This window comes from Triticum aestivum, chromosome 6A (assembly GCF_018294505.1).
Source record: "Triticum aestivum cultivar Chinese Spring chromosome 6A, IWGSC CS RefSeq v2.1, whole genome shotgun sequence".
Classification (NCBI taxonomy): domain Eukaryota; kingdom Viridiplantae; phylum Streptophyta; class Magnoliopsida; order Poales; family Poaceae; genus Triticum; species Triticum aestivum.
The window spans coordinates 515,842,169-515,914,257 of record NC_057809.1 but is presented as its reverse complement, the minus strand read 5'-3'; positions in this window follow the sequence as shown (position 1 = coordinate 515,914,257).

Sequence of the window (72,089 nt, the reverse complement as noted above, 5' to 3'; positions counted from 1 at the left end):
GCATCATCATTATGAGCTCAATGTGACCAAGGTGTTGGACACGGGATCATGCATTACGGTACGAGTAAAGTGACTTGCCGGTAACGAGACTGAACAAGGTATTGGGATACCGACGATCGAGTCTCGGGCAAGTAACGTACCGATTGACAAAGGGAATTGCATACAGGGTTTGATCGAATCCTCGACATCGTGGTTCATCCGATGACAACATCGAGGAGCATGTGGGAGCCATCATGGGTATCCAGATCCCGCTGTTTGGTTATTGACTGAGAGCGTCTCGGTCATGTCTGCATGTCTCCCGAACCCGTAGGGTCTACACACTTAAGGTTCGGTGACGCTAGGGTTATTAGGAAGACTAGTATGTGACTACCGAATGTTGTTCGGAGTCCCGGATGGGATCCTGGACGTCACGAGGAGATCCGGAAGGGTCCGGAGGTAAAGATTTATATATGGGAAGTTGTCAAATGGACACCGGGAAGTTTCGGGGTCATACCGGTATTGTACCGGGGCCACCGGAAGGGTTCCGGGGGTCCACCGGGAGGGGCCACCCCTCCCGGGGGGCCACATGGGCTGCATGGGGCAGGGAGCCAGCCCCTGGTGGGCTGGCCGCACCCCCCTCCCTTGGGCCCATGCGCCTAGGGTTGAAGGGGAACCCTAGAGGGGGCGCCCCCCTTGGCTTGGGGGGCAAGCCACCCTCTCCCCTCTCCCTTAGGCCGCCGCACCCCCCCTAGATGGGTTATAGGGGGCCGGCCCCCTTCTCCCTTCCCCCTATAAATAGAGGGGTGAGGGGAGGGCAGCCACACCACCCTCCAAGGCGCAGCCCTCCCCTCCCCAACACCTCTCCTCCTCCGTTGTGTGCTTGGCGAAGCCCTGTCGGAGTACTGCCTCTCCACCATCACCACGCCGTCGTGCTGCCGGTGGAGCTGTCTTCCTCAACCTCTCCTTCCCCCTTGCTGGATCAAGAAGGAGGAGACGTCTCCCGTCCCGTACGTGTGTTGAACGCGGAGGTGCTGTCCGTTCAGCACTTGGTCATCGGTGATTCGAATCACGTCGAGTACGACTACATCATCACCTTGCAAGCTTCCGCACGCGATCTACAAGTGGTATGTAGATGCAAACTCTCTCCCTTGACTCGTTGCTTAGATGAACTCATAGATGGATCTTGGTGAAACCGTAGAAAAAATTTTAATTTTCTGCAACGTTCCCCAACAGTGGCATCATGAGCTAGGTCTATGCGTAGTTCTCTTTGCACGAGTAGAACACAATTTTGTTGTGGGCGTGGATTTTGTCATCTTACTTGCCTCTACTAGTCTTTTCTTGCTCAACGGTATTGTGGGATGAAGCGGCCCGGACCAACCTTACACGTACGCTTACGTGAGACCGGTTCCACCGACTGACATGCACTAGTTGCATAAGGTGGCTGGCGGGTGTCTGTCTCTCCCACTTTAGTTGGAGCGGAATCGATGAACATGGCCCTTATGAAGGGTAAATAGAAGTTGACAAAATCACGTTGTGGTGATTCGTAGGTAAGAAAACGTTCTTGCTAGAACCCAATTGCAGCCACGTAAAAGATGCAACAACAATTAGAGGACGTCTAACTTGTTTTTGCAGCGATTGATCATGTGATATGATATGGCCAGAAGTTGTGATGAATGATGAATTGTGATGTATGAGATCATGTTCTTTGTAATAGGATTCACGACTTGCATGTCGATGAGTATGACAACCGGCAGGAGCCATAGGAGTTGTCTTTATTTTTTGTATGACCTGCGTGTCATTGAATAACGCCATGTAAACTACTTTACTTTATTGCTAAACGTTAGTCATAGAAGTAGAAGTAGTCGTTGGCGTGACAACTTCATGAAGACACGATGATGGAGATCATGATGATGGAGATCATGGTGTCAAGCCGGTGACAAGATGATCATGGAGCCCCGAAGATGAAGATCAATGGAGCTATATGATATTGGCCATATCATGTCACAACTATATAATTGCATGTGATGTTTATTATGTTTATGCATCTTGTTTACTTAGGACGACGGTAGTAAATAAGATGATCCCTTATAAAAATTTCAAGAAGTGTTCTCCCCTAACTGTGCACCGTTGCTACAGTTCGTCGCTTCTAAGCACCACATGATGATCGGGTGTGATGGATTCTTACGTTCACATACAACGGGTGTAAGACAGTTTTACACAGCGAAAACACTTAGGGTTAACTTGACGAGCCTAGCATGTGCAGACATGGCCTCGGAACACGGAGACCGAAAGGTCGAACACGAGTCGCATGGAAGATACGATCAACATGAGAATGTTCACCGACGATGACTAGTCCGTCTCACGTGATGATCGGACACGGGCTAGTCGACTCGGATCGTGTAACACTTAGATGACTAGAGGGATGTCTAATCTAAGTGGGAGTTCATAATTTGATTAGAACTTTATTATCATGAACTTAGTCTAAAACCTTTGCAAATATGTCTTGTAGATCAATGGCCAACGCTAATGTCAACATGAACTTCAACGCGTTCCTAGAGAAAACCAAGCTGAAAGATGATGGCAGCAACTATACGGACTGGGTCCGGAACCTGAGGATCATCCTCATAGCTGCCAGGAAACAATATGTCCTAGAAGGACCGCTAGGTGACGCTCCCGTCCCAGAGAACCAAGACATTATGAATGCTTGGCAGTCTCGTGCTGATGATTACTCCCTCGTTCAGTGCGGCATGCTTTACAGCATAGAACCGGGGCTCCAAAAGCGTTTTGAGCACCACGGAGCATATGAGATGTTCGAAGAGCTGAAACTAGTTTTTCAAGCTCATGCCCGGGTCGAGAGATATGATGTCTCCGACAAGTTCTACAGTTGTAAGATGGAGGAAAACAGTTTTGTCAGTGAGCACATCCTGAAGATGTTTGGGTTGCACAACCGTATGACCCAGCTGAACATTAACCTCCCAGATGAGGCGGTCATTGACAGAATCCTCCAGTCGCTCCCACCAAGCTACAAGAGCTTTGTGATGAACTACAACATGCAGGGGATGGAAAAGACCATTCCTGAAGTGTTCTCGATGCTGAAGTCAGCAGAGGCTGAAATCAAGAAAGAACATCAAGTGTTGATGGTCAATAAGACCACTAAGTTCAAGAAGGGCAAGGGTAAGAAGAACTTCAAGAAGGACGGCAAAGATGTTGCCGCGCCTGGTAAGCCAGTTACCGGGAAGAAGTCAAAGAATGGACCCAAGCCTGAGACTGAGTGCTTTTATTGCAAGGGGAAGGGTCACTGGAAGCGGAACTGCCCCAAATACTTAGCGGATAAGAAGGCCGGCAACACCAAAGGTATATTTGATATACATGTGATTGATGTGTACCTTACCAGTACTCGTAGTAACTCCTGGGTATTTGATACCGGTGCCGTTGCTCATATTTGTAACTCACAGCAGGAGCTGCGGAATAAACGGAGACTGGCGAAGGACGAGGTGACGATGCGCGTCGGGAATGGTTCCAGAGTCGATGTGATCGCCGTCGGCACGCTGCCTCTACATTTACCTACGGGATTAGTTTTGGACCTTAATAATTGTTATTTAGTGCCAAGTTTGAGCATGAACATTGTATCTGGATCTCGCTTAATACGAGATGGCTACTCATTTAAGTCTGAGAATAATGGTTGTTCGATTTATATGAGAGATATGTTTTATGGTCATGCTCCGATGGTCAATGGTTTATTCTTAATGAATCTCGAGCGTAATATTACACATGTTCATAGTGTAGATGCCAAAAGATCTAAAGTTGATAACGATAGTCCCACATACTTGTGGCACTGCCGCCTTGGTCACATTGGTGTCAAGCGCATGAAGAAGCTCCATGCTGATGGACTTTTAGAGTCTCTTGATTATGAATCGTTTGACACGTGCGAACCATGCCTCTTAGGTAAAATGACCAAGACTCCGTTCTCCGGAACAATGGAGCGAGCAACCAACTTGTTGGAAATCATACATACCGATGTGTGCGGTCCAATGAGCGTTGAGGCTCGCGGAGGATATCGTTATGTTCTCACTCTCACAGATGACTTGAGTAGATATGGGTATGTCTACTTAATGAAACACAAGTCTGAGACCTTTGAAAAGTTCAAGGAATTTCAGAATGAGGTGGAGAATCAACGTGACCGAAAGATAAAATTCTTACGATCAGATCGTGGAGGAGAATACTTAAGTCACGAATTTGGTACACACTTAAAGAAATGTGGAATCGTTTCACAGCTCACGCCGCCTGGAACACCTCAGCGAAACGGTGTGTCCGAACGTCGTAATCGCACTCTATTGGATATGGTGCAGTCTGTGATGTCTCTTACCGATTTACCGCTATCATTTTGGGGATACGCTCTAGAGACAGCTACATTCACTTTAAATAGGGCACCGTCTAAATCCGTTGAGACGACACCGTATGAATTATGGTTTGAGAAGAAACCTAAGCTGTCGTTTCTAAAAGTTTGGGGATGCGAAGCTTATGTCAAGAAACTTCAACCTGAAAAGCTCGAACCCAAGTCGGAAAAATGCGTATTCATAGGATACCCTAAGGAAACTATAGGGTATACCTTCTACTTAAGATCCGAAGGCAAGATCTTTGTTGCCAAGAACGGATGCTTTCTGGAAAAAGAGTTTCTCTGGAAAGAAGTAAGTGGGAGGAAAGTAGAACTCGATGAAGTACTACCTCTTGAGCGGGATAGTGACGCAGCACAGGAAACCATTCATGTGATGCCCACACCAACTGAAGAGGAAAACCATGATAATGATCAAGGTACTTCGGATCAAGTTACTGCTGAACTTCGTAGGTCCACAAGGACACGTTCCGCACCAGAGTGGTACGGCAACCCTGTCCTGGAAATCATGTTGTTAGACAACAATGAACCTTCGAACTATGAAGAAGCAATGACGGGCCCGGATTCCAACAAATGGCTTGAAGCCATGAAATCCGAGATAGAATCCATGTATGAAAACAAAGTATGGACTTTGACAGACTTGCCCGATGATCGGCGAGCGATAGAAAACAAATGGATCTTTAAGAAGAAGACGGACGCGGATGGTAATGTTACCATCTATAAAGCTCGACTTGTCGCTAAGGGTTATCGACAGGTTCAAGGGATTGACTACGACGGGACATTCTCTCCCGTAGCGAAGCTAAAGTCCGTCCGAATCATGTTAGCAATTGCCGCATACTATGATTATGAGATATGGCAGATGGACGTCAAAACAGCATTCCTTAACGGGCATCTTAAGGAAGAACTGTATATGATGCAGCCGGAAGGTTTTGTCGATCCTCAGAACGCTAACAAAGTATGCAAGCTCCAGCGATCCATTTATGGACTGGTGCAAGCATCTCGGAGTTGGAACATTCGCTTTGATGAGATGATCAAAGCGTTTGGGTTTATGCAGACTTATGGAGAAGCCTGCGTTTACAAGAAAGTGAGTGGGAGCTCTGTAGCATTTCTCATATTATATGTAGATGACATACTCCTGATGGGAAATAATATAGAATTTCTGGACAGCATTAAGGCCTACTTGAATAAGTGTTTTTCAATGAAGGACCTTGGAGAAGCTGCTTATATATTAGGCATCAAGATCTATAGAGATAGATCGAGACGCCTCATAGGTCTTTCACAAAGTACATACCTTGATAAGATTTTGAAGAGATTCAGAATGGATTAGTCCAAGAAGGGGTTCTTGCCTATGTTACAAGGTATGAGACTGAGCTCAGCTCAGTCACCGACCACGGCAAAAGATAAAGAAGAGATGAGTGTCATCCCCTATGCTTCAGCCATAGGATCTATTATGTATGCCATGCTGTGTACCAGACCCGATGTAAACCTTGTCGTAAGTTTGGTAGCAAGATACCAAAGTAATCCCGGCAAGGAACACTGGACAGCGGTCAAGAATATCCTGAAGTACCTGAAAAGGACAAAGGACATGTTTCTCGTTTACGGAGGAGACGAAGAGCTCGTCGTAAAGGGTTACGTCGACGCTAGCTTCGACTCAGATCCGGATGACTCTAAGTCACAAACCGGATACGTGTATGTGTTGAATGGTGGAGCAGTAAGCTGGTGCAGCTGCAAGCAGAGCGTCGTGGCGGGATCTACGTGTGAAGCGGAGTACATGGCAGCCTCGGAGGCAGCACATGAAGCGATTTGGGTGAAGGAGTTCATCACCGACCTAGGAGTCATACCCAATGCGTCGGGGCCGATCAAACTCTTCTGTGACAACACTGGAGCTATTGCCCTCGCAAAGGAGCCCAGGTTTCACAAGAAGACCAGGCACATCAAGCGTCGTTTCAACTCCATCCGTGAAAATGTTCAAGATGGAGACATAGAGATTTGCAAAGTGCACACGGATCTGAATGTCGCAGATCCGCTGACTAAACCTCTCTCGCGTGCAAAACATGATCAACACCAGAACTCTATGGGTGTTCGATTCATCACAATGTAACTAGATTAGTGACTCTAGTGCAAGTGGGAGACTGTTGGAAATATGCGCTAGAGGCAGTAATAAAAGTATTATTATATTTCATTGTTCATGATAATTGTCTTGTATTCATGCTATAACTGTATTATCCGGAAATCGTAATACACGTGTGAATACTTAGACCACACTATGTCCCTGGTAAGCCTCTAGTTGACCAGCTCGTTGTGATCAACAGATAGTCATGGTTTCCTGACTATGGACATTGGATGTAGTTGATAACGGGATCACATCATTAGGAGAATGATGTGATGGACAAGACCCAATCCTAAGCATAGCATAAAAGATCGTGTAGTTCGTTTTGCTAGAGCTTTGCAAGTGTCAAGTATCTCTTCCTTCGACCATGAGATCGTGTAACTCCCGGATACCGTAAGAATGCCTTGGGTGTACCAAACGTCACAACGTAACTGGGTGACTATAAAGGTACATTACAGGTATCTCCGAAAGTAGCTGTTGGGTTGACACGGATCGAGACTGGGATTTGTCACTCCGTATGACGGAGAGGTATCTCTGGGCCCACTCGGTAATGCATCATCATATTGAGCTCAATGTGACTAAGGTGTTGGACACGGGATCATGCATTACGGTACGAGTAAAGTGACTTGCCGGTAACGAGACTGAACAAGGTATTGGGATACCGACGATCGAGTCTCGGGCAAGTAACGTACCGATTGACAAAGGGAATTGCATACAGGGTTTGATCGAATCCTCGACATAGTGGTTCATCCGATGACAACATCGAGGAGAATGTGGGAGCCATCATGGGTATCCAGATCCCGCTGATGGTTATTGACTAAGAGAGTCTCGGTCATGTCTGCATGTCTCCCGAACCCGTAGGGTCTACACACTTAAGGTTCAGTTACGCTAGGGTTATAGGGATATGTATATGCAGTAACCCGAATGTTGTTCGGAGTCCCGGATGAGATCCCGGACGTCCCGAGGAGTTCCGGAATGGTCCGGAGGTAAAGAATTATATATGGGAAGTCCTGTTTCGGGCATCGGGACAAGTTTCGGGGTTATCGGTATTGTACCGGGACCACCGGAAGGGTCCCGGGGGTCCACCGGGTGGGTCCACCTGTCCCGGGGGGGCACATGGGCTGTGTGGGGGTGCGCCTTGGCCTAATGGGCCAAGGGCACCAGCCCCACATAAGCCCATGCGCCTAGGGTTCAAGGGGGGCAAGAGTCCTAGGAGGGTAAGGCACCTCCTAGGTGCCTTGGGGGGAGGGAAAACCCCCCCTTGGCCGCCGCACCCCCTAGGAGATTGGATCTCCTAGGGCCGGCCACCCCCCCTTGGCACCCCTATATATAGTGGGGGGAGAGGAGGGACTTCATACCTGAACGCCCTGGCCTTTGGTTGCCTCCTTCTCCCTCCCCAACACCTCCTCCACCTCCATAGTGCTTAGCGAAGCTCTGCCGGAGTACTGCAGCTCCACCAACACCACGCCGTCGTGCTGCTGCTGGTGCCATCTCCCTCAACCTCTCCTCCCTTCCTTGCTGGATCAAGAAGGAGGAGACGTGGCTGTTCCGTACGTGTGTTGAACGCGGAGGTGCCGTCCGTTCGGCGCAGGTCATCGGTGATTTGGATCACGTCGAGTACGACTACATCATCACCTTGCAAGCTTCCGCACGCGATCTACAAGTGGTATGTAGATGCAAACTCTTTCCCTAGACTCGTTGCTTAGATGAACTCATAGATGGATCTTGGTGAAACCGTAGGAAAAATTTTAATTTTCTGCAACGTTCCCCAACAATAAGGATACTCTATCGCACACACTCACTTGGCGACGGTTCCAAATGCCGTCGCGGAAAGGGGTAAAAACCGTTTGTTTAGGACCGATGCACACCAGTGTTAAAACATCACACTTGACGAAAAATCATTATGGTTTTGATGTGTAGGTAAGAACAGTTCTTGCTAAGCCCATAGCAGCCACGTAAAACTGGCAACAACAAAGTAGAGGACGTCTAACTTGTTTTTGCAGGGCTTGCTGTGATGTGATATGGGACATGATGATATATAAATTGTTGTATGAGATGATCATGTTTTGTAACAGTTATCGGTAACTGGCAGGAGCCATATGGTTGTCACTTTATTGTATGAAATGCAATCACCATGTAATTGCTTTACTTTATCACTAAGCGGTAGCGATAGTCATAGAAGCAATAGTTGGCGAGACGACAATGATGCTTCGATGGAGATCAAGGTGTCAAGCTGGTGAAGATGGTGATCATGATGGTGCTTTGGAGATGGAGATCAAAGGCATAAGATGATGATGGACATATCATATCACTTATTTGATTGCATGTGATGTTTATCTTTTTTATGCATCTTATTTTGCTTAGTACGACGGTAGCATTATAAGATGATTCCTCACTAAATTTCAAGGTACAAGTGTTCTCCCTGAGTATGCACTGTTGCGACAGTTCGTCGTGCCGAGACACCACATGATGATCGGGTGTGATAAGCTCTACGTTCACATACAACGGGTGCAAGCCAGTTTTGCACACGCAGGATACTTGGGTTAAACTTCACGAGCCTAGCATATGCAGATATGGCCTCGGAACACTATGACCGAAAGGTCGAGCGTGAATCATATAGTAGATATGATCAACATAGTGATGTTCACCATTGAAAACTACTCCATCTCACGTGATGATCGGACATGGTTTAGTTGATATGGATCATATGATCACTTAGATGATTAGAGGGATGTCTATCTAAGTGGGAGTTCTTAAGTAATATGATTAATTGAACTTTAATTTATCATGAACTTAGTACCTGATAGTATTTTGCATGTCTATGTTGTTGTAGATAAATGGCATGTGCTACTGTTCCATTGAATTTTAATGCGTTCCTAGAGAAAGCTAAGTTGAAAGATGATGGTAGCAACTACACGGACTGGGTCCGTAACTTGAGGATTATCCTCATTGCTGCACAGAAGAATTACATCGTGGAAGCACCGCTAGGTGCCAAACCCGCTGCAGGAGCAACACCAGATGTTATGAACATCTGGTAGAGCGAAGCTGATGACTACTTGATAGTTCAGTGTGCCATGCTTTACGGCTTAGAACAGGGACTTCAATGACTTTTGGAACGTCATGGAGCATATGAGATGTTCTAGGATTTGAAGATAATATTTCAAGAAAATGCCTGAATTGAGAGATATGAAGTCTCCAATAAGTTCTACATCTGCAAAATGGAGGAGAATAGTTCTGTCAGTGAATATATACTCAGAATGTCTGGGTACCACAATCACTTGACTCAGCTGGGAGTTAATCTTCCGGTTGATAGTGTCATTGACAGAGTTCTTCAATCACTACCACCAAGTTACAAAAGCTTCATGATGAACTATAATATGCAAGGGATGGATAAGACAATTCCCGAGCTCTTCGCGATGCTAATGGTTGCGGAGGTAGAAATCAAAAAGGAGCATCAAGTGTTGATGGTCAACAAGACCACTAGTTTCAAGAAAAAGGGCAAAGGGAAGAAGGGGAACTTCAAGAAGAACGGCAAGCAAGTTGCTGCTCAAGTGAAGAAACCCAAGTCTGGATCTAAGCCTGAAACTGAGTGCTTCTACTACAAAGGGACTGGTCACTGGAAGCGGAACTGCCCCTAGTATTTGGCGGATAACAAGGATGGCAAAGTGAAAGGTATATTTGATATACATGTTATTGATGTGTACCTTAATAATGCTCGTAGTAGCGCCTAGGTATTTGATACTTGTTCTATTGCTCACATTTGCAACTTGAAATAGGGGCTACGGATTAAGCGAAGATTGGGTAAGGACGAGGTGACGATGCGTGTGGGAAATTGTTCCAAAGTCGATGTGATCGCTGTCGGTGTCAAAACCGGTGGATCTCGGGTAGGGGGTCCCGAACTGTGCGTCTAAGGCGGATGGTAACAGGAGGCAGGGGACACGATGTTTTACCCAGGTTCGGGCCCTCTTGATGGAGGTAAAACCCTACGTCCCGCTTGATTATTCTTGATAATATGAGTAGTACAAGAGTTGATCTACCATGAGATCGGAGAGGCTAAACCCTAGAAGCTAGCCTATGGTATGATTGTATGTTGTCCTACGGACTAAAACCCTCCGGTTTATATAGACACCGGAGGGGGCTAGGGTTACACAAGGTCGGTTACAAAGGAGGAGATATACATATTCGTATTTCCTAGCTTGCCTTCCACGCCAAGTAGAGTCCCATCCGGACACGGGACGAAGTCTTCAATCTTGTATCTTCATGGTCCAACAGTCCGGCCAAAGGATATAATCCGGCTGTCCGGATACCCCCTAATCCAGGACTCCCTCAGTAGCCCCCGAACCAGGCTTCAATGACGATGAATCTGGCGCGCAGTATTGTCTTCGGCATTGCAAGGCGGGTTCTTCTCCAAATTTCGAATGTTTGTTAGGCAGTGTCTGGCCCCATAAATGTTGGACCTCTTGGCTTCTGCGCCCAATAAGGGCTATCTTCCATGCGTCGAATGAATACGAGGAGCTAGGGCATTTTTACATTCGCCCCCCTAGCCAGATAAATAAATTGTCTATTAAAGGGATGGGGATTCTTAGATCCAATCCATACCATCCTCCCCGAGCGAGAATCCATCAAAGTGTGCTTCGGAAGAATCCACTCTAGCATGGCCGACCTCCGCAGCTCCTCCTCCCGCCCCCGTAGCCCTAAGCCCGGTGATTGGGAGAGGTGTTCAGTCCCACACAGTCGATTATCGAACTGCAGACTAAGGGATTTCTCCCTCCAGCGTATATGGTTCCCGTCCGAGCCGGGATCGCCACCTACAATGGCGGGGAGCAAGCGGAGAGCTTCCCCAGCCCCTCTACGGGGAGCGGGTATGCCTTGTTCCTTACTTATTAAGGGGACTCAGATTTCCAATTCATCCGTTCCTCCGCGGGCTCCTGCAGTTTTACGGCCTCCAACTGCATAATTTCATCCCTGCTTCCATATTACACATCGTCGGCTATGTTGCCCTCTGCGAGTTATTCCTGGGCTGCGAGGCTCATTTCGAGCTGTGGAAAAGGTTATTTTGCCTTGTCCCCTGCACACAAGAGGGGTTACTTTATCAAGTGGGTGGAGCCGAAATATGGCGCATCGCCGAAACCGGATACCTGTCCGGTACTCCGAAGAAGACGTCCGAGGACTGGCCTTCGGAGTGGTTTTATATGGAGGACATCCCCCTTTCGGACCCTGTTCGGCAGGGTCTCCCCGAGTTCAACAACGCTCCTCTGAAGAAACGCCAAAGCTGGCGCCCATGGAGCCCCCAGGAGGAAGACAATAGAGAAGTCCTTTACCTAATGAACCGGATCAAAGCGCCGGCTCAATCAAGATTGACAATAATCGAGGTTATGTCAATGTGCATAATGCAGGGAGTACAGCCACTTCAATATCGAGGGCACCCCCTTTGGTGTTTCAACGGCAAATACGATGCCACCCGTTGCAGACGCAAGGGTCTGGACAACGCTGCCGCTTTAGCAAAAATCATGTCCGAGCTGTTCAAGGGAGAGGAAGAGGAGTTCATCCGCATCAAACCATGGGATGGATTCTCCATGTACAACCCTCCAAGCTGGGTGAGTTATATCTCCTTACTTCAATTCTTCCCGCATTCTTTGTTGCAGGTACTCACCTTGCCATTTTACGGCAGGAACTGCGAAAAGCCATAAGGGAGGTCAGCAGCCCATCCCCACAACCAGAGGACCCCGACCAGGCCCTTGGTCCTGGACTCGAAGAAGATCCGAACATATTCGTGGAGCTGATAGACCAATAGTTCTATCAATTGAGTTGTGATGGCGCCATGGTGGCCATTACGGCCAACTATCCCGGACTGCTCCCTGCTTCGCTTGTAAGAAAAACCAAAATCCCGACTCTGAAAACTAGGATCCCTTTTAGACACTTCACCTACCATATACATATGGTGTTTTAACAGAAAAAGCGCTCGCCGGAATATGTCCGGTGAGGCTGCCGATCATGCTTCCACCAGTCGGGCTCCAGGACCGGACATAGAGGCGGAAGCCGACATGGGGTGGACGTCGGATACTCCCCCTACAGAGGATGTGGATAGACTATCCGCTACAAATTTAGAAGTGGAGAGCGCCATGAATCATAGGCATCGTTGGGCCGTACTTCGTGACGTGTGCTTCTCACCAGAGGCATTTGATGCCTTCAATTGTGGAGACGCGTACCTCCGTGCTGCTCAAAATGGTCTAGCCAGAGCCACGGACCAGTATGTAAGGGATGTATGGGTAAGCAAATCTGATGATTATATGTATCAGTAGCCCCTGAGACTTGAAACAGTTAGCAGAACTGATTTAAGGATCATCTATTGTGCAGGTTCTTATAGAGTAGAATACCCAACTGTCACAAGAGCTGGAGGAATGCAAGACCCAACTTCGGGCCGCCATTGCCGCATTGAAGGAACCTAAAAAGTCCCCAGCTGGTAACATTTGTTTCAAAGAATTATATGTACCATATAGCGTGCAGCGTGGCTGCAGATCTAACAATAGATATTGCAGATGAATCCAGAGAGAATCTGGAGGACCAGCATGTCGTACGACAGCTAAAGGCCGGTGAACGCGTACTGACTGAGGTTAGGCGGGAGAAAAACAATCTTCAAGATGCCAATACCAAGCTGAGCATGGAACTAAAAGATGTTCGAGCCCAACTTGCGGACTCCGAGAAGGAGAATAAGCGGCTTCGACGCGGCATTTTCAGTAAGTGCTTGAACGAACCCTTAAAAAAAGGGAACGACAGAGAAGCCGACTAACAGAGTTATGTCTGCAGGTATGCTGATGGGTCGTCCCGTGGAGGAGATGCCCGGGTCTGCGGGTGATCTTCTATCCGAGCTCTCACAACTGCACGAACAAATGTGGCAGGTGATGCAAGGTATTGCCCAGGCCTTGTAGCCATCAGTCTCCCTGCCAGAAGGCATTGTAGAGCTTGCGGAGAAGCTCAAGGGAGCACGGCAGCACTTCTGATTATGGAAGATATCGGCCTGCCGTCAAGGTGCCAGGGAAGCCTGGGCCATGGTGAAGACGCGGTATACCAAGGCTGACCCGAACCACATGGCCGAGGTCGGACCTGTGGGGCCCGATGGGAAAGAGATCCCCGTTAGCTTAGTCTATGGGCAAGTAGAATTAGCCGCAAAGTATTCCCAACAGGATTGTAGGCTAGACCGCCTGTTGGATGGTATAGAGGAGGAATTTAGTTAGTCTGCATGACTATGTAATTAAAGTGACATGTATAATGCCTTGCCGGATTGTAGATCATTTGTCATAGCGGACCTTTTCGCTTCAACCTCGGGACCTGATAGTCCGGAGTGTGTCCGAATACTCGCTCAGTTATATAAGAACCGGGGTATGCGTGGAAACCAGGCATAGGGGTCACTAGTGCTTGAACAGACAAGTGCCCAACTAGTTATGTTATATTACATGGGTAGTAAGAAACATCTTCCAGGGAGAATAGTTCCGTTAGGGGTTCCTTTCCCTGGGTACGCATGCCCTAAAGTGCATGTCCGAACTGCGAGCAGAGACGCGGGCAAAAACATCTGGGGGCATATATGGAAAATAAAAATCATCTTTTGTTCGCCGACCGAATATTCCCTTAAGAATGCTAGCTTTCGGCTTCACCCAGTCTGAGGTACACATCTAGCTGACCCGGCAGTAACAATCGCAGAGGTGCTCCCCTTATGCCCTAGCCGAATTAACGGGAATGTAGGTCATAAATACAAGAGCCAGGCAACCCAGCTTAGCCAAAACTTAAGTCATATCGATGCATATAATGACGAAGAAAAGGTACATGTGGAAGAATAACCCATGTGCGGGGCATGAAGCCCAGATAGATAATTAAGCTTCTGTGTAAGAAGCCCCCACGTATAATGATTTTGGCTAGTGCGTCTATAGTGTGCAAGCGAGGCACAAGTTGGCCCTTGAAGGCCTTGAGGAAGAATAAAATAAAGAAAGAGAAAAAAGACAAATAATGTATATGCAAAAAATGGACAAAGGAAGGAGACGAACATAGAGTCCGGTGCTAGGCGTAGAATCTTCGGAGCCTGGCTGCGTTCCATGGGTTCGGCTCAAGTCGATTATTCGATGCATCCTGCAGACGGTACGCTCCACCGGTCAGAACTTGGTCAATAATGAAGGGACCTTCCCATTTGGGCTCGAGCTTGGTCTTTTTATTCTCCGGCAGGCGTAGAACTAATTCGCCAACGTTATAGGTTTTGACCCGTACTTCTCTGCTTTGGTATCTGTGAGCCTGTTGCTGATAGAATGCAGAACGGGCTTTTGCCATGTCGCGCTCCTCCTCTAGGGTGTCCAAACTGTCCTGCCGATTGAGCTCGGCTTCTCTTTCTTCGTACATGCGCACTCGAGGTGAGTCATGAATTATGTCGCAGGGCAGAACTGCCTCTGTGGCATACACCATAAAGAAGGGTGTATATCCGGTAGTACGGTTTGGCGTGGTCCGCAGCCCCCAGAGTACGGAGTCGAGCTCCTCTACCCAGTGCGTGTTATACTCCTTTAAGGACCACACTAATCTGGGTTTAATGTCGCTCATGATAAGACCATTTGCTCGCTCAACTTGGCCGTTGGTTTGTGGGTGATAGACAGAAGCATAATCGAGCTTGATGCCCATGTTGCTGCACTAGAGTTTACCTCGTCGGCCGTGAAGTTCGTGCCGTTGTCAGTGATGATGCTGTGGGGGACGCCATAACGGTGTACAACCCCGTATATGAAGTCTACCACCGGTCCGGATTCGGCTGTTTTAACCGGTTTGGCTTCTATCCATTTGGTGAATTTATCCACCATGACCAGTAAGTATTTTTTCTTATGGGTTCCCACTTTAAGGGGTCCAACCATGTCAAGCCCCCAGACCGCGAAGGGCCAGATAATGGGGATTGTTTAGAGGGCGGTGGGTGGCATGTGGCTTTGGTTTGCAAAAAGCTGGCAACCGGCGCAGCGTTGGACCAAGTCCTGTGCGTCTGCCCAGGCCGCCGGCCAATAAAACCTTGTATGGAAGGCCTTGCTTACAAGGGCCCGGGCTGCGGCATGGTGGCCGCCGAGTCCGGCGTGAATTTATGCCAAAAGCTTCCGCCCTTCCTCTTCGGAGATGCACCTTTGAAGGACTCCGGTAGTGCTTTTTTTATACAGCTCTCCCTCGTGGACCCTGTAGGCTTTAGATCGCCGCACTATGCAACGTGCCTCATTTTGGTCCTCGGGAAGTTCCTGCCTAGTTAGGTAGGCTAGGAATGGTTCTGTCCACGGGGCAATGATGGCCATTATGACGTGGGCTGAAGGTGTCATTTCGGTGGCAGAGCCTCCGATTATGTCAGAGTGTTCGGTATCGGGCATTGTGGCCGGGTCCAGACTATTGTTACCAGTGTCCCCTTCCCATACCACAGATGGCTTAAACAACCTTTCCAAAAAGATGTGGGGGGGGACCGCATCGCGTTTTGCGCTGATGCGGGCAAGGATATCCACCGCCTGATTGTTTTCCCGAGCCACATGGTGAAATTCGAGCCCCTTGAACCGAGCTGACATCTTTAGGACGACATTTCGATAGACCACCATCTTCGGATCCTTGCATCGAAGTCTCCATTTATTTGGGATATTGCGAGGTTCAAATCCCCACGCACCTCCAGGTGTTGAATGCCCATGGAAACTGCCATCCGAAGACCATGTAACAGGGCTTCGTATTCGGCTGCGTTGTTGGAGTCTGTATACAGTATCTGCAGTACGTATTGCACTATATCTCCGGTTGGGGACGTCAGGACGACGCCAGCCCCCAAACCAGCCAGCATTTTGGAGCCATCGAAGTGCATGATCCAGTTGGAGTATGCGCCATACTCTATAGGGAGTTCAGCTTCCGTCCATTCGGTGACAAAGTCGGCCAATACTTGCGATTTAATGGCTCGCCGAGGTTTGTATGTTATGTCGAATGGGAGGAGCTCAATGGCCCATTTGGCAATCCGGCCTGTGGCATCGTGGTTATTTATAATATCATTAAGTGGCACTTCCAAGGCTACTGTAATCGAACACTCTTGAAAGTAGTGTTGCAGCTTCCGAGATGCCATGAATACCGCATAGGCTATCTTTTGATAATGTGGGTACCGTGATTTGCATGGAGTGAGGATGGTGGATACATAATATACCGGCTTTTGAAGAGGGAATTTATGTCCGTCCGCTTCTCGTTCGACGACGAGCACTGCGCTTACAACCTGATGAGTTGCCGCAATGTGTAACAACATTGGTTCGCCATTGTTTGGCGCGGCCAGGATTGGGTTGGTTGCCAGTATGGCTTTTATTTCTTCCAATCCGGCTGTGGCAGCGTCTGTCCACTCGAAGTGTTCGGTGCGCCGAAGGAGGTGATAAAGGGGTAATGCCTTTTCTCCTAAGAGGGAGATAAAGTGGCTTAAAGCCGCCACACATCCAGTTAATTTCTGGACTTGTTTGAGGTCTGTTGGGGTAGCCAACTATGACAAAGCTCGGATTTTGGCCGGATTAGCTTCAATTCCTCTACTGGAGACAATGAAGCCCAGGAGCTTTCTGGCTGGTACGCCAAAAACGCATTTTTCTGGATTGAGCTTGATGTCATATGTTCGGAGGTTGTCGAATGTGAGCCTCAAGTGGTCTATTAGAGATTCGACGTGTTTGGTTTTGACGATCACATCATCTACGTAGGCCTCTACTATTTTGTCGATCTGTTTCTCCAGACATGTCTGAATCATGCGTTGATATGTTGCGCCGGCGTTTTTGAACCCAAAAGGCATTGTGTTGAAACAGAAGGGGCCGTATGGTGTGATGAATGCCGTTGCGGCTTGGTCGGACTCAACCATCTTGATTTGGTGGTAGCCGGAGTATGCGTCGAGGAAACACAATGACTCGTGTCCTGCGGTAGCATCGATAATTTGATTGATGCGGGGGAGGGGGAAGGGATCCTTTGGGCAGGCCTTGTTAAGGTCCTTGAAATCGACACATAGGCGCCAGGATTTGTCCTTCTTTGGTACCATCACCAGATTCGCTAGCCAGTCTGGGTGTTTTATTTCTCTAATGAATCCGGCCTCCAATAACTTGGCTAGTTCCTCTCCCATAGCTTGTCTCTTAGGTTCAGAGAAACACCAAAGAGCCTGCTTGACCGGCTTGAATCCCTTTAGAATATTGAGGCTGTGCTCGGCCAGTCTGCGTGGGATTCCTGGCATGTCTGAGGGTGCTAGGCGAATATGTCCCAATTCTCGCGCAGGAACTCTCGTAGTGCGGCGTCCACGGCGGGGTTTAACTGTGCCCCGTTGAGGCTGTTTTTGTAGGGTCCGTTGGGTGGATTTGGAATTTGACTATTTCATCCTTTGGTTTAAAAGAGGTGGACTTGGATCTCTTGTCAAGCATCACGTCGTCCCTGTCCACTGTGGAGCGTAGCGCAGTTAATTCCTCGGCCGAAAGGGCTTCGGACAATGCCTCGAGGGCCAATGCGGCTGTTTTGTTTTCGGCACGGAGTGCTGTGTCCGGATCACTAGCGAGAGTGATTATTCCGTTGGACCCGGGCATTTTGAGCTTCATATACCCATAATGGGGTATGGCTTGGAAGATCATGAACGCCTCCCGTCCTAAAAGGGCGTGGTATCCACTGCTGAACGGGGCCACTTGGAATGTAATTTCTTCAGACCTATAGTTCTCCGGCGTGCCGAATACCACATCTAGTGTGATTTTCCCAGCACAGTGTGCTTCTCGACTAGGGATGATTCCTCTGAAGGTTGTGCTGCTTTGCTCAATGCGGTTCTAGTCTATTTCCATTTTTTGAAGAGTTTCCTCGTAGATGAGGTTTAATCCACTGCTGCCGTCCATGAGTAATTTGGTGAGTCAAAAGCCATCCACAATTGGACTGATGACCAGTGCAGCTGGTGCTCGGGCTGTTCGGAATTTAGGTTCGTCACTGGCATTGAAGGTAATAGACGTGTCACTCCATGGATTCATTGCTGCTACGTGGTAGATTTCGGCGAGGCAACAGAGTGTTCGCTTACGCCTATTATTTGATGTGAAGGTTTCAAAGACTGTTAATACAGTATTGTTATCCACGAGATGGTGCTCTGTGGCATTTGGGATGAGAATATCCTCACCACTTTTGGCCACCTGCCGGAGTATCCAACATGCTCTAAGGCTGTGTGTTGGTATGGTATCCGTTGTACTATGGATTTTGCAGGGGCCATTGAGCCATCCCTCCAATACGGTTCCATGCCCTGTAGAGGGTTTTTGTTTCTTTGTAACTAACTCGGGTGTCTTATGATAGTGCACCCTTTTACTTTGGGCTGGGTGTATATGCTGAGCCGGATTATCCCAAAATTTCGTTTCGGTTTTCCAGGCGCTTTCCATCGCACAGTACTTTCGTACTATGGACACCAAGTCAGCGAAGCGTGATATGTCACGGCAACTTAAGGCGTTAAGGATTCCCTTGTCCGTGCAATTATTGCAGAAAGATGAGACTGTGTCTTCCTCGCGACAGTCCTTAAACTTGTTCATCACAAGGAGGAATCTGGCCCAATAATGATGAACTATTTCATGGGGCTCTTGCCTGATGTTGGAAAGATCGTTTATGTCTGGGTGGGTGGGTGGAATTGAGTCCGAACCACTACCCGATCTGAGACCCAGGGGCCGAGGAGTTTCCAATCTTGGCTCGGATTCCGGAGTGTTGCCCGATAAGTCTGGCCCGCTGCCTGACTCTAGGTTTAGGGCTTGGGTGATGTCCTCCCGTAAACGGGTATCCGGCTCGGAGAGCTCAGGAATCCGGACATAGTTAGTCCTCAAGATAGAGGAATAATCGCCGCATTGTTCCTCCACCACCGCAATATGATGGGTGACCGGTGGAGAATTAATCTCCCTTTGATCGGGTTTAAGCCCAATCCGATCATAGTCTGTAGCGACTCCCAAGGCGGCGATACGATCCAAGAGCTCGTTTAGGGAAGAGAGCTCCATTGGATCCATCTGCTCGGCGAATTCCGAGCCGACGTGGAGGTTGTTTTTGATGACCCGAGAAGTCATCGTCGGTGCAGCGGCCGAACAGGCGGTCATGATGAAACTGCCAAGCCGGAGAGTTTGGCCGACAGTCAGGGCTCCTCCGGTGGTAATGAAGTTTCTAACAACGAGACGAGGCATCCTTCCTTACAGCGACGACACAGTGGAACTCTCAATGAAAGCAGCAATGTCGGTGTCAAAACCGGCGGATCTCGGGTAGGGGGTCCCAAACTGTGCGTCTAAGGCGGATGGTAATAGGAGGCGGGGGACACGATGTTTTACCCAGGTTCGGGCCCTCTTGATGGAGGTAAAACCCTACGTCCTGCTTGATTATTCTTGATAATATGAGTAGTACAAGAGTTGATCTACCACGAGATCGTAGAGGCTAAACCCTAGAAGCTAGCCTATGGTATGATTGTATGTTGTGCTACAGACTAAAACCCTCTGGTTTGTATAGACACCGGAGGGGGCTAGGGTTACACAAGGTCGGTTACAAAGGAGGAGATATACATATTCGTATTGCCTAGCTTGCCTTCCACGCCAAGTAGAGTCCCATCCGGACACGGGACGAAGTCTTCAATCTTGTATCTTCATGGTCCAACAGTCCGGCCAAAGGATATAATCCGGCTGTCCGGATACCCCCTAATCAAGGACTCCCTCAATCGCTGTCGGCACGCTACCTCTACATCTACCTTTGGGATTAGTTTTAGACCTGAATAATTGTTATTTGGTGCCAGCGTTAAGGTTAAACATTATATCTGGATGTTGTTTGATGCGAGATGGTTATTCATTTAAATCAAAGAGTAATGGTTGTTCTATTTATATGAGTAATATCTTTTATGGTCATGCACCCTTGATGAGTGGTCTATTTTTACTAAATCTTGATAGTAGTGATACACATATTCATAGTATTGAACCCAAAAGATATAAGTTTAATAATGATAGTGCAACTTATTTGTGGCACTGCCATTTAGGTCATATTGGTGTAAAGCGCGTGAAGAAACTCCATGCTGATGGGCTTTTGGAATCACTTGATTATGAATCACTTGATGCTTGCGAACCATGCCTCATGGGCAAGATGACTAAGACTCCATTCTCCAGAACAATGGAGTGAGCAAGAGACTTGTTGGAAATAATACATACTGATGTATGCGGTCCGATGAGTGTTGATGCTCGCGGCGGGTATCATTATTTTCTGACCTTCATAGATGATTTGAGAAGATATGGGTATATCTACTTGATGAAACACAAGTCTGAAACATTTGAAAAGTTCAATGAATTTCAGAGTGAAGTGGAAAATCATCGTAACAAGAAAATAAAATTTCTACGATCTGATCGTGGAGGTGAATATTTGAGTTACAAGTTTGGTCTTCATTTGAAACAATGCGGAATTGTTTCGCAACTCACGGCACCTGGAACACCACAGCATAATGGTGTGTCCGAACATCGTAATCGTACTTTATTAGATATGATGCGATCTATGATGTCTCTTACTGATTTACCGCTATCATTTTGGGGTTATGCTTTAGAGACGACTGCATTCACGTTAAATAGGGCACCATCTAAATCCGTTGAGACGACGCCATATGAACTGTGGTTTGGCAACAAACCCAAGTTGTCGTTTCTTAAAGTTTGGGGCAGTGATGCTTATGTGAAAAAACTTCAACCTCAGCTCGAACCCAAATCGGAGAAATGTGTCTTCATAGGATACCCAAAGGAAACTGTTGGATACACCTTCTATCATAGATCCGAAGGCAAGATATTCGTTGCTAAGTATGGATCCTTTCTAGAGAAGGAGTTTCTCTCGAAAGAAGTGAGAGGGAGGAAAGTAGAACTTGATGAGGTAATTGTACCTGCTCCCTTATTGGAAAGTAGTTCACCACAGAAATCAGTCCCAGTGATTCCTACACCAATTAGTGAGGAAGCTAATGATGATGATCATGAAACTTTTGATCAAGTTACTACCGAACCTCGTTGGTCAACCAGAGTAAGATCTGTGATGCATCTCCAACGTATCTATAATTTTTGATTGCTCCATGCTATATCATCTACTATTTTGAATGTTTATGGGCTTTATTATACACTTTTATATCATTTTTTGGGACTAACCTATTAACCCGGAGCCGAGTGCCAGCTTCCGTTTTTACCCTGTATTAGGGTTTCGAAGAAAAGGAAAATCAAACGGAGTCCAATTGACCTGAAACTTCACGGAACTCATTTTTGGAAGGAAAGAAGCCCAGAAGACTTGGAGTGCACGTCGAGGGACTTGCGAGGAGGCCATGAGGCAGGGGGCGCGCCCACCCCCTGGGCGCACCCTCCACCCTCGTGGGCCCCTCGTGCCCCCCTGACATACTTCTTCCGCCTATATATCTCCATATACCCTAAAAACATCAGTGGACACAATAGATCAGGAGTTCCACCGCCAGAAGCCTCCATAGCCATCGAAAGCCAATCTAGACCCGTTCCCGCACCCTGCCGGAGGGGGCAATCCTTCTCCGGTGGCCATCTTTATCATCCCGGTGCTCTCCGTGATGAGGAGGGAGTAGTTCTCCCTCGAGGCTGAGCGTATGTACTAGTAGCTATGTGTTTGATCTCTCTCTCTCTCTCGTGTTCTTGAGATGATACGATCTTGATGTATCGCGAGCTTTGCTATTATAGTTGGATCCTATGATGTTTTCTCCCCCCTCTACTCTCTTGTAATGGATTGGGTTTCCCCTTTGAAGTTATCTTATCGAATTGAGTCTTTAAAGATTTGAGAACACTTGATGTATGTCTTGCCGTGCATATCTGTGGTGACAATGGGATATCACGTGATTCACTTGATGTATGTTTTGGTGATCAACTTGCGGGTTCCGCCCATGAACCTATGCATAGGGGTTGGCACACGTTTTCGTCGTGATTCTCAGGTAGAACTTTGGGGCACTCTTTGAGGTCCTTTGTGTTGGTTGAATAGATGAATCTGAGATTGTGTGATGCATATCGTATAATCATACCCACGGATACTTGAGGTGACATTGGAGTATCTAGGTGACATTAGGGTTTTGGTTGATTTGTATCTTAAGGTGTTATTCTAGTACGAACTCTAGGGCTGTTTGTGACACTTATAGGAATAGCCCAACGGATTGATTGGAAAGAATAACTTTGAGGTGGTTTCATACCCTACCATAATCTCTTCGTTCGTTCTCCGATATTAGTGACTTCGGAGTGACTCTTTGTTGCATGTTGAGGAATAGTTATGTGATCCAATTATGTTATTATTGTTGAGAGGACTTGCACTAGTGAAAGTATGAACCCTAGGCCTTATTTCCTATCATTGCAATACCGTTTACGCTCACTTTTATCATTAGTTACATTGCTGTTTTTATATTTTCAGATTATAAATACCTTTATCCACTATCCATACTGCACTTGTATCACCATCTCTTCGCCGAACTAGTGCACCTATACAATTTACCATTGTATTGGGTGTGTTGGGAACACAAGAGACTCTTTGTTATTTGGTTGCAGGGTTGCTTGAGAGAGACCATCTTCATCCTACGCCTCCCACAGATTGATAAACCTTAGGTCATCCACTTGAGGGAAATTTGCTACTGTCCTACAAACCTCTGCACTTGGAGGCCCAACAACGTCTACAAGAAGAAGGTTGTGTAGTATGAATTCCTTGAATATCCATGATGCTAATGATATACAAAGCCACAAGCTTGGGGAAGCTATGTTTGATGAAGATGATATTTTTTGTCCCCCAAGTTTTGATGAGCAAATTTATTATGAAAGCATGCCTCCTATCTATGATGATTATTGTGATGACACGTATGCTTTAAAGAATAATGATAACCATGAAACTTGTCATCTTGATCTTAATTTTCAATCACATGATAGTTATTTTGTTGAGTTTGCTCCCACTACTATTCATGAGAAGAAATTTGCTTATGTGGAGAGTAGTAAATTTTCTATGCTTGTAGATCATGAAAAGAATGCTTTAAGTGCTGGTTATATTGTTGAATTCATTCATGATACTACTGAAAATTATTATGAGGGAGGAACATATGCTTGTAGGAATTGCAATAATATCAAGTTTCCTCTCTATGTGCTTAAAGTTTTGAAGTTATGCTTGTTTTACCTTCCTATGCAAGTTGATTCTTGTTCCCACAAGTTGTTTGATCACAAAATCCATATGCATAGGAAGTATGTTAGACTTAAATGTGCTAGTCATATTCTTCATGATGCTCTCTTTATGTTTCAATTCTTATCTTTTATGTGAGCATCATTGAAATCATCATGCCTAGCTAGGGGCGTTAAACGATAGCGTTTGTTGGGAGGCAACCCAACTTTATTTTTGTTCCTTGCTTTTTGCTCCTGTTTAGTAATAAATAATTCATCTAGCCTCTGCTTATATGTGGTTTTATGCTTTTAATTAGTGTTTGTGCCAAGTAGAACCTTTGGGAAGACTTTGGGAAAGTCTTGTTGATCATGCTGTAAAAAACAGAAACTTTAGCGCTCACAAGAATTGCTGCCATTTTTATTTGGAGAGTGCTATTTAGTTAATTCTTTTTTCAGATGATTAATAGATAAATTCCTCATGTCCAGCAATTTATTTGAGAATTTTATGAGTTCAAGAAGTATACGTTTGATCCAGATTACTACAGACTGTTCTGTTTATGACAGACTCTGTTTTTCATTGTGTTCTTTACTTATTTTGATGAATCTATGGCTAGTAAAATAGTTTATAAACCATAGATAAGTTGGAATACAGTAGGTTTAACACCAATATAAATAAGGAATGAGTTCATTACAGTACCTTGAAGTGGCGATTTATTTTCTTATACTAACGGAGCTTACGAGTTTTCTGTTAAGTTTTGTGTTGTGAAGTTTTCAAGTTTTGGGTAAGGATTCGATGGACTATGGAATAAGGAGTGGCAAGAGCCTAAGATTGGTGATGCCCAAGGCACCCCAAGGTAATATTCAAGGAAACCAAAAGCCTAAGCTTGGGGATGCCCCGGAAGACATCCCCTCTTTCGTCTTCGTTCATCGGTAACTTTACTTGGAGCTATATTTTTATTCACCACATGATATGTGTTTTGCTTGGAGCGTCAATGTATTTTGTTAGGAGTTGCTTTCTGTTATTTAGAATAATTTTTCGCATCTTTAATTTCAATAAAAGTGGCATTGATAGCCTTTATTATGCCTATGTTACAAGTATACATGTTGCTGTTTGAAAACATAAAGTTTACCGCTGTTGCAATAATTCCCTAGAAAAGTCAGAATGTGATAAAATGTTTAAACCTTTTGCGTATTAAGCTCTGATAAATTTACTACAGTGGGGATTTTCTTTCATAATTTTTGGAGTTAGGGAAGTATGGATGTTGCTGCATTCTTTACAGATTGTCCTGTTTAGGCAGATTGCTGTTATGTTTGCATTGTTCGCATATGTTTGCTTCTTTAATGATTCTATTTGAGGATAGGACTATTAAATATGCAGAGACATTTAGTATGAAATGTTGAATCATAATTTTAGTGATTTGCTACAGTAGAGTATGATAAGGTTTTTGCAATGGTTTATACTAACTTATCTCACGAGTCCTTGTTGAGTTGTGTGGATGAAGCTTTTGAGATTTAGGGAGACCGTGATATGAGAGGAATTAAGGAGACACAAAAGCTCAAGCTTGGGGATGCCCAAGGCACCCCAAGATAATATTTCAAGAAGTCTCAAGCATCTAAGCTTGGGGATGCCCCGGTTGGCATCCCACCTTTCTTCTTCAACAACTATCGGTTAGTATCGGTTGATCCTAAGTTTTTGCTTCTTCACATGATGTTTGCCATTCTTATAATGTCATTTTATTTTGCTTTGCTTGCTGTTTGAATAGAATACCAAGATCTGAAATTATTAAATGTTAGAGAGTCTTCACATAGTTGCATAATTATTCGACTACTCACTGATCTTCACTTATATCTTTCGGAGTAGTTTGTCGTTTGCTCTAGTGCTTCACTTATATCTTTTAGAGCACGGTGGCAGTTTTATTTTGAAGAAATAGATGAACTCTCATGCTTCACTTATATTATTTTGAGAGTTTTAAATAGCATGGTAATTTGCTTAAATAATCCTAATATGCTAGGCATCCAAGAATAGTAAAAACTTTCTTATGAGTGAATTGAATACTAAGAGAAGTTTGATGCTTGATGATTGTTTTGAGATATGGAGGTAATAATATCAAAGTCGTGCTAGTTGAGTAGTTGTGAATTTGAAGAAATGCTTGTGTTGAGGTTTGCAAGTCCCGTAGCATGCATGTATGGTAAATGTTGTGTAACAAATTTGAAACATGAGGTGTTATTTGATTGTCTTCCTTATGATGGCGATCGGGGACGAGCGATGGTCTTTTCCTACCAATCTATCCCCCTAGGAGCATGCGCATAGTACCGAGGTTTTTGATGACTTGTATATTTTTGCAATAAGTATGTGAGTTATTTATGACTAATGTTGAGTCCATGGATTATACGCACTCTCACCCTTCCATCCTTGCTAGCCTCTTCGGTACCGTGCATTGCCCTTTCTCACATTGAGAGTTGGCGCAAACTTCGCCAGTGCATCCAAACCCCGTGGTATGATACGCTCTATCACACATAAACCTCCTTATATCTTCCTCAAAACAGCCACCATACCTACCTATTATGGCATTTCCATAGTCATTCCGAGATATATTGCCATGCAACTTTCCACCGTTCCGTTTATTATGACACGCATCATCATTGTCATATTGCTTTGCATGATCATGTAGTTGACATCGTATTTGTGGCAAAGCTACCATTCATAATTTTTCATACATGTCACACTTGATTCATCGCAATCCCGGTACACCGCCGGAGGCATTCATATAGAGTCATACTTTGTTCTAGTATCGAGTTGTAATCGTTGAGTTGTAAATAAATAGAAGTGTGATGATCATCATTATTAGAGCATTGTCCCAAGTGAGGAATAAAAAAAGAGAGAAAGGCCATAAAAAAGAGAAGGCCCCCCAAAAAAAGAGAAAGGCCATAAAAAAGAGAGAAGGCCAAATAAAAAAATGAGAGAAAAAAGAGAGAAGGGACAATGTTACTATCCTTTTACCACACTTGTGCTTCAAAGTAGCACCATGATCTTCATGATAGAGAGTCTCTTGCTTTGTCACTTTCATATACTAGTGGGAAATTTTCATTATAGAACTTGGCTTGTATATTCCAACAATGGGCCTCCTCAAGTGCCCTAGGTCTTCGTGAGCAAGCAAGTTGGATGCACACCCACTTAGTTTCTTTTGTTGAACTTTCATACATTTATAGCTCTAGTGCATCCATTGCATGGCAATCCCTACTCCTTGCATTAACATCAATCGGTGGGCATCTCCATAGCCCATTGATTAGCCTCGTTGATGTGAGACTTTCTCCTTTTTTGTCTTCTCCACATAACCCCCTCATTATTCTATTCCACCCATAGTGCTATATCCATGGCTCGCGCTCATGTATTGCGTGAAAGTTTATGAGTATGAGATTACTAAAGTATGAAACAATTGTTTGGCTTGTCATCGGGGTTGTGCATGATGAGAGCATTCTTGTGTGACAAAAATGGAGCATGACTAAACCATATGATTTTGTAGGGATGAACTTTCTTTGGCCAGGTTATTTTGGGAAGACATAATTGCTTAGTTAGTATGCTTCAAGTATTATCATTTTTGTGTCAATATGAACTTTTGTCTTGAATCTTATGGATCTGAATATTCATGCCACAATTAAGAAGAATTACATTGAAATTACGCCAAGTAGCACTCCGCATCAAAAATTCTGTTTTTATCATTTACCTACTCGAGGACGAGCAGGAATTAAGCTTGGGGATGCTGATACGTCTCCAACGTATCTATAATTTTTGATTGCTCCATGCTATATTATCTACTGTTTTGAATGTTTATGGGCTTTATTATACACTTTTATATCATTTTTTGGGACTAAGCTATTAACCCAGAGCCCAGTGCGAGTTTCCGTTTTTACCCTGTTTTAGGGTTTCGAAGAAAAGGAAAATCAAACGGAGTCCTATTGACCTGAAACTTCACGGAACTCATTTTTGGAAGGAAAGAAGCCCCGAAGACTTGAAGTGCACGTCGGGGGACCTGCGAGGAGGCCACGAGGCAGGGGGGGAGCCCACCCCCTGGGCACGCCCTCCACCCTCGTGGGCCCCTCGTGGCCCCCCTAACGTACTTCTTCCGCCTATGTATCTCCATATACCGTAAAAACATCCGTGGACACAATAGATCGGGAGTTCCGCCGCCAGAAGCCTCTGTAGCCAGCGAAAGGCAATCTAGACCCATTCTGGCAACCTGCCGGAGGGGGCAATCCTTCTCCGGTGGCCATCTTCATCATCCCGGTGCTCTCCATGACGAGGAGGGAGTAGTTCTCCCTCGGGGCTGAGGGTATGTACCAGTAGCTATGTGTTTGATCTCTCTCTCTCTCGTGTTCTTGAGGTGATACGATCTTGATGTATCGCGAGCTTTGCTATTATAGTTGGATCCTATGATGTTTTCTCCCCCCTCTACTCTCTTGTGATGGATTGAGTTTCCCCTTTGAAGTTATCTTATCGGATTGAGTCTTTAAAGATTTGAGAACACTTGATGTATGTCTTGCCGTGCGTATCTGTGGTAACAATGGGATATCATGTGATTCACTTGATGTATGTTTTGGTGATCAACTTGCGGGTTCTGCCCATGAACCTATGCATAGGGGTTGGCACACATTTTCGTCGTGATTCTCCGGTAGAACTTTGGGGCACTCTTTGAGGTCCTTTGTGTTGGTTTAATAGATGAATCTGAGATTGTGTGATGCATATCGTATAATCATACCCACGGATACTTGAGGTGACATTGGAGTATCTAGGTGACATTAGGGTTTTGGTTGATTTGTATCTTAAGGTGTTATTCTAGTACGAACTCTAGGGCTGTTTGTGACACTTATAGGAATAGCCCAACGGATTGATTGGAAAGAATAACTTTGAGGTGGTTTCGTACCCTACCATAATCTCTTCGTTCGTTCTCCACTATTAGTGACTTCGGAGTGACTCTTTGTTGCATGTTGAGGGATAGTTATGTGATCCAATTATGTTATTATTGTTGAGAGGACTTGCACTAGTGAAAGTATGAACCCTAGGCCTTATTTCCTATCATTGCAATACTGTTTATGCTCACTTTTATCATTAGTTACCTTGCTGTTTTTATATTTTCAGATTACAAATACCTTTATCCACTATCCATACTGCACTTGTATCACCATCTCTTCGCCGAACTAGTGCACCTATACAATTTACCATTGTATTGGGTGTGTTGGGGACACAAGAGACTCTTTGTTATTTGGTTGCAGGGTTGCTTGAGAGAGACCATCTTCATCATACGCCTCCCACGGATTGATAAACCTTAGGCCATCCACTTGAGGGAAATTTGCTACTGTCCTACAAACCTCTGCACTTGGAGGCCCAACAACATCTACAAGAAGAAGGTTGTGTAGTAGACATCAATTTGCACCAGAGTGGTACGGTAATACTGTTCTGTAAGTCATGTTACTTGACCATGACGAACCTACGAACTATGAGGAAGCGATGATGAGCCCAGATTCCGCGGAATGGCTTGAGGCCATGAAATCTGAGATGGGATCCATGTATGAAAACAAAGTGTGGACTTTGGTTGACTTGCCCGATGATCGGCAAGCTATAGAGAATAAATGGATCTTCAAGAAGACTGACGCTGACAGTAATGTTACTGTCTACAAAGCTCGACTTTTTGCAATAGGTTTTCGACAAGTTCAAGGAGTTGACTACGATTAGACCTTCTCACCCGTAGCGATGCTTAAGTCCGTCCGAATCATGTTAGCAATTGCCGCATTTTATGATTATGAAATTTGGCAAATGGATGTCAAAACTGCATTCCTTAATGGATATCTTAAAGAAGAGTTGTATATGATGCAACCAGAAGGTTTTGTCGATCCAAAAGGTGCTAACAAAGTGTGCAAGCTCCAGCGATCCATTTATGGACTAGTGCAAGCATCTCAGAGTTGGAATATACACTTTGATAGTGTGATCAAAGCATATGGTTTTATATAGACTTTTGGATAAGCCTGTATTTACAAGAAAGTGAGTGGGAGCTCTCTAGCATTTCTTATATTATATGTAGAAGACATATTCTTGTTCAGAAATGATAATGAATTTCTGAATAGCATAAAAGGATACTTAAATAAGAATTTTTTCAATGAATGACCTCGGTGAAGCTGCTTATATATTGGGTATCAAGATCTATAGAGATAGGTCAAGACACATAATTGGACTTTCACAAAGCACATACCTTGATAAAGTTTTGAAGAAGTTCAAAATGGATCAAGCAAAGAAAGGGTTCTTGCTAGTGTGACAAGGTGTGAAGTTGAGTCAAACTCAATGCCCGACCACTATAGAAGATAGAGAGAAAATGAAAGTCATTCCCTATACTTCAGCCATAGGTTCTATCATGTATGCAATGCTGTGTACCAGACCTTATGTGTGCCTCGCTATTAGTTTAGCATGGAGGTACCGAAGTAATCCACGAGTGGATCACTAGACATCGGTCAAGAACATCTTGAAACACCTGAAAAGGACTAAGGATATGTTTCTCGTTTATGGAGGTGACAAAGAGCTCGTCATAAATGGTTATGTCAATGCAAGCTTTAACACTGATCCGGATGACTCCAAGTCACAAACTAGATACGTATTTATATTGAATGGAGGAGCTGTAAGTTGGTGCAGTTCCAAGCAGAGTGTCATGGCGGGATCTACATGTGAAGCGGAGTACATAGCTGCTTCAGAAGCAGCAAATGAAGGAGTCTGGATGAAGGAGTTCATATCCAATCTAGGTGTCATACCTAGTTCATCGGGTCCAATGAAAATCTTTTGTGACAATACTGGTGCAATTGCCTTGGCAAAGGAATCCATATTTCACAAGAGAACCAAGCACATCAAGTGACGCTTCAATTCCATCCATGCTCAAGTCAAGGAGGGAGGCATAGATATTTGCAAGATACATACGGATCTGAATGTTGCAGACCCGTTGACTAAGCCTCTCTCACGAGCAAAACATGATCAACACCAAGACTCCATGGGTGTTAGAATCATTAATGTGTAATCTAGATTATTGACTCTAGTGCAAGTAGGAGACTGAAGGAAATATGCCCTAGAGGCAATAATAAATTTGTTATTTATATTTCCTTATATATCATGATAAATTTTTATTATTCATGCTAGAATTGTATTAACCGGAAACTTAGTACATGTGTGAATACATAGAAAAACAAAGTGTCCCTAGTATGCCTCTACAAGACTAGCTCGTTAATCAAAGATGGTTAAGTTTCCTAGACATAGACATGTGTTGTCATTTCATGAACGGGATCACATCATTAGAGAATGATGTGATGGACAAGACCCATCCGTTAGCTTAGCACTATGATCGTTTAGTTTATTGCTATTGCTTTCTTCATGACTTATACAAGTTCCTATGACTATGAGAGTATGCAACTCCCAAATACCGGAGGAACACTTGGTGTGCTATCAAACGTCACAACGTAACTGGCTGATTATAAAGATTTTGTTGAGTTGGCATAGATCGAGATTAGGATTTGTCACTCCGATTGTCAAAGAGGTATCTCTGGGCCCTCTCGGTAATGCACATCACTATAAGCCTTACAAGCAATGTGACTAATGAGTTAGTTGCGGGATGATGCACTACGGAGCGAGTAAACGGACTTGCCTATAACGAGATTGAACTAGGTGAAAGAACATGCGGTGCCCCCATGTTTGGTTTTGGTAATTGATGACAATCTCTATGGACTAATGGTTGCCTTGAGTTATATTAAAGGTTTTGTCCATAGGCTTTTCTTGGAGTACATGTGTTGGTTTCAAGGAGAGTTTGTGTTGACCAAGGTGCTATTCAAGGAATTATCCAAAGATCGGTCATGTGAGTGTTGAGCTTATTTCAAGCATGTCTTCAAGAAGAAGATTGTGTGATCATTCATGTCCACCTTCAAGACATCATCCAAATGAAGAGAATTGGAAAGGTTCAAGGTTGATCAAGACTAAGTCAAGAGTGAATCAAGTTGATCAACTCACAAAGCGCAGAAGATGTACCGAGAGGGATCAAGTGATCCCATGGTATGGTAAGCATTGTCAATTATGCTTTGTGTACTAACCCATGGTCTTCGTGAGAGTTTTGTGTGGGGTTAGGTTGCCGTGTGCAAGTTCAAGTGATGCATCACGAAGAGATCAAGTGCTTGAAGCTTGCCGTCCATTGTGGTGACAATGGACTTGTGAAGATGTGCGGAAGAGTTGCTCACCCATAGTGGAGTATGGGGGAGCAATCTACTAGTCTTCACCAAGCCAACGCAATCAAGAAAGGTGGTCCAACTTGAGGAAGTCAAGATCGTCGTCATCTAGCTCAAGTGGACTATGTGCAAGACAAACGTTTGCCCTTGATAGGTTATCTAGTTTACCGGTCTCATAGTGGTAGTTGGGAGACTGGGGTATAGGATCGATTGCCGTACTATCAAGGGGGGCTCTCGATGAGTAGCTTGATCATATCGTTCGTAGAGAGCTCAAACCATTGCAGCCTTGCATCATCTTTATTGGTTCTTGTTTGGTTCTTCTCTTTGTGAGTTTTGGAGCTTTTGGTCATCTTGATGACAAGCTCAAGTTCATCAAAAACGGAGTTCACATGCATCTTCTATGATGTTTTCGATGTTGGAGGTTTTGTCGGTTCTTCTCGGTTGGAGGTTTCACTCCTCTATTTGTTAGGCATACCTCCCCTGCCTCTTCTTACTATAGCAAGCTTGAGTTTGCTCAATTCGGAGCTCGTATGAAGAAGTTATGGCAGTTTTGGTTTTCTCCCTGCGGTAGTACGGCGGTCAGCAGCGGTAGTACCGCTTATAGCATCAAGCGGTAGTACTGCTCCAGTACCGCTCTACTACCGCCTCGATTTTGGGCCCTGATCTTTTTGTGTCGGGTTTAGCAGTAGTTGCACGACAGTAAGGCACGGTAGTTCCGCCTACCGCCTATAAGTGGTAGTACCGCTCTGGTCGGGTAGTAGTACCACTACTGCATTTCTGTCGCCGTACTCTGCTTTGCCCTGCCTCTTTTGGTCCCGTGTTCTGCTCCTCCAGCGGTAGTACCGCTAGGGTGAGCGGTAGTACCGCTTATATGCAGTACTACCACCCCAAGGTTCATGTTTTGTTGCTCCTTTTCCTTGCTTCTTTCGCCCGATCGTTAGTACCGCTCGTGGAGCGGTAGTACCGCTTGTGTGCGGGCTGAGCACATAACTGTTGGATTTCCCCCCTCCTATAAAAGGGGGTCTTCTTCCCTAATGAACCTTATCCTTTGAGCTCGTGTTCTTCCCCCATTGTTGATCTTCTTCGAGCTTGCTAACTCTCAATCCCTCCAATGATTCTTGCTAGTTCTTGAGGGAAAAGAGAGAGGAGATCTAGATCCACGTTTCCACCAATCACTTTCTCCTCTATATGAGGGGAACCCCTTGGATCTAGATCTTGGAGTTCTTCATGTTCTCTTCTTCGTTCTTCCTCTCACTTTCCTCCCTAGCATTTGTTGCTTCGGTGGGATTTGGGAGAGAAGGACTTAGGCACTCCGTGTGCCCTTGCCATTGCATTTGGTGCATCGGTTTGAGTTCTCCACGGTGATACGTGGAAGTTACAAGTTGAGAAGCTTATTAATCTTGGGTTCTTGGTACCCTTGAGCTTGTTCCTCTTGGGTTCTTGGGCGCCCTAGACGGTTGAGTTCACCTCGGAGCCATATTCCATTGTGGTGAAGCTTCATGGTGTCGTTGGGGAGTTAACCCCAACCTTTGTGGTGTTCGAAGCTCAATCATTGTGGTGTAAAGCTCCGGGCAAGCGTCGGGGTCTCCAATTAGGTTGTGGAGATCGCGCCGAGAAATTTGACGGGTACCGGTGACCGCCCCCAAGGGTTTCCAAAGTGTACGGGTTCGGTGACCGCCCCCAAGGGTTGCCATTTGTACGGGTTCGGTGATCGCCCTCAAGGGTCCCTTAGTGGAATCACGGCATCTTGCATTGTGCTAGGGCGTGAGGAGATTATGGTGGCCCTAGTGGCTTCTTGGGGAGCATTGTGCCTCCACACCACTCCAAACGGAGATTAGCATCCGCAAGGGTGTGAACTTCGGGATACATCATCGTCTCCGTGTGCCTCGGTTATCTCTTATCCGAGCCCTTTTACTTATGCACTTTACTTAGTGATAGCCATATTGTTTCTTGTCATATATCTTGCTATCGCATAGTTGCTTATCTTGCTTAGCTTAAGTTGTTGGTGCACATAGGTGAGCCTAGTTGTTTTAGGTTTTGTGCTTGACAAATTAACCGCTAGGTTTATTCCGCATTTGTTCAAGCCTAAACTGTAATTATTTTAAAACGCCTATTCACCCCCCTCTAGGCGACATCCACGATCTTTCACTAGGTATGATGATACCGACGATCGAATCTCGGGAAAGTAACACACCGATGACAAAGGGAACAACATATGTTGTTGTGCGGTTTGACCAATAAAGATCTTCGTAGAATATGTAGGAACCAATATGAGCATCCAGGTTCCGATGTTGGTTATTGTCCAGAGAATTGTCTCGGTCATGTCTACATAGTTCTCGAACCCGTAGGGTCCGCACGCTTAACGTTCGATGACGATTGGTATTATGAGTTTATGTGATTTGTTGTACGGAAGGTTGTTCGGAGTCCCGGATGAGATCACGGACATGACGAGGAGTCTCAAAATGGTCGAGACATAAAGATTGATATATTGGACCATGTTGTTCGGACACCGGAAGTGTTCCGGAGAGTTTCGGATAAAACCGGAGTGCCGGAGGGTTATTGGAACCCTCGGGAAGTTAATGGGCCACCATGGGCCTTAGAGGAGAGAGGGCCGGCCAGGAGGTGGCGCGCGCCCCCAGTCCGAATTGGACAAGGGGTGGGGGTGGCACCCCCCTCCTTCGTTCTCTCCCCTTCGTCCTTCCTCCCCCTCCTTGTTGGACTAGGAGGGGAACCTACTCCTAGTAGGTGTAGGATCGCCCCCCTTTGGGCGCGCCCCTTGTGGCCGGCCGGCCCCCTCCTCCCCTCCTTTATATACGGGGGAGGGGGGGCACCCCATAGACACACAAGTTGATTTCTTAGCCATGTGCAGTGCCCCCCTCCACAGTTTTCCACCTCGGTCATATTGACGTAGTGCTTAGGCGAAGCCCTGCGTTGGTAACTTCATCATCACCGTCACCACGCCGTCGTGTTAATGAAACACTCCCTCGGCCTCAGCTGGATCTAGAGTTCGAGGGACGTCACCGAGCTGAATGTGTGCAGATCGCGGAGGTGCCGCGCATTCGGTACATGATCGGTTGGATCGCGAAGACATTCGACTACATCAACCGCGTTACTAAATGCTTCCGCTTTCGGTCTACGATGGTACGTGGAGACACTCTCCCCGCTCGTTGCTATGCTTCTCCTAGATAGATCTTGCATGATTGTAGGATTTTTTTTGAAATACTACGTTCACCAACACCATGTTGGATGATAAATTGTGTTTGAACCACTCGATCCAACAGGTTGCGAATGGTTTGAGAGTCCTTGTTAAAGATGCCCTTATGCAATATCGGAATGTCTTCAAAATGATGGGGGGTTATTGTAGAGCAAGGAGTGAAAGCGTTATATAAAGTTGCTTTGGCGGCATGCTAAGGGCATGAATTATGCTACACCATGGACATCTACCCCATGGATCCGTGTCAAGAGAGGATCGCCTCGTCCAAAAGTAGAGGGAGAGATGTACTGCATGCGTGAAGGTCCACTAGAAAAGTAAGAGATGAAACTAGGAAAGAAAGATGAAGTGTGATCCAGTAATTGTAACGCCCTCGATGCGGCTATATCTCCCACGTGTCGAAGCATGACTTAGAGGCATAACCGCATTGAAAGCAATGTCGCAAGTGAGGTAATCTTGACACAACCCATGTAATACATGAGGGAAAGAGATACATAGTTGGCTTACAATCGCCACTTCACACAATACATGAATAAAGCATTACATCATCCAGATACAAACAATGTCCGACTACGGAACCCAAAATAAAAGAAGACTACCCCAAGTGCTACACAGATCCCCGATCGTCCCGATGGGGCTCCACTACTGATCAACTAGAAACGGCACAACATAACAAACATGATCTTCAACTAGCTCCTCCTTGAGCTCGGTTGCGTCACCTGCACGGTTTCATCGGCACCTGCAAAATGGTTTTGGAAGTATCTGTGAGTCACGGGGACTCAGCAATCTCACACCCTCGCGATCAAGACTATTTAAGCTTATAGGCAGGGAAAAGGTATAAGGTGGAGTTGCAGCAAGCGACTAGCATATATGGTGGCTATCATACGCAAATGAGAGCGAGAAGAGAAGGCAAAAGCACGGTCAAGAAACTATGATCAAGAAGTGATCCTAGAAGAACCTACGTCAAGCATAACTCCAACACCGTGTTCACTTCCCGGACCCCGCCGAGAAGAGACCATCACGGTTACACACGCGGTTGATGCATTTTAATTAAGTTAAGTTTCAGGTTTTCTACAACCGGACATTAACAAATTCCCATCTGCCCATAACCGCGGGCACGGCTTTCGAAAGTTCAAATCCTTGCAGGGGTGTCCCAACATAGCCCATCACAAGCTCTCACGGTCAACGAAGGATATTCCTTCTCCCAAGACAATCCGATCAGACTCGGCATCCCGGTTATAAGACATCCTCGACAATGGTAAAACAAGTCCAGCAACACCGCCCGAATGTGCCAACAAATCCCGATAGGAGCTGCACATATCTCGTTCTCAAGGCACCTCAGATGAGCGCTCCGTACAACTAAAACCAAACCTCGAGTTTCCCCGAGGGGGCGCTGCACAGGGCTCTAGTTTGGACCAACACTTAGAGGAGCACTGGCCCGGGGGGTTTAAATAAAGATGACCCTTGAGTCCGCGGAACCCAAGGGAAAAAGAGGCTAGGTGGCAAATGGTAAAACCAATGTTGGGCATTGCTGGAGGAGTTTTATTCAAGGCGAACTATCAAGGGGTTCCCATTATAACCCAACTGTGTAAGGAACGCAAAATTCGGGAACATAACACCGATATGACAGAAACTAGGGCGGCAAGAGTGGAACAAAACACCAGGCATAAGGCCAAGCCTTCCACCCTTTACCAAGTATATAGATGCATTAATTTAAATAAGAGATATTGTGATATCCCAACAAAATATCCATGTTCCAACAAGGAACAAACTTCAATCTTCACCTGCAACTAACAACGCTATAAGAGGGACTGAGCAAAGCGGTAACATAGCCAAACAACGGTTTGCTAGGACAAAGTGGGTTAGAGGCTTGGCTTAACAATATGGGAGGCATGATAAGTAAGTGGTAGGTATCGCAACATAGGCATAGCAAAAGAGCGAGCATCTAGCAAGCAAAGATAGAAGTGATTTCGAGGGTATGATCATCTTGCCTGAAATCCCGCAAGGAAGAAGAACGAGTCCATGAAGAAGACAAACGGATTTAGTCGAACGGGTCCTCACAAACGCGCCGTTATCGGACCTAACCCGAAGAAGCAACACCGGAAAGAAGCAAACAACAAAGAAAACAACCATCACATAACATGGCATGATGCACAACCAAGTATGATGCATGTCCGATTTAAATATGCATGGCATGACAAAGTGCACAAGCAATCCTACAAATTAAGTGGAGCTCAATATTCAACGAGTTGCATATTGACAAAACACCACATGACTTATTTAGTTCTCTCTCGTTTAGGTACCCAACAATATTAAATGTTGGTTAACATGGCAAGAGGTGAAGCATAACAAACTATACCATTTAAACAATTTAAATGGGGCCGGATATAACAAACAACAAATTCAGTAAATCCCCATATGCATTAGCAATTTAATGCAACAACAATTTTAAACATTTAAATGTTATTATCATGATGCAAATGACATGTGCAAGTTTTATGCAATATTTATGAAAAGTTGACAAGAGCATTAAGAAGCATTTGTCATCGTGGTGGAAATAAAGGGGTGCCATGGCAACGATAACGGTTCCGATAGTTCATGGAAAACCCGGTGCAAAAGGAAAAGTGACGGGAGCATGCAAAAGATGGTGGGCTGATCCCAGATTCCGGGTCCCCACGGGTTAGCGGCAAAAGAGGAGAACCGAGCAAGTGACAACTTGGACACGGTGCAGACAACGGGTGCATCTCATACAACATGCATTCGTTCATGGACGTCGTCTCGGGGTTATACCTTCGGAGCGTGCCTTTCCGGAATGGATCAAGTTCGGAAGTAGGCGTTCTCGCCACGTTCGTAAAGGTAGTAGTTGTACTCATGACGTAGTGGAAGTAGTGGTCCAAGAGTCGAAGAGGAAGTAGTCGTTCATGTCCGTAGATGTTCGGGGTCACGATACGGAACTTGACGTCCACGGGGTCTTCAGCAACGGTCGTGGTACATGTTTTGAAGGGGAAGTAAAGGTTCCCGCGATTTCGGCGATGGTGGTCAAACTTGACGCTCCGAAGGGGTACTTGGCGGACAACGGTCGTCGTGTGACTTGACGGTCCATGAAGTCGATCTCCCGCGTCTTGTCGTACACGTATCGGAGAAGAACTTGTTGTGTTCATGTACTTGGCGTTCCGGTGTAGTAGTCGTTCTCGGGATCGACGTCCTCATGCACTTGACGACTCCGGAAGGGGAACTTGGCACCCACGGTTATTGTGTCCACGGTCTTGACGTCAACAGCGCTAGGCAGCTGCGGCACGCGTGCTATGAAGAGGTCAGGAAGCCATGGTGGCGACGACGGCCGGAGGCTGGACCGTGCAGCGGCGACGAGAGACTCTTGGACAGCATGGAGGTCGAGGATGATGAGCTCGAGACGGCACTGGAGCATGACGACGCTGGGACGGACGGGTGAGGAGCGAGGCAGAGCAGCGGGTCCTGGTGGCCGGCGTCGCCGGATCTCGTAGATGGGAGGCTGGTGCCTCGGGAGCTCACAGGAGAAAACGGGTCGTCTTGGACGGCAGTCACTGGAGGTGCAGCAGCGGAGTCTCCAGAGGTTGGCCTCCACTAGCGCGCGGGAGTGCTTCGGGCGACGGAGGGGAGTCCTGCCGGCGTGGTCGTCCCACCATGACCCGAGGCAGGGGAGGAGCAGTCTTGGGGCGGCCAGCGAGGGAGGCGCAACCAAGGCGGGTGCAAGGTGGCGGGGACGAACTCGCGGGCACGGGAGCGGGGCCTCGCTGGAAGAAGGAGTGGAGGGGCTCGGCGCGCAAGAGAAAGAGAGATGGGGTCGGGTCGAGGCGCATGGAGAGGAGAGGAACTGCGAGTGAGAGAAAGGATCAGGTGAAGGGGAGAGGTCGAGGGATCTCTCGATCCCTCTGGCGGCGCGAGGGAAGACGAGGAGGAGGGGGTTAGATGGGATCGGGGGCCTAGGGTTTGAGGGGATAGAGAGATGGGCCTTGGCCCAAGGTGGGTAGGCCTGGCTGCGGCTGGGCCTAGGAGGCCGCCCAGCGTGGGGAGGGAAGTGGCCAGAGGCCTGCTGGGCTGCTCTCTCCTTCCCTCTCTCATCTCTACCCTATTTCCTGATTAACAAATAAACAGAGAAATAAAAAATGTAGAGAGAGATTGGAGAAGTATTTGAGCAGGGCGCCAATTTTCTTAGACTCATAAAAAGGAGCTTGATACAAGAAAATATACATTTGGCACCGTCTAGAAGGATTGCATTCGAACACATTTGAATGTGATTCAAATAAGTTTGAATTAGGAAAACATTTTTGGAGAGTCCAAAAATGTTTGGAATTTTTGTGGAGATCGGGAAAGCGATGAAAGAAATTATGGGCAAAGTTTGGGGACCAAACTTGAAGTGGGAAAAAGGCATGTGATTATTTGCAAGTGTGTTATGGTGAATTTCAAATTAAAGAAATATTTTATTATAGCTCCCTACTATCGGGAGGATATGTTATAAAGAGAAGTCACCCTTCCATCGATTTAAATGGATCAAAGATCCATGCCATTTTTTAGTTGAGATGCAAAAAGACTTATGACATGATGCAATGCACATGATGCAACGAACCAAAATGAATCACCCGACAACACCCGGAAACATGGAAGGCATCTGAAGCTCCGGTCTTGGGGCGTTACAACACTCCACCACTACGAGAGGATCTCGTCCCGAGATCTAGAATGGCACCGGGGGAAACGGAAAAGGAAGAGAAGAGATAAAACTAAGTTGCTTCTTTGACAAACGAGTGAAACCAAAGAACCTTGAGAGGTTGAACAACTTCGAGAAAATAATACAACGGAGATGAACAAAGTTGAAAACACTACGTTGTAAAACACTACGAGTGATAAGACAAATCGTAACGGTAACAAGTAAATGTAAACGAGGTGCAACAAGGTGGCCCAATCCTTTTTGTAGAAAAGGACAAGCCTGGACGAACTCTTATATAATGCAAAGCGCTCCCAAGGACACATGGGAATTACTGTCAAGCTAGTTTTCATCATGCTCATATGATTCGCGTTCGTTACTTTGATATTTTGATATGTGGGTGGACCGGTGCTTGGATGATGCCCTTCCTTGGATAAGCCTCCCACATATGATTAACCCCTCTCGCAAGCATCCACAACTACTAAAGAAGAATTAAGGTAAACCTAACCATAGCATGAAACATATGGATCCAAATTAGCCCCTTACGAAGTAACGCATAACTAGGGTTTAAGCTTCTGTCACTGTAGCAACTCATCATCTACTTATTACTTCCCAATGCCTTCCCCTAGGCCCAAATAATGGTGAAGTGTCATGTAGTTGACGTTCACATAACACCACTAGAGGAAAGACAACATACATCTCATCAAAATATCGAACGAATACCAAATTCACATGAATACTTATAACAAGACTTCTCCCATGTCCTCGGGAACAAACATAACTACTCACAAAGAAAATTCATAATCAAGATCAAAGGAGTATTAATTATCATTAAGGATCTGAAAATATAATCTTCCACCGGATAAACCAACTAGCATCAACTACAAGGAGTAATCAACACTACTAGCAACCCACATGTACCAATCTGAGGTTTTAGGACCAAGATCGATTACAAGAGATGAACTAGGGTTTGAGAGGAGATGGTGCTGGTGAAGATGTGGATGGAGATTGACCCCCTCTCGATGAGAGGATCGATGGTGATGACGATGGCGATGATTTCCCCCTCCTAGAGGGATGTTTCCCCGTCAGAACAGCCCCGCCAGAGCCCTAGATTTGTTCTGCCCAGGTTCTGCCTCGAGACGGCTGCGCTTCGTCCCGAAAGCTTCCTTTTTATTTTTTCCAGGTCAAATCACACCATATAGCCAAAGATGGGGACCGGAGGCCTGCCAGGGGACCCACAAGGATGGGGGGCGCGCCCAGGGGGTAGGGCGCGCCCAGGGGGTAGGGCGCGCCCTCCAACCTTGTGGCTGGCTGGTGGCCACCCTCTAGTTCTTTCTTCTCCCAATATTTTTTATATATTCCAAAAACATGCTCCGTGAAGTTTCAAGACTTTTGGAGTTGTGCAGAATAGGTCTCTAATATTTGCTCCTTTTCCAGTCCAGAATTCCAGCTGCCAGCATTCTCCCTCTTCATGTAAACCTTATCAAATAAGAGATAATAGGCATAAGTATTGTGATATAATATGTAATAACAGCCCATAATGCAACAAATATCAATATAAAAAGCATGATGCAAAATGGACGTATCAACTCCCCCAAGCTTAGACCTTGCTTGTCCTCGGGCGAAAGCCGATATCAAAAAATATGTCCACATGTTTAGAGATAGAGTTGTTGATAAAATAAAATACGAACATCAGGGCATCATGATCATCTTTGGAACAACACATATAATGCCATATAATTTCTTATGCTAAAGTAACAATTCATTCACCAGGTAAAGTATGGATCAGAAACTTAATTGAAAACTAACAAACTATGATCTCAGTCATTGAGGCAATTGCAGTTTATCATAACATCAGAAAGAGTCAATATAAGAGCTTTTCAGCAAGTCCACATACTCAACTATCATTTAGTCTTTCACAATTGCTAACACTCACGCGATACTTATGGGTTCAAAGCTTCAACTGGACATGGAGAAAGATAGGGGCTTATAGTTTCGCCTCCCAACTTTTTACCTCAATGGTAATGTCAACAATAATACTTTACGAAAACCTACATCTGAGTGGATATATATATATATATATATAAACACTATTCTGATCACGGGATCAGAATAATATTCTAATCACAACCTGACCTGCCCCACTAGTAGTACGTTGAACTTCCCTGTGAACTAGGTTGAACTTCCACCAACATTGCCCAAATGGGGCTTGCGATATACCGTTGGAAAGCTATGGACACCAATATCATGACCCAACTTAATTTTTTGGCAAAATATAAGCGGTTTAAGAGCAGTTTTGAAAACCGTTTTTTCTTCGCACAAAAAACGTGAATCGTATTTTCGATCGCATTTCTAAACCGTTTATCGGAATGAGGCATATAATATGGCGTTGGAAAGCTGATGCAAAACCACTCCTTCCACATGTTGAAAGTTTTCTCTAATTCCTTATGGTTAAAGAGTAATTTGAAAAAATGTAAAATTTCATAAACCGAACAGCTGAGTTCGTTTTTTTGATGTCATTTCTAAGCGGCTAATCCAATGGAGGCATATGATACGGCATTAGAAAGCTTATGAAAATGCGCTACTTTTTCATCTTGACAGTTTTTTTCTAATTTTGAATGGTTTAAGAGTAATTTAGAAAATGGTCCAAGTCCTACCGAGTTCGTATTTTTGAGCTAATTTTTTAACCGTGCGTCCGAATGCAGCAAATGATATGGCGTTGGAAAGCTTGAACAAATGCGAAACTTTTTGGTATATATTGTTTCTCCCAATTCTTTATGGTTTTAAGTCAGTTTTGAAAATGGCGAAAAACGTATTTTCGCCGTAATTTCTACAAACTTTATCGGAATGGAGCAAATAATATACCGCTGAAAAGCTACGGAAAATGAGAAACTTTTTCATGTTGATGGTTTTCTCTGATTCCTAGCCGTTTTCAAGTAATTTGGAAAATGGCGAGATCATGCGTTCTGCCTTTATCGCAAAACAGATTCTTCAAAAATGCACCGCGTGAAGAACCTGAACTTCTCGGTGCGTGTACCTGAACTTCACTCTGTTTTTCACGTGATTTTTTGGTCGTAGGTCTCCATCCACTGCTCGTAACTCTGCATCCATTCACCGGAATTGAGCAGGTGATATACCGATGGAAAGCTGCTGTAAGCATGCAAGTTTCCCGTGTTGATCGTTTTTTCATACTCGCGATGATTTTAAAAGTTTTTCATCTAAAATTCATTCAGCGTAGTAGTTGAACTTCCTGCTGTTTTCACGTTGAACTTCTGTGACGTATTTTTGTTTGTAATTTTCTCATCCATTCGTTAGTGTTACACCTATCTCACAATTTTTTTAACTTTCTCCGATGGAGGACTTGAACTTATATCAACAAACTTTTAGTCTTTTTTTATATTATTTTTAATAAAAAATGCACACCATGTAGTACGTGAACTTCTAGAAGTTATCAATCTGAACTTCTCTCAGTTACGTGAAAATATCTGAGTTTTTTTATGAATTTTTAATTTGATTTTCTTTAATCCTTTTTTATGAATTTTGAAGCGCTCTATTTTCAAAAGTTGACCTTCTTGATATTTTATCTTTGAACTTCTTGTTTCCATTCTTTAATAACAAGGAAAATCTGAGTTTTTTATAATTGTCGAAATTCTCCATCTTTTTAATATGGACTTCCTGGTTTTATTTATTAATCCTTTTTTATGAATTTTGAAGCGCTCTATTTTCAAAACTTGAACTTCTTGCTATTTTATTTTTGAACTTCTTGTTTCCATTCTTTAATAACGAGGAAAATCTGAGTTTTTTATAATCAACGAACTTCTCCATCTTTTTAATATGGACTTCCTGGTTTTTTTCTTAATCTTTTTTATGACATTTTGAAGCGCTCTATTTAAAAAAAATGAAATTATTTTTATTTAATTTTTAAAATTCTTGTTTTCCATTCTTTTAATAACGAGGAAAATCTGAGTTTTCTATAATCATCGAACTTCTCCATCTTTCTAATTTGGACTTCCTGGTTTTATTTATTTCAGTAACGGAAAAAATCCTACTTTTTGATAGACATCGAACCGCTCCATTTTTAAATTTGAACTTCTAGGTTTATTTTAACAAAGAAAATCCTTTTTTATAAAATTGCCCCAGGCCCTAAACCCTAAACTAGGAAGGGAAGAAGGCCACGACGGCAGAGAAAGTGAGCCTATATAGGTTGAAAATCCTTTTGGACTTCTTGGTTTTATTCTTTAGTAATGTGGAAAATCTGTGTTTTTTATAAACATTAAATTCCTCTATCTTATAATTTGGACTTCTTGTTTTATTTTCCATTAATGACAAAAATCCAAGTTTTGTAATAAATTAAAAACGTTGAACCACTCCCTTATTTTAATTTGACCTTCAGAAATGGAAGAATTATTTTTTATAACTTCAAATTTAAGATGGGGAAAATCCTTTTTATATATGAGGGAGATCATGGGACTTGAACGGCCTGGGTTCACCAATTTGAACTTCAAGAAAAGTTGAAAATTAATTATTTACTCGGCTTTTTGCAAAAAAGGGATGTCTGGACGTATGCCAAGTCAATTTTTTCATATGCCTAACACAGAAACAATGGAACAAGAAGAAACATATTTTCAATTATTTTCTCGGCTTGTTGCCATACCAACAAAGACATGTTGTATCTCTTATTTCTCACCACTCAGAACAAAAAAGGTAGAAAACACATTTTTGGGGGGATGGTCGGTGCTCCCTCAAGCTTGGGGAAATAACTACAGGAGAACCAAAACTGATTTTTTATGTTGGCACTTCAGGTGAAATGAAACCGCATGCTCCTTTTTTCATCAAGTAGGATAACACAGCAAACATTAGACCACATATATTTTACAACCAAAAACGAAGCTACATTATAGCAACCAAGGAGATGCTGGGAAGAAACAAGCTGATCAGATTTATTATAACAAATAATATGCTAAGTACCAAAGTTTATGTGTTAACGGCCAAGGGGCATCTAACAAAATTACAAACCACACATAGAACAGATACTATGGCTGCATTATTTGTCATCGTAGTCAAGACTTTTCAAAAGAAGCTGTAGTCCCAAACTGAAGAGGCCATATGTGTTGACACAAGTTAAACAGAAGAGCAAGACTAGTGAGAGCTTCTCGCAATCTCTAATGCATATCTTCGACTGAAGTTGCACTCTTGAGCTTAGCTTTGTCGACAATGGCCTTTGATCTCGCGAGCTGTGGAAGAAGAAGCGAGAATTCCTAAAATATTGCAGAGATGTTGTTAGGAATCCAGAATGGTTCTTACAAATGAAGTATGGAAGTCGAAGGAATGGCTACTATCTTGGTATTAAGTTCAGTAGAAGTTGCAAGAAGATATTGCCATGTTGAAGTTGTTGTCCGTATTTTATTACCTTTCAGGTTCCACTCTCAAGGAAAACACCCTTCAATCGACTATGTGCAAGATATAACAAGGTAAAGGATTGTCAAAGAGGTCAACAAAGATTGTTGTGGCTAGATAACAGGAAAAATTGTCAGCCACAGGTTCTTTTTGTGCTCCCCTTCATACACACAACAATCATCAACTTCCATATAAATGGACTTCAATTCTCTAACAACATGAACTTTGTTGTTGTCGCTGTACATGAACTTCTCCTGTAACCAAAGAGAGGATTATTTTCGTTCAAGGCATATACACAAACAGCTTGTGTGCACTGCTAGTAGAAGAGAGGAAAGCTCGATGCGGACACCCTGGGGCGTGGGGAGCAGAGTGGAAGGCGACAGTAGCATGGAGGAAGAGGGGCAGCAGTAGCATGGAGGAAGAGGGGCGGCGGTAGCATGGAGGAAGAGAGGTGGTAGTGATGACTAGGTGGTGCACGGCGGCTCTGTTTCGCACAGCGAAGCCGGGAGGCCGGCCGGGAGGAGGAATGTGGCAGTGCAAGGTGGTGTGGGCGGCTCTCACGCCGGCGGCGAAGGGAAGAAAGTGAGGACAGGGGAGAGCCACCGGTGGGGGAACATGCATCGAGTAGCCGATCTGGGAGGCACTGGAGGGAAGAAGGCCGCGATGGGAGAGGAGGAAGGTCGCAGCGGCAGAGGAAGAAGGTCGCGGCGGCCGAGGAGGATGGATGCATGCCGTCGTCGGTGGTCGAGGAGCGGCGGCGTGGGCTTCGTCGGAAGCTGTGGCGGGTGGAGGGGACTGGGAACCTTGGCGGCGACCCGGGAAGATGTGGGGCGGCGGCGAGCCGGGAGGAGGAGGCCGAGCACGGGAAGGAGGAGGCGGCGGAGCTCGCGAGTGGAGGCGGCGGCTCCGGTGGCCAGCAGTGGGTGGCCGGTGGCAGGAGGTGCATCGGGGGTGGGGGGCGGGCGGCGGCGGGAGGAGGTCGGGGGATCCGATAGTGCGGGAGGTGAGGTGGGGGTTGGGCATGGGCCCGGTCGGTTTTTGTGTGTCTTTTTGGAAGTTCGGAACGTCCATTAGGCCTATATAGGGCGCGTCGTGATCCAAATAGTTATTCTGATCCCAGGACCAGAATAGTGTTACTCTCTCTATATATATATATATGGATCTCTCCAACATATAGTGCTTGCCAAAAGAGAAAGTGTAAAAAGGAAAGGTGATGATCACCATGACTCGTGTACAATGGTAGAAGATAAAAGTAAAAGATATGCCCTTCATAGAGGGAAGCAGAGGTTGTCATGCGCTTTTATGGTTGGATGCACAAAATCTTAATGCAAAAGAACGTCCCTTTATATTGACGCTTGTGATAAGGACCTTTATTATGTAGTCCGTTGCTTTTATTTCTTCCATATCACAAGTTCTTACAAAGCTTATTTTCTTCACACTAATAGATCATACATATTTAGGGAGCAATTTTTATTGCTTGCACCAATGACAACTTACTTGAAGGATCTTACTCAATCCATAGGTAGGTATGATGGACTCTCATGGCAAAAGTGTGTTTAAGGATGTTTGGAAGCACAAGTAGTATCTCTACTTTGTGCAAAGAATTTGGCTAGCATGAGAGGTAAAGGCAAGATCAACATGTTGGATGATCCATGACAATATAACTTCTATTCAGATATAAGAAAACATAACCTATTATGGTGTCTTCCTTGTCCAACATCAACCTTTTAGCATGTCATATTTTAATGAGTGCTCACAATTACAAAAGATGTCCAAGATAGTATATTTATATGTGAAACCTCTCTTTCTTTATTACTTCCTATTAATTGCGACAATGACTAAAACTATGTTTGTCAACTCTCAACAAATTTTATTCATCATACTCTTTATATGTGAAGTCATTACTCTCCATAAGATCAATATATGATCTTTTTATTCTTTCATTTATTTAATTCCTTCAAGATCATAGCAAGAAAGCAAAGCCCTCAACTCAAAACTACTCTCTGTTATATAACTCATGGACTTGATTACACAGATAGAGATCAAAACTAAACTCGAAGCTAGATCACACTAAAACTTTATTCTACTAGATCAAAATATAACCAAAAGGATCGAACTAAGAAAAACGATAAGGGTAAGGATGTGATGGTGATACGATACTGGGGCACCTCCCCCAAGCTTAGCAGTTGCCAAGGGGAGTGCCCATACCCATGTATTTAGATCTCTTTCTTCGGAGGTGGTGATGATGGATTTCTTTATGAAGTTGGTTTGTCGTCCGTCTTCCAAGGCATAGGCTCACCATCATAGAAAGATGAGCGAGCCTCCGGGATCCTCGAATCTGCAGTCAAACTCATCCTCTTGAATCTATATTCATACTCACAGTTTTGGTTTTGCAGGTCATAAATCTGGGCCAGGAGATGCTTGATTTTTTCATGAAGCCCGAAGATGGCCTCCTCAATGCTCTTGGGATCTGATGTCTACTACACAACCTTCTTCTTGTAGATGTTGTTGGGCCTCCAAGTGCAGAGGTATGTAGGACAGTAGCAAATTTCTCTCAAGTGGATGACCTAAGGTTTATCAATCCGTAGGAGGCATAGGATGAAGATGGTGTCTCTCAAGCAACCCTGCAACCAAATAACAAAGAGTATCTTGTGTCCCCAACACACCCAATACAATGGTAAATTGTATAGGTGCACTAGTTCGGCGAAGAGATGGTGATACAACGGCAATATGGATAGTAGATAATAATTTTTTTAATCTGAAAATATAAAAACAGCAAGGTAACTAATGATAAAAGTGAGCGTAAACGGTATTGCAATGCATTGAAACAAGGCCTAGGGTTCATATTTTCGCTAGTGCAAGTTCCGTCAACAATAATAACATAATTGGATCACATAACTATCCCTCAACATGCAACAAAGAGTCACTCCAAAGTCACTAATAGCGGAGAACAAACGAAGAGATTATGGTAGGGTACGAAACCACCTCAAAGTCATTCTTTCCAATCAATCTGTTGGGCTATTCCTATAAGTGTCACAAACAACCCTAGAGTTTGTACTAGAATAACACCTTCAGCCACACATCAACCAAAACCCTAATGTCACCTACATACTCCAATGTCACCTCAAGTATCCGTGGGTATGATTATACGATATGCATCACACAATCTCAGATTCATCTATTCAACCAACACAAAGGACCTCAAAGAGTGCCCCAAAGTTCTACCGAAGAATCACAACGAAAACGTGTGCCAACCCCTATGCATAGGTTCATGGGTGGAACCCGCAAGTTGATCACCAAAACATACATCAAGTGAATCACGTGGTATCCCATTGTCACCACAGATACACACGACAAGACATACATCAAGTGTTCTCAAATCTTTAAAGACTCAATCCGATAAGATAACTTCAAAGGGGAAACTCAATTCATTACAAGAGAGTAGAGGGGGAGGAGAAACATAAGATCCAAGTATAATAGCAAAGCTCACGATACATCAAGATCGTATCACCTCAAGAACATGAGAGAGAGAGAGAGATCAAACACATAGCTACTGGTACATACCCTCAGCCCCGAGGGAGAACTACTCCCTCCTCGTCATGGAGAGCACCGGGATGATGAAGATGGCCACCGAAGAAGGATTCCCCCTCCGGCAGGGTGCCGGAATGGGTCTTGATTGGTTTTTGGTGGCTACAGAGGCTTCTGGCGGCGGAACTCCCGATCTATTGTCTGTTCTGGAAGTTTTAGGGTACGTGAGTATATATGGGTGCAGGAAGTACGTCGGTGGAGCTTCGGGGGCCCCACGAGGCAGGGGGCGCGCCCCCACCCTCGTGAGCACCTCCCTTGGCTCCTGACGTGGGGTCCAAGTCCATCCGGTAGCTTTCCTTCCAAAAATAACTTCTCTAGTTGATTTCGTTCCGTTTCAACTCCGTTTGATATTCCTTTTCTACGAAACACTGAAATAGGCAAAAAAACAACAATTCTGGGTTGGGCCTCCGGTTAATAGGTTAGTCCCAAAAATAATATAAAAGTGGGTAATAAAGCCCAATATTTCCCAAAACAGTATATAACATAACATGGAGCAATAAAAATTATAGATACGTTGGAGACGTATCAAGCATCCCCAAGCTTAATTCCTGCTCGTCCTCGAGTAGGTAAATGATAAAAATAGAATTTTTGATGCGGAGTGCTACTTGGCATAATTTCAATGTAATTCTTCTTAATTGTGGAATGAATATTCAGATCCAAAAGATTCAAGACAAAAGTTCATATTGACATAAAATGATAATACTTCAAGCATACTAACAAAGCAATTATGTCTTCTCAAAATAACATGGCCAAAGAAAGTTCATCCCTACAAAATTATATAGTTTAGTCATGCTCCATTTTCGTCACACAAGAATGCTCTCATCATGCACAACTCCGATGACAAGCCAAGCAATTGTTTCATACTTTAGTAATCTCAAACCTACAAACTTTCACGCAATATATGAGCGCGAGCCATGGATATAGCACTATGGGTGGAATAGAATAATTAGGGGGTTATGTGAAGAAGACAAAAAGGAGAAAGTCTCACATCAATGAGGCTAATCAATGAGCTATGGAGATGCCCATCGATTGATGTTAATGTAAGGAGTAGGGATTGTCATGCAACGGATGCACTAGAGCTATAAATGTATGAAACTCAACAAAAGAAACTAAGTGGGTGTGCATCCAACTTGCTTGCCCGCGAAGACCTAGGGCACTTGAGGAGGCCCATTGTTGGAATATACAAGCCAAGTTCTATAATGAAAAATTCCCACTAGTATGTGAAAGTGACAAAACAAGAGACTCTCTATCATGAAGATTATGGTTCTACTTTGAAGCACAAGTGTGGTAAAAGGATAGTAGCATTGTCCCTTCTCTCTTTTTCTTTCATTTTTTTATTTGGCCTTTCTTTTCTTTTTTATGGCCTTTCTCTTTTCTATTTTTTTGGGCCTTCTCTTTTTTATGGCCTTTCTCTTTTTTTAATTCCTCACCTGGGACAATGCTCTAGAAAATGATGATCATCACACCTCTATTTATTTACAACTCAATGATTACAACTCGATACTAGAACAAGATATAACTCTATATGAATGCCTCGGGCGGTGTACCGGGATTGTGATGAATCAAGTGTGACATGTGTGGGTGTCAAAACCGGCGGATCTCGGGTAGGGGGTCCCGAACTGTGCGTCTAGGCCGGATGGTAATAGGAGACTGGGGACACTTTGTTTTAACCAGGTTCGGGCCCTCTCCATGGAGGTAAAACCCTACTCCTGCTTGATTAATATTGAAGATATGGGTAGTACAAGAGTAGATCTACCACGAGATCAAGGAGGCTAAACCCTAGAAGCTAGCCTATGGTATGATTGTGTATGGAGTTTTTTTCTACGGGCTACAACCCTCCGGCTTATATAGACACCGGATAGGGTTAGGGTTACACAGAGTCGGTTACAATGGTAGGAGATCTTGACTATCGCATCGCCAAGCTTGCCTTCCACGCCAAGGAAAGTCCCATCCGGACACGGGACGAAGTCTTCAATCTTATATCTTCATAGTCCAGGAGTCTGGCTGAAGGTATAGTCCGGCTATCCGAACACCCCCTAGTCCAGGACTCCCTCAGTAGCCCCTGAACCAGGCTTCAATGACGACGAGTCCGGCGCGCAAATTGTCTTCGGCATTGCAAGGCGGGTTCCTCCTCCAAGTCCTTCATAGAAGATTGTAATCACCAAGAGTAGTGTCTGGCTCTGTAAAATAAGTTTCCACATATTGCTATAGAGAGAATAATATTAACACAAATCAAATCTGCTGACGTATTCTGCCGTGTGCCATCACACTACAGCCAAGTCCTCTACTCGAATCGTTTTTACTTCCCCACCTCAGCATGTTTTGCGAGGTGGTTTCCTTGGCACGTCTTGTCAAAGCAGAGATCGTGTGCCCTTTTTACGGGATTCTCATTAATACGAATGTGGGTAACCCAATCGTGCCCGTTAGCATTGTTAGGGAACGTAGCAATAATTCAAAATTTTCCTACGTGTCACCAAGATCAATCTATGGAGTCATCTAGCAACGAGGGAGGAGTGGATCTACATACCCTTGTAGATCGCGCGCGGAAGCGTTCAAGAGAACGGGGTTGATGGAGTCGTACTCGTCGTGATCCAAATCACCGATGATCCTAGCGCCGAACGGACGGCACCTCCGCGTTCAACACACATACGGAGCAGCAACGTCTCCTCCTTCTTGATCCAGCAAGGGGGGAGGAGAGGTTGATGGAGATCCAGCAGCACGACGGCGTGGTGGTGGAAGTAGCGGGATTCCAACAGGGCTTTGCCAAGCGCTGCGGGAGGAGGGAGATGTGTCATGGGAGGGAGAGGGAGGCGCCAGGGCTTGGGTTGTTGTTTCCCTCCCTTCCCCTCACTATATATAGGGCCAAGGGAGAGGGGGAGGGCGCAGCCTTGCCCCTTCCTCCAAGGAAGGGTGCGGCCAAGGGGGGGAGGAGTCCATCCTCCCCAAGGCACCTCGGAGGTGCCTTCCCCCTTTAGGACTCTCCCCTCCTCTTGTCCCTTTGGCGCATGGGCCTCTAGGGGCTGGTGCCCTTGGCCCATGTAGGCCAAGGCGCACCCCCTACAGCCCATGTGGCCCCCCGGGGCAGGTGGCCCCACCCGGTGGACCCCCGGGACCCTTCCGGTGGTCCCGGTACAATACCGGTGACCCCGAAACTTGTCCCGATGCCCGAAATAGCACTTCCTATATATAATTCTATACCTCCGGACCATTCCGGAACTCCTCGTGACGTCTGGGATCTCATCCGGGACTCCGAACAACTTTCGGGTTACGGCATACTAATATCTCTATAACCCTAGCGTCACCGAACCTTAAGTGTGTAGACCCTACGGGTTCGGGAGACATGCAGACATGACCGAGATGACTCTCCGGTCAATAACCAACAGCGGGATATGGATACCCATGTTGGCTCCCACATATTCCACGATGATCTCATCGGATGAACCACGATGTCAAGGACTTAATCAATCCCGTATACAATTCCCTTTGTCTAGCGGTACGATACTTGCCCGAGATTCGATCGTCGGTATCCCGATACCTTGTTCAATCTCGTTACCGGCAAGTCTCTTTACTCGTTCCGTAACACATCATCCCGTGATCAACTCCTTGGTCACATTGTGCACATTATGATGATGTCCTACCGAGTGGGCCCAGAGATACCTCTCCGTTTACACGGAGTGACAAATCCCAGTCTCGATTTGCGCCAACCCAACAGACACTTTCGGAGATACCCGTAGTGTACCTTTATAGCCACCCAGTTACGTTGTGACGTTTGGCACACCCAAAGTACTCCTACGGTATCTGGGAGTTGCACAATCTCATGGTCTAAGGAAATGATACTTGACATTAGAAAAGCTTTAGCATGCGAACTACATGATCTTGTGCTATGCTTAGGATTGGGTCTTGTCCATCACATCATTCTCCCAATGATGTGATCCCGTTATCAACGACATCCAATGTCCATGGTCAGGAAACCGTAACCATCTATTGATCAACGAGCTAGTCAACTAGAGGCTTACTAGGGACATGGTGTTGTCTATGTATCCACACATGTATCTGAGTTTCCTATCAATACAATTCTAGCATGGATAATAAACGATTATCATGAACAAGGAAATATAATAATAACCAATTTATTATTGCCTCTAGGGCATATTTCCAACAGTCTCCCACTTGCACTAGAGTCAATAATCCAGTTCACATCGATACGTGATTAACACTCAAGGTCACATCCCCATGTGACTAACACCCAAAGAGTTTACTAGAGTCAATAATCTAGTTCACATCATCATGTGATTAAGACTCAATGAGTTCTGGGTTTGATCATGTTTTGCTTGTGAGAGATGTTATGGTCAACGGGTCTGAATCTTTCAGATCCGTATGTACTTTGCAAATCTCTATGTCATCTTGTAGATGCAGCTACTATGCTATATTTGGAGCCATTTCAAATAACTGTTCTACTTGGAGCTATTCTAAATTGTTGCTCCATTATACGTATCTGGTATCTCTACTCAGAGCTATCCGGATAGGTGTTAAGCTTGCATCGACGTAACCCTTTACGACGAACTCTTTTACCACCTCCATAATCAAGAAAAATCCTTAGTCCACTAGTTACTAAGGATAACTTTGACCGCTGTCCTGTGATCCATTCTTAGATCACTCTTGTACCCCTTGACTGACTCATGGCAAGGCACATTTCAGGTGCGGTACACAGCATAGCATATTGTAGAGCCTATGTCTTAAGCATAGGGGACGACCTTCGTCCTTTCTCTCTATTCTGTCGTGGTCGAGCTTTAAGTCTTAACTTCATACCTTACAACTCAGGCAAGAACTCCTTCTTTGACTGGTCCATCTTGAACACCTTCAAGATCATGTCAAGGTATGTGCTCATTTGAAAGTACCATTAAGCGTTTTGATCTATCCTTATAGATCTTGATGCTCAATGTTCAAGTAGCTTAATCCAGGCTTTCTATTGAAAAATACTTTCCAAATAACCCTATATGCTTTCCAGAAATTCTACGTCATTTCTGATCAACAATATGTCAACAACATATATTCATTAGAAATTCTATAGTGCTCCCACTCACTTCTTTGGAAATACAAGTTTCTCATAAACTTTGTATAAACCCAAAATCTTTGATCATCTCATCAAAGCATACATTCCAACTCCGAGATGCTTACTCCAGTCCTTAGAAGGACTGCTGGAGCTTTGCATACTTATTAGCATCTTTCAGGATTGACAAAACCTTCCGGTTGTATCACATACAACCTTTCCTCAAGAAAATCGTCGAGGAAACAATGTTTTGACATCCTATCTGCAAGATTTCATAAATAATGCAGTAATCGCTAATATAATTCCAACAGACTCTTAGCATCGCTACGAGTGAGAAAGTCTCATCGTAGTCAACTCCTTGAACTTGTCGGAAAACATCTTAACGACAAGTCGAGCTTTCTTAATGGTGATACTTACCATCATTGTCCGTCTTCCTTTTAAAATCCATATGTACCTAACAGCCTTACGACCATCAAGTAGTTCTTCCAAAGTTTACACTTTGTTTTCATATATGGATCCTCTCTCAGATTTTATGGCCTCGAGCCATTTATCGGAATCCGGGCCCACCATCGCTTCTCCATAGCTCGTAGGTTCATTGTTGTCTAGCAACATGACTTCCAAGACAGGATCACGTACCACTCTGAAGTAGTACTCATCCTTGTCATCCTACGAGGTTTGGTAGTGACTTGATCTGAAGTTTCATGATCACTATCATAAGCTTCCACTTCAATTGGTGTAGGTGCCACAGGAACAACTCCTGTGCCCTGCCACACACTAGTTGAAGATACGGTTCAATAACCTCATCAAGTCTCCACCATCCTCCCACTCAATTCTTTCGAGAGAAACTTTTCCTCGAGAAAGGACCCGATTCTAGAAACAATCCCTTATTGCTTTCGGATCTGAGACATGAGGTATACCCAACTGTTTTGGGTGTCCTATGAAGATGCATTTATCCGCTTTGGGTTCGAGCTTATCAGCCTGAAACATTTTCACATAAGCGTCGCAGCCCCAAACTTCTAAGAAATGACAGCTTAGGTTTCTCTAAACCATAGTTCATACGGTGTCATATCATCAGAATTACGTGGTGCCCTATTTAAAGTAAATGTGGTTGTCTCTAATGCCTAACCCATAAACTATCATGGTAATTCGATAAGAGACATCATGGTATGCATCATATCCAATAAGGTGCAGTTATGATGTTCGGACACACCATCACACTATGGTGTTCCAGGCTGTATCAGTTGTGAAACAATTTCCACAATGTCTTAATTCTGTGCCAAACTCGTAATTCAGATATTCATCTCTATAATCATATCATAGATATTTTATCCTCTTGTCACGATGATCTTTCAACTTCACCCTGAAATTACTTGAACCTTTCAATAATTCAGACTCGTGATTCATCAAGTAAATATACTCAACATCTACTCAAATCATCTATGAAGTAAGAACATAACGATATCCACTACATGCCTCAGCACTCATTGGACTGCACACATCAAAATGTATTACTTCCAACAAGTTGCTTTCTAGTTCCATTTTACTGAAAACGAGGCTTTCAGTCATCTTGCCCATGTGGTATGATTTGCATGTCTCAAGTGATTCAAAATCAAGTGAGTCCAAACGGTCCATTTGCATGGAGTTTCTCCATGCATATACACCAATAGACATGGTTCGCATGCCTCAAACTTTTCAAAAACGAGTGAGCCCAAAGATCCATCAACATGGAGCTTCTTTCATGCGTTTTATACCGATATGACTTAAGTGGCAGTGCCACAAGTAGGTAGTACTATCATTACTATCTTATATATTTTGGCATGAACATGTGTATCACTATGATCGAGATTCAATGAACCATTCATTTTAGGTGCAAGACCATTGAAGGTATTATTCAAATAAACAGAGTAACCGTTATTATCCTTAAATAAATAACCGTATTGCGATTGACATAATCCAATCATGTCTATGCTCAACGCAAACACCAATCTCGATGGTAGAGGGAGCGTGCGATGCTTGATCATATCAACATTGGAAACACTTCCAACACATATCGCCAGCTCACCTTTAGCTAGTCTCCGTTTACTCCGCAGTCTTTTATTTCGAATTTACTAACACTTAGCAACCGAACCGGTATCTAATACCATGGTGCTACTAGGAGTACTAGTAAAGTACACATTAACATAATGTATATCCAATATACTTCTATCGACCTTGCCAGCCTTCTCATCTACCAAGTATCTAGGGTAATTCTGCTCCAGTGGCTGTTCCTCTTATTACAGAAGCACTTAATCTCGGGTTTGGGTTCAACCTTGGGTTTCTTCACTAGAGCAGCAGCTGATTTGTCGTTTCATGAAGTATCCCTTCTTGCCCTTGCCCTTCTTGAAACTAGTGGTTTCACCAACCATCAACAATTGATGCTCCTTCTTGATTTCTACTTTCGCGGTGTCAAACATCGCGAGTTGCTCAAGGATCATCAGGTCTATCCCTGATATGTTATAGTTCATCACGAAGCTCTAATAGCTTGGTGGCAGTGACTATGGAGAACCATCACTGTCTCATCTGGAAGATTAACTCCCACTCGATTCAAGCGATTGTAGTACTCAGACAATCTAAGCACATGCTCAACGATTGAGCTTTTTTCCCTTAGTTTGCAGGCTTAAGAAACTTGTCAGAGGTCTCATACCTCTTGACGTGGGCACGAGCCTGAAATCCCAATTTCAGCCCTCAAAACATCTCATATGTTTTGCGACGTTTCAAAACGTCTTCGGTGCCTCAACCCTAAACCGTTTAACTGAACTATCACGTAGTTATCAAAACGTGTATGTCAGATGTTCGCAACATCCACAGACAACGTTCGAGGTTCAGCACACTGAGCGGTGCATTAAGGACATAAGCCTTCTATGAAGCAATGAGGACAATCCTCAGTTTACGGACCTAGTCCGCATAATTGCTACTATCAACTTTCAACTAAATTTTCTCTAGGAACATATCTAAACAGTAGAACTGAAGCGCGAGCTACGGCATAATTTGCGAAAACCTTTTGACTATGTTCAGGATAATTAAGTTCATCTTATGAACTCCCACTCAGATAGACATCCCTCTAGTCATCTAAGTGATTACATGATCCGAGTCAACTAGGCCGTGTCCGATCATCACGTGAGACGGACTAGTCAACATCGGTGAACATCTTCATGTTGATCGTATCTACCATACGACTCATGCTCGACCTTTCGGTCTCTTGTGTTCCGAGGCCATGTCTGTACATGCTAGGCTCGTCAAGTCAACCTAAGTGTTTTGCGTGTGTAAATCTGTCTTACACCCGTTGTATGTGAACGTTAGAATCTATCACACCCGATCATCACGTGGTGCTTTGAAACAACGAACTGTCGCAATGGTGCACAGTTAGGGGGAACACTTTCTTGAAATTATTATGAGGGATCATCTTATTTACTACCGTCGTTCTAAGCAAATAAGATGTATAAACATGATAAACATCACATGCAATCAAATAGTGACATGATATGGCCAATATCATATTGCTCCTCTTGATCTCCATCTTCGGGGCTCCATGATCATCGTCGTCACCGGCATGACACCATGATCTCCATCATCATGATCTCCATCATCGTGTCTTCATGAAGTTGTCTCGTCAACTATTACTTCTACTTCTACAGCTAACGGTTAGCAATAAAGTAAAGTAATTACATGACGTTTATGTTGACACGCAGGTCATAAATAAATAAAGACAACTCCTATGGCTCCTGCCGGTTGTCATACTCATCGACATGCAAGTCGTGATTCCTATTACAAGAACATGATCAATCTCATACATCACATATATCATTCATCACATCCTTTTGGCCATATCACATCACATAGCATACCCTGCAAAAACAAGTTAGACGTCCTCTAATTGTTGTTTGCATGTTTTACGTGGCTGCTATGGGTTTCTAGCAAGAACGTTTCTTACCTACGCAAAAACCACAACGTGATATGCCAATTGCTATTTACCCTTCATAAGGACCCTTTTCATCGAATCCGATCCGACTGAAGTGGGAGAGACAGACACCCGCTAGCCACCTTATGCAACTAGTGCATGTCAGTCGGTGGAACCAGTCTCACGTAAGAGTACGTGTAAGGTCGGTCCGGGCCACTTCATCCCACGATGCCGCTGAATCAAGATAAGACTAGTAATGGCAAGCATATTGAACAAAATCAACGCCCACAACTACTTTGTGTTCTACTCATGCATAGAAACTACGCATAGACCTAGCTCATGATGCCACTGTTGCGGAACGTAGCAATAATTCAAAATTTTCCTATGTGTCACCAAGATAAATCTATGGAGTCATCTAGCAATGAGGGAGGAGTGGATCTACATACCCTTGTAGATCGCACGCGGAAGCGTTCAAGAGAACGGGGTTGATGGAGTCGTACTCGTCGTGATCCAAATCAGCGATGATCCTAGCGCCGAACGGACGGCACCTCCGCGTTCAACACACGTACGGAGCAGCGACGTATCCTCCTTCTTGATCCAGCAAGGGGGGAGGAGAGGTTGACGGAGATCCAACAGCACACGGCGTGGTGGTGGAAGTAGCGGGATTCCAACAGGGCTTCGCCAAGCGCTGCGGGAGGAGGGAGATGTGTCATGGGAGGGAGAGGGAGGCGCCAGGGCTTGGGTTGTTGCTGCCCTCCCTTCCCCTCACTATATATAGGGCCAAGGGAGAGGGGGAGGGCTCAGCCTTGCCCCTTCCTCCAAGGAAGGGTGCGGCCAAGGGGGGGAGGAGTCCATCCTCCCCAAGGCACCTCGGAGGTGCCTTCCCCCTTTAGGACTCTCCCCTCCTCTTGTCCCTTTGGCGCATGGGCCTCTAGGGGCTGGTGCCCTTGGCCCATGTAGGCCAAGGCGCACCCCCTACAGCCCATGTGCCCCCCCGTGGCAGGTGGCCCCACCCGGTGGACCCCCGGGACCCTTCCGGTGGTCCCGGTACAATACCGGTGACCCCGAAACTTGTCCTGATGCCCGAAATAGCACTTCCTATATATAATTCTTTACCTGCGGACCATTCCAGAACTCCTCGTGATGTCCGGGATCTCATCCGGGACTCCAAACAACTTTTGGGTTACCGCATACTAATATCTCTATAACCCTAGCGTCACCGAACCTTAAGTGTGTAGACCCTACGGGTTCGGGAGACATGCAGACATGACCGAGATGACTCTCCGGTCAATAACCAACAGAGGGATCTGGATACCCATGTTGGCTCCCACATGTTCCACGATGATCTCATCAGATGAACCACGATGTCAAGGACTTAATCAGTCCCGTATACAATTCCCTTTGTCTAGCGGTACGATACTTGCCCGAGATTCGATCGTCGGTATCCCGATACCTTGTTCAATCTCGTTACCGGCAAGTCTCTTTACTCGTTCCGTAACACATCATCCCATGATCAACTCCTTGGTCACATTGTGCACATTATGATGATGTCCTACTGAGTGGGCCCAGAGATACCTCTCCGTTTACACGGAGTGACAAATCCCAGTCTCGATTCGCGCCAACCCAACAGACACTTTCGGAGATACCCATAGTGTACATTTATAGCCACCCAGTTACGTTGTGACGTTTGGCACACCCAAAGTACTCCTACGGTATCCGGGAGTTGCACAATCTCATGGTCTAAGGAAATGATACTTGACATTAGAAAAGCTTTAGCATGCGAACTACACGATCTTGTGCTATGCTTAGGATTGGGTCTTGTCCATCACATCATTCTCCCAATGATGTGATCCCGTTATCAACGACATCCAATGTCCATGGTCAGGAAACCGTAACCATCTATTGATCAACGAGCTAGTCAACTAGAGGCTTACTAGGGACATGGTGTTGTCTATGTATCCACACATGTATCTGAGTTTCCTATCAATACAATTCTAGCATGGATAATAAACGATTATCATGAACAAGGAAATATAAAAATAACCAATTTATTATTGCCTCTAGGGCATATTTCCAACAAGCATGTTTTCTCGATTAAAGGCGAGTCCCAAACGGTTACGGGGAGGGCTCCTGGTATTCAACCTCTTGTAAAGAGACCAAGGCCTTACTCCTTTTTCAAAACTCAAACGAGTTCGCCCGTCGCCTCGAGTTCCAACACCCTAGGCTTCAGATTCCAGGTGCTTCGGACCTTCGACAATGTCCGGTTCCGACCTTCAAGGCCGATGGATACCCTCCTTCGTCATGGAGGGGGATGTGCTAAAGTTGAGAGAGGCTAAGTTCCTGACCGCCGAAATTCCGCATAGGTTGCCTGCTCAAGGGCAAGCTATTCCCGATCCCCAGCCCGGTGAGAGCGTAGTGTTCATGTCTCACTTCCTTCGGGGGTTAGGCTTCCCGATGGATCCCTTCGTGAGGGGGTTGTTGTTCTATTACGGGCTGGAATTTCATGACTTATCTCCGGAGTCCATCCTCCAAATTTCCTCATTCATCGTTGTGTGCGAAGCATTCCTCTGCGTTACTCCTCACTTCGGTTTATGGCTCAAGACTTTTGGAGTGGAGCCGAAGATGATCGAGGGACGGCATGCAGAGTGCGGAGGTGCCGTCATAAGTAAGAATGCTGATGCTCCATGGCCCGAGGGCTTCTTTCAAGAGGAGCTCAGCTTGTGGCAATGAGAATGGTTCTATATCACCGCTCCCAGGAGCGCCAAGTGGGCGGCGCCTCCTGCCTTTCGCTCGGGTCCCCCATCACGGCTAGCGTCATGGGTCGACAAAGGATTGGATTGGGGTTTGCCCAAAGACGTGCCCCTGTTACAGGGCCGAATTAAAGATCTCTTGGAAGGAGACCTCAGTTTGGTCAAGGTGATGCAGGTCATGCTGATTCGCCGAATATTGCCCGACAAACGTTGCCCCCTTCGCCTGTGGGAGTTTAATCCAGAGGGGCCGCGATCTCTCCAAAATTTTATGGGCGTAACGCCCGCGGAGATGTATAAACTGTTCTTCGGATCACAAGAGATGTGTCCGGATTCAACCGAGGACGCAGGCTTAAGCTGCAATCGCCCGGATACTCAAGTAAGCAACCTTGTGCCCGGACCTTCTATCCGTATAATCATCATAAACTTGCCCCTAAAAGAGTCATCTTTTTGAACAGGAGTGGACAGCGAAGGCGAAGCTGATCAGGTGTCCGGCTCCCCTTCCTGAAACCAGGCCGGATCCTGTGCTAGTCAGGATGCTGGAGATAATGCCTTTGGAGAGGGAGGACAAGGAAGCTACGGCCTCCTCGAAGGAGGCTGCTCCAAAGGGAGGAATCGACAATTCCTCTCCTAAAGGGAAGAAGAGCGCCGCTTCTGACGACCCAGAAACCATGGCCTCAAAACGGGGGAGAAAATCCTCGTCAGAGGGTCTGAGGCCAGGAAGTTCCTTGGCCGGACTACGCCCTCAAGGGGATCAACCCTCAAGTGAGCCGTAAGTGGAGAAAAGATTTTCCTTTTGAGGGATGAGAGAAATCCGTGATTTTGCATCTAAGAAGATTTAGCTGAAATTTTACCTTGTAGCTCGGACCTCAGCCCCTCGCAGCAGAGCTCGTCTTCGGGGGATCTTCTTCCGGAGATGATGGAGAGCGGAACACCTCCCCCTGCCGTGCTGCCCAGCGAGGCGGGCGACCCTGAGGTGTCGTCGCGGAGGGTTTCTCCGAATCCGGCAGGGATGGGAGGTGGCAGTGCAGCCCCCCGAAGTCCTCCATGTCCGGTCTTTGAAAGAGGCCATAGGACAAGTCCGGCACCGTCTGGTGCTCGGCCGGAAGAACTAAAGATTCTGCTGGGGCGAGCTTCTATCTTAGAAGAGCACCGTGCCTTGATGGGCACGGTGATTGAAAGGATTTCATCCGCAGAAAGCAGATTGCATGAGGCCGTCAAAAGTTTACTGACGGGTTTTGAGGTACGTTAGATAATGTACACTTTTGTCAGTTGCGCATAAATAAGATGCGCCCTGTGTAGATAGTAGCCCCTGAGACTCTGCGTGTTGTCAAGAAATGACGGCACGTAGAGGATCATAATCCCAGGTCTAAGATGTCGCCTTTGAATGTAGGTGGCGAGGTGTCCGGAATCAAACCGGACTAATGATTTGGCCGAACTAAAGCGGCAACTGGATGTGGCAGATGCCGACATCGCGCTTGTCAACAAGCGGCTTGATGAGGCTCAAGGTATGTAATTCTTCAGGCGGCATCAGGTAAGAGGAGCTTCATGCCAGTGTCTTACAATGTGTGTGCTTGATGCAGATGGTACTGCCGCCGTGGAGAATCTTAGGATAGAACTTGCCCGAGCTAAGGAGCAAGCCAGAAAAAGTGGTGCGGCTGCCAAGAAGGCCCTTGAAGAGCTGAGAGCCGAACAGGCTGCTCACTGCCAAAGCAAAGAGGAGATGGTTGAGTAGTTAAAGAGCGCTGCAGACCATTGCGAACTTCTTGAGAAAGAAGACCGGGTGAGACAAACGGATTTAGAAAAGGCCATTGCCGATGCCAAGGACGCTCGCTCTGTGATGAGAGCTGCGAAAGAGGAGCTGCGTCAGGCCGAACAGATTGCGGCTGGAAAGCCCTTTATGCTGCGGAGGAAGTTTTGTGATCCGAAGTTTGCTCCGTTGGACCGGATGTGGGGTGTGAAGGACACCTATCTGGACTTGGCAACGAGTGCCGCTGATGCGACCGAATACTTTCGATGTCAGAAAGATTGTGAAGTGGAAGAGCTTTTCTGGTCGCATTTTCATAATCTAGAGCGTCCACTGGCAGTGGACGATCGTTTGGCTCAGTGGGCCGAACTGAATAGGTTGTCCGGACTCGCCATGAAGTACATCATGGATCATCTGTGGATGAGGAGATCGGAGCTGAAGAGTTATTTCAGCTTGGTGCAGCAATTTCTTGACGCGGTGCCGCGTATAGATGCAATTAAGAGGTCAGCATGCATAGAGGGCGCTAGGATGGCTCTAGCCCGTGTTAAGACATACTGGGCAGAGATGGAGACCACCGTTGTTGCGTCCCGAGATTCGGACCAAAGCCGAGTACCTTCCGAGCACTATTTTCAGGAAGTTCTTGAAGGCGCTCGTGTAATAGAGACGCAGTGCCCGAAAGATGCTATGTTATGATAGCATATGTAATTATAAATTAATATTTTGATAAAGTGTGGTGGCTGATTTTATAGTTGTGCCTCCAAGTATTGTAAACACCTTCTAATCGGCCGTTTTAAGATATATATATATATATATATATATATATATATATATATATATATGTATGTATAGAATCTGAAAGATGGCAGTCGTTGGCTTCAGCCCCCACGCACATAGTGCGGGGGTGCTCGCGGAAGACGCATTCTCACACTTAACCCAACGTCTTGGTCCTACAAAGGAGGTGATAGCGCAGCGGGCCAGGCAACCAGACTATAATGCTTTAACACTTTCACTTAGCCATAGGAGTTTGAAAATGAGACTCTTTAGGTAGCTCCTTGGTGGCCACTGCGCTCGTCCGAATTCGGGGCGCGTATGTACCTGACTGGGAAGCGGTCCTTCGTCAAGGCGGAGGAATCCGATAGATTCCTATAGATTCCGATCGGTCGTCGAGTGGCTGACCAGTCTCACGCTACATCATGACAGTCAGTTTTCGGCTTTCTCTACTGAGGTGCTCACCCTGGCCGAACCGGGGGCACAATCGCAGTAGTTCTCCTGGTGCTACCTTAGCCGATAGAGCGGAACGTAAGGTAGCCGAACTCAGGAGCCGGGCAACCCAACATTTGACCAAAGACATGATTCGGAGCTGATGCATATAATGCCAAAACTCGCGACGCCGAACATTCCCTAAGGTGTTTGGTCTTTATAAGTGCGGGCCAAACAACACTTTTTATTGAAAAAGCCCCTAGTGTCTAGGTACGTGCAAAAATTCTGACGTGGCCACATGCCAAGACGCCAGCCTCCTCCTTGGTTATATTAAGAAGAAAAACCAGGGGATGTATAGCAACAAGAGACAGTAAAAAAGGTTTACGCAGGGTCTTAATCTAAAAAGAATCCTTTAGGACGGGTCCCTACTGCACGTCTGCGCCTGTGTCTCCGTTGTGCCATATCCTAGACGGGCGCCGCACGATGTTCATATGTAAAAGAGAGGAACTGAGTTGAAAAATGGGTCGTGCCAAAAAAAAGAAAAATTTAAAATAAGCAAAGTATAAAGTAAGATATGTAAGTTTGAGCTTTATTGTCTCTTATTTGTGTATGCGTGGAGCCCCTTGTGCGGGGGTATATGGCTTCTAGGCCTGCATCAATGATGGTTTTGCACCGAACTCGTCTATCCGCGTTCTTGGTCTTTAAATGACCTATTTTGAAGTTTTTTGGCCGGTGAGGCCATTTTGCTGTGGGGCTGTTAAAGCGGCCGCACTATCCTCCGCTTGGGGAGGCGCACTTTAGTGCTTCCCCATCAAAGAGATGATGCCTCGTGGACCGGGCATCTTAAGCGTAAGAGATGCATAATGTGGTATTGCGTTAAATCGAGCGAAAGCTTCACGTCCCAGTAGTGCTTGACAGCGACTTGAGAACGGGACGACGTGGAAGGTCAGCTTTTCGCGGTGGAGGTTATCGGCAGAGCCGAATGTGACTGTGAGCCGAAGAAAATCCGTGCAATGGGTGTCCGGGCCAGGTATTACCCCTTGAAAGGAGGTTTTGCTGTGGCGGATTCTTGCTGGGTTTATCCCCATGTGCTGTATTGTATCCTGATATATCAGGTTTAGTCCGCTGCCGCCGTCCATAAGGACATTTGAAAACTTAAGTCCGCCAATTATTGGATCAAGGATCAATGCAGTCCATCCTATATTCCAGGTATTCCTAGAATAATCTAGCTGATCGAAGGTGATCGGTTTTGACAACCAGTGGCAGGATCCTTTGGGGATGGGCCGTGTGGTGCGTACCTTTACGGGCACCGCACGTTTTGTTATGTGAAGTGAGTTCACTGTTTTTACTTCTTGTGGGAAGTTCTTTTGTTTCCTGGTGCTCTGCTGTTGGGGTTCGTCCTCGTCTTCGCTTGGTGTGTCGAGCCCCTTGTGTTCGGCATTGAGTCTGCCGGATTGTTTGAAGACCCAACAGTCTCTGTGGGTATGGTTAGCAGGCTTCCCAGGAGTACTGTGTATCTGACATATCCTGTCTAGGATTTTATTTAAGTTGGATGGATCGTCCATGTTATTCTGGGGGGCGATTTTTCCTGATTTTGTCGTGAGCCTTTGAATCCGGCGTTGACTGCCGTGCTCTTCGGACTTTTGTCCTTAGTCCGGCGACGGTCTTTGTTGCGTCGCGGTCTTCCGTTTTCATCCCTTGTTTCGGATGTACTTGGGTCGCTGGGGCTGCACCTTGCCAACCAGCTGTCCTCCCCTGCACAAAAGCGGGTCATGAGGCTTGTTAGTGCGGCCATTGTTCTTGGCTTTTCTTGGCCGAGGTGTCTGCGAGCCATTCGTCTCGGACATTATGTCTAAAAGCTGCTAAGGCTTCAGCGTCCGGACAGTCGACTATCTGATTCTTTTTAGTGAGGAATCTATTCCAGAATTGCCGAGCTGATTCTCCGGGTTGTTGAGTTATGTGACTAAGGTCGTCTGCATCCGGGGGCGGACATAGGTCCCTTGAAAGTTTGCTCGGAAAGCATCCTCGAGCTCTTCCCAGCTTCCAATTGAGTTTTCGGGAAGGCTTTTAAGCCAATGCCGGGCTGGCCCTTTAAGCTTAAGGGGTAGATATTTTATGGCGTGGAGATCATCTCCTCTAGCCATGTGAATGTGGAGGATATAATCCTCGATCCAGACTCCAGGGTCTGTTGTTCCATCGTATGCCTCTATGTTTACGGGTTTGAATCCCTCTGGGAACTCATAGTCTAGGACCTCATCGGTAAAACATAGGGGGTGTGTGGCACCCCTGTATTTGGGTATGCTCGATTCTGATGATGGCTTCGTAGCGTTGCTTATGAGAGCTTGCTTTCTTGGCCCATAAATGGACCTGACTGGGCCATGATGCGAATCCTTAGGAGGGTCGCATGCCTATTTAGGTGCGGCGCCGCTTGTTGCCTTATGGGGTCGTCTATCCGACCGTGTGGCTTTTTCATTTTTTGAATATGAGGGCTCTGAGGGCTCTTTGTCAAATTTAGGCAGTAGCTTTCTTTTCGGATAGCTTTTAGTGCGGCGACTGTCGCCGTACTTATCTGTGGCATTGATTACCTTGCTCCATCTGATCCAGAGTGCATCTTCCGCTGTTTTTAGCTTCCGCTTCTACTTTTTTAGGCTGCGTGCAGTTGCAACGAGCCTCTCATGGAGATTCTTCTGCTTCATAGGTTTATTTGGCGTGCGGTCATTCAGAATGCCGTTTTCGCCGGGGGAGGGATGTTCGGTTTTTCTATCCGTGTTGCCCTATTCGGACAGTTGCTCTAAGGCCTGTTCGTCGTCGACCGGCTCGTCCTGCTCTATGGCTGAGTTTTTGTCAAGGCGGGGCTTGGGCCGGCGTTTGCGCCGGCGCCTTGATTGCGTTTTGGGGGGTCGATCACTCGTCCTATCCCCTTTTTCCTCGTTGTCGTTTCCCTTAGGGGTGTCCACCATGTACACATCATGAGATGGGGTGGCTGTCCAATGCCCTATGGGCGTTGGTTCGTCGATATCTCCTCCATCGTCATCCATGCTCTCGATGTCCTCGGAGCCGAAGTCGGACATGTCGGTTAGATCGTCGACAGTGGCTACGAAGTGGGTGGTGGGTGGGTTTTGAATTTCCTCACCGTCTGTATCCCACCCTTGCTGACCGTAGTCCGGCCAGGGCTCTCCTGATAAAGAGAGAGACTTAAGAGAATCCAGGATGTCGCCGAAAGGCGAATGCTGATAGATGTCTGCTGCGGTGAACTCCATTACCGGTGCCGGGCGCGGGGGGCTCGGAGTTCGGAGAGGAATCCGGCTCCTCGGAGTCACGGACCATGCGGAGTGCGGGGCTGGAGTTCGGCTCGATCGCCTCTGAGATCGCAGCCCCTGAGGCAGCGTCCAACCGCTGATCCTCGATCGGTGCAGTAGGTTCCGAATCAATGGTCGAAACCGATGCGTGTGCGGCCTCCAAGGTGCTGTTCAGCGGCAAAGCTATATCATGCCCATCGAGACAGTGCGGCACGCTAGGCTGTGGCTCGAATCCGTCGAAGATCAAGTCTCCGCAGATGTCAGCCATGTAGTTCAGGCTTCCAAACCTGACCTGATGGCCAGGGGCGTAGCTTTCGATCTGCTCAAGGTGGCCAAGCGAATTGGCCCACAGTGCGAAGCCGCCGAAGACGAAGATCTGTCCGGGGGGGAAAGTCTCACCCTGGACCGCATCGTTGTGGATGATCGAAGGAGCCATCGGGCCTAAAGGCGATTACACAGAGGAACTCTCAATGAGAGCACCAATGTCGGTGTCAAAACCGGCGGATCTCGGGTAGGGGGTCCCGAACTGTGCGTCTAGGCCGGATGGTAACAGGAGACTGGGGACACTTTGTTTTACCCAGGTTCGGGCCCTCTTGATGGAGGTAAAACCCTACTCCTGCTTGATTAATATTGAAGATATGGGTAGTACAAGAGTAGATCTACCACGAGATCAAGGAGGCTAAACCCTAGAAGCTAGCCTATGGTATGATTGTGATGGAGTTTTTTTTCTACGGGCTACAACCCGCCGGCTTATATAGACACGGGATAGGGTTAGGGTTACACAGAGTCGGTTACAATGGTAGGAGATCTTGAATATCGCATCGCCAAGCTTGCCTTCCACGCCAAGGAAAGTCCCATCCGGACACGGGACGAAGTCTTCAATCGTATATCTTCATAGTCCAGGAGTCCGGCTGAAGGTATAGTCCGGCTATCCGAACACCCCCTAATCCAGGACTCCCTCAACATGTATGAAAAATTATGAACGGTGGCTTTGCCACAAATACGATGTCAACTACATGATCATGCAAAGAAATATGACAATGATGAATGTGTCATGATAAACCGAATGGTGGAAAGTTGCATGGCAATATATCTCGGAATGACTATGGAAATGCCATAATAGGTAGGTATGGTGGCTGTTTTGAGGAAGATATAAGGAGGTTTATGTGTGATAGAGCGTATCATATCACGGGGTTTGGATGCACCGGCGATGTTTGCACCAACTCTCAATGTGAGAAAGGGCAATGCACGGTACCGAAGAGGCTAGCAATGATGGAAGGGTGAGAGTGCGTACAATCCATGGACTCAACATTAGTCATAAAGAACTCACATACTTATTGCAAAAATCTACAAGTCATCAAAAGCCTTGGCACTACGCGCATGCACCTAGGGGGATAGATTGGTAGGAAAAGACCATCGCTCGTCCCCGACCGCCACTCACAAGGAGGACAATCAAATAACACCTCATGTTTCAAATTTGTTACATAACGTTTACCATACGTGCATGCTACGGGACTTGCAAACTTAAACACAAGCATTTCTCAATTTCACAATTACTCAACTAGCACAACTTTGATATGATTACCTCCATATCTCAAAACAATCAGCAAGCATCAAACTTCTCTTAGTATTCAAAACACTCATAAGAAAATTTTACTAATCTTGAATACCTAGCATATTAGGATTTTAAGAAAATTACCATGCTATTTAAGACTCTCAAAATAATCTAAGTGAAGCATGAGAGTTCATCTATTTCTTCAAAATAAAACTACCACCATGCTCTAAAAGATATAAGTGAAGCACTAGAGCAAATGACAAACTACTCCGAAAGATATAAGTGAAGATCAATGAGTAGTCGAATAATTATGCAACTATGTGAAGACTCTCTAACATTTAATAATTTCAGATCTTGGTATTTTATTCAAACAGCAAGCAAAGCAAAATAAAATGACATCTAAGAATAGCAAACATCATGTGAAGAAGCAAAAACTTAGGATCGACCGAAACTAACTGATAGTTGTTGAAGAAGAAAGGTGGGATGCCAACCAGGGCATCCCCAAGCTTAAACGCTCGAGACTTCTTTAAATATTATCTTTGGGGTGCCTTGGGCATCCCCAAGCTTGAGCTTTTGTGTCTCCTTAATTCTTCTCATATCAGGGTCTCCCTAAATCTCAAAAGCTTCATCCACACAAAACTCAACAAGGACTCGTGAGATAAGTTAGTATAAACCATTGCAAAAACCTTATCATACTCTACTGTAGCAAATCACTAAAATTATTATTCAACATTGCATACTAAAGGCCTCTGCATATTTAATAGTCCTATCCTCAAATAGAATCATTAAAGAAGCAAACATATGCAAACAATGCAAACATAACAGCAATCTGCCTAAACAGGATAGTCTGTAAAGAATGCAGCAACATCCATACTTCCCTAGCTCCAAGAATTATGAAATAAAATTCCAACTGTATTAAATTTATCAGATCTTAATATTCAAAAGGTTTCAACATTTTATCACATTCTGACTTTTCTAGGGAATTATTGCAACAGCGGTAAACTTTCTGTTCTCAAACAGCAACATGTGGACTTCTAAAATAGGCATAGTAAAGGCTATCAATGCCACCTTTATTGAAATAAAAGATGCAAAACATTGTTCTAAATAACAGGAAGCAAATCCTATCAAAATAAATTTACGCTCCAAGCAAAACACATATCATGTGGCGAATAAAAATATAGCTCCAAGTAAAGTTACCGATGAACGAAGACGAAAGAGGGGATGCCTTCCGGGGCATCCCCAAGCTTAGGCTCTTGACTATCCTTAAATATTACCTTGGGGTGCCTTGGGAATCCACAATATTAGGCTCTTGCCACTCCTTATTCCATAGTCCATCGAATCTTTACCGAAAACTTGAAAACTTCACAACACAAAATTTAACAGAAAACTCGTAAGCTCCGTTAGTATAAGAAAATAAATCACCACTTAGGTACTATTTTGAACTCATTCTTTATTTATATTGGTGTTAAACCTAATGTATTCCAACTTATCTATGGTTCATACCCTCCTATACTACTCATAGATTCATCAAAATAAGCAAACAACACATCGAAAACAGAATCTGTCAAAAACAGAACAGTCTGTAGTAATCTGGATCAAACGTATACTTATGGAACTCATAAAATTCTCAAATAAATTGATAAACCTGAGGAATTTATCTATTAATCATCTGCAAAAAGAATTAACTAAATAGCACTTTCCAAATAAACATGGTAGCAATTCTCGTGAGCGCTAAAGTATGTGTTTTTTACAGCATGATCAACAAGACTTTCCCCGAGTCTTCCCAAAGGTTCTACTTGGCACAAATACTAATTAAAATCATAAAACCACATCTAAATAGGGGCTAGATGAATTATTTATTAATAAACAGGAACAAAAAGCAAGGAACAAAAATAAAATTGGGTTGCCTCCCAACAAGCGCTATCATTTAACGCCCCTAGCTAGGCATGATGATTTCAACGATGCTCACATAAAAGATAAGAATTGTAACATAAAGAGAGCATCATGAAGAATATGACTAGAACATTTAAGTCTAACCCACTTCCTATGCATAGGGATTTTGTGAGCAAACAACTTGTGGGAACAAGAATCAACTTGCATAGGAAGGTAAAACAAGCATAACTTCAAAACTTTAAGCACATAGAGAGGAAACTTGATATTATTGCAATTCCTACAAGTATATGTTCCTCCCTCATAATAATTTTCAGTAGCATCATGAATGAATTAAACAACATAACCAGCACCTAAAGCATTCTTTTCATGATCTACAAGCATAGAAAATTTACTACTCTCCACATAGGCAAATTTCTTCTCATGAATAATTATGGGAGCAAACTCAACAAAATAACTATCATGTGATTGAAAATTAAGATCAAGATGACAAGTTTCATGGTTATCATTATTCTTTAAAGCATACGTGTCATCACAATAATCATCATAGATAGAAGGCATGCTTTCATCATAATAAATTTGCTCATCAAAACTTGGGGGACAAAAAATATCATCTTCATCAAACATAGCTTCCCCAAGCTTGTGGCTTTGCATATCATTAGCATCATGGATATTCAAGGAATTCATACTAACAACATTGCAATCATGCTCATCATTCAAATATTTAGTGCCAAACATTTTATAGATTTCTTCTTCTAGCACTTGAGCACAATTATCCTTTCCATCATACCCACGAAAGATATTAAAAAGGTGAAGCGTATGAGACAAACTCAATTCCATTTTTTATAGTTTTCTTTTATAAACTAAACTAGTGATAAAAAAAGAAACTAAAAGACTCTATTGCAAGATCTAAATATATACCTTCAAGCACTCATCTCCCCGGCAACGGCGCCAGAAAAGATCTTGATGTCTACTACACAACCTTCTTCTTGTAGACGTTGTTGGGCCTCCAAGTGCAGAGGTTTGTAGGACAGTAGCAAATTTCCCTCAAGTGAATGACCTAAGGTTTATCAATCCGTAGGAGGCATAGGATGAAGATGGTGTCTCTCAAGCAACCCTACAACCAAATAACAAAGAGTCTCTTGTGTCCCCAACACACCCAATACAATGGTAAATTGTATAGGTGCACTAGTTCGGCGAAGAGATGGTGATACAAGGGCAATATGGATAGTAGATAATAGTTTTTGTAATCTGAAAATATAAAAACAGCAAGGTAACTAATGATAAAAGTGAGCGTAAACGGTATTGCAATGCGTTCAAACAAGGCCCAGGGTTCATACTTTCGCTAGTGCAAGTTCCCTCAACAATAATAACATAATTGGATCACATAACTATCCCTCAACATGCAACAAAGAGTCACTCCAAAGCAATGTTGGGGATATCGCTTATCGGGAACTTATCGGTCGACCCATGATAAGGGGTAAATCAGCCAGTTTATTGGCATATCGGCCGATTTATCGCCATATTGGCTGATTTATCGGACGATTTATCTTATCGGTCAGACAACGGTAAGCGATAAATCGGTCGATTTATCGGAATATCGGAAGATATCTTGAACAGTGCTCCAAAGTCACTAATAGCAGAGAACAAACGAAGAGATTATGGTAGGGTACGAAGCCACTTAAAAGTTATTCTTTCCAATCAATCCGTTGGGCTATTCCTATAAGTGTCACAAACAACCCTAGAGTTCGTACTAGAATAACACCTTCAGACACACATCAACCAAAACCCTAATGTCACCTACATACTCCAATGTCACCTCAAGTATCCGTGGGTATGATTATACGATATGCATCACACAATCTCAGACTCATCTATTCAACCGACACAAAGGACCTCAAAGAGTTCCCCAAAGTTCTACCAGAGAATCAC